A 55,811-nucleotide genomic window follows, 5' to 3' on the forward strand; every position below is an offset into this window, starting at 1 on the left:
AACAAATCAAATCTAATCGTCTAATGCACTTAGTGAGGGCTCTTACTTTGAGGGCCCTTTTCTCTCCCTGTCCTCTTTAACTGTATTGTGTTTCCACTGCCTGAGCAGCTTTGTTGGTTGGGAAAGTATTATGGATGGGACGTTGGTTGAATTGCCGCCGGCTCCACTGTTCATTGTTATTTTCTAACAATACCGACAGAAAAAAAGAGTCTCCAAGGGCAAAGTGATGAAACAGGTTGTTGCAAAAGATGAAAGAACGATGGACGTAGCGGACAGTTTATTTCAGGGTCATGAAATAAATTCAGTTCCTCATTTGAGAGATTTAAAAAAAAACAAAAACACACAGTTACTACAGTCTGAAGTATGAACAAAGTGCCTGCTCGCTCTCGTGGACGCCCCAAACACATCATTTGTTAATGGGGTTCAACGTTTCATCACATGGCTGCATGAAGACAGTTGACACGATGTGACCAGATATGTTGAGCTGACGTGGCAGGAAAAGCATTAATAATGACGGCTTTGTTATATTTAAGTGTCCCAGTGAGCCGACGTGCAGCTAACATGCAGTGTTTTGGCAATTCTGGAGCCAAGTAGTCCAACATTCATTGTCTTTTAGCTCCGTTTTTGGTTTAGGACATGTTAAATATAATCCAGGACAGGATTAGAGCTGTTAAATTGTCTGAAACTCACCTTTTAATACCAAAAACTATTTAAAATCAGCTGATTGTGTCACAACGTGTTAATCAGGCAGACCACCATTTTGGAAAAGGTCACTGGGTCACATGACTGAACCAGGAAGTTCAGTAACTGGAGGTAAACTCAAGGATTAAACTGTTAAAGGGACATTTCCAGAATATCTAAAAGCTCTGTGACCTCTTATGGGTTAATGTGATCTGCTGGTTGCAGGAGCTGCTGCTGTGCTTGATAAGATGAGAAGCTAAGAGTGTAGAATGAGGCGACAGTGGATCACATCTGTCTGAGTCCTCCTGCTGACATCCAACCCCACCGGTGAAATGATTCCTGCGTTTGAGAAACGTCTGTGCGACTGAAACTCGGCCAAACTGCGGCAGATGAGGGTTCCCATTTAAAAATGTGTTGTGAACTTCCATTAACAATAATTGAGTCCCACTCCAGTGAGCCGCTGGTGGGGGAGGGAGGAGGGAGGAGGAGGAGGAGGAGGAGGAGGAGGGTGGAGGGTCTGTGTTGTTATTAAAATGCCTTCTCCTCTAATGTGCAGGTAAGGACCGCATCTCGCCAGGCCTGCTGCCAGGACCGCCTCTCGCTTTTAAGTGAGCGCCTTCATTGAGACAAATTTAGCTCAATTAAACCGCTTTACCTCTGCCAAGAGTGTTTCAGAGCGCCAGCGCTGCACAGCGGCCTTTTCAATTAGCAGCCGTGAGCAGATTCACCACTGATCCTATTACTGCTCCGGTTATTGACTGTGGCGGCTGCCGCTCTGTCAACACGACCTCCAATGGCCGTAATGGAGATCAAGGATGTGTTTTAGCACGAGTAAACAAGCAGACAGACGTTAATAAGCACAGGGATGCAAAAAGAAATTAACGATGAAACAAGCCTGAACATTTAAAGCAGGAATATTTGTTTGATTGACGGGAGTTCGACGGGTTTTATAACTAATGTGTGTCCGCCATTTTGGTCCTGACTGAAATATCTTAATAACTATTGGATGGACTGTCATGAAAACCTGCGTAGACATTCGTGTTCCCCAGAGGATGAAACACACACACACACACAGGTGTGACTCTTATTAAACAGAAACTTTAATTAGCAATCAGCTGATACAAATCATCATCACTAAGATCATCAGGAACCAAATACTGAGAGGATAAATAACATTTACATAATGTGCACTTCCATAACATATACAAACACACATGCAACAGTCCGAAGAACATCCTCAGAGGACAGAATAATAGTGAGAGGGATGAAATCTAAAGCTGTAGATAAATGATTTACACACTAACACTAAGATGATGAATGTGTGTGCATGAATGAATGATAACGAGCAGCTCAAACTAAAAGTACTGACAGATTTTACACCTCAGGGACCCCAGAGGATGAATCCTGCAGGCTTAGATGATCCCCCCCCCCCCCCGAAGCTTCTCTAGCGCCACCGTGAGGTTCATGTGCTGTCAAATGTTCCACTATGTTCATCAGCTGCAGTCTAATAATAATAAAACAGTTTATTTACAGTGTGTTGAAACTGACAGACACTTTACAAAAGGTTAAAAATGCACATTAAAAACAGCCCTGAAGTGAGTTTTGATCGGTGGTTTGAACGTGGAGGGATCTGCCTGGACTATAATGTGTTTGGGGAGGGATTTCCAGAGGGAGGGGGGCAGCTAGGGAGAAGGGTCTGCCACCTCGAGTCCGGTTCTTGGTCCTGATTGGTGGAGACAGACGGGAGGTCAGCGTCAGAGGAGCGGAGGCTGTGGGAAGGAGTGCGGTGGTGCGGCAGGTCGGTGAGGTGGGAGGGGGGCCTGGTTGTGGAGAGCTCTGAGAGTGAGGACTTCTAATTGGAGCCAGCGGAGGCTCTGGAGGCTCTGGAGGACGGGGGTGATGTCCTGCTGTGCAAATGAACAATGAAGTTGTGAGAGCCACTAAACCAAAGCAGTGACTTAAAAGTTCCTGTAAATCTCTGTAGAGCTTCAGAGCTGGAGATAATTCACTATTTCACCTAATACACCAACATTTTATGCTTTGTTCATAGTGAAATATTGATTATAGCAGTTTTAAAGGGTAATTCCAGTATTTTTATGTCCGCTAAAAGTGCTTGTTTGATCCACTGACAGGCTCAGAGTGTTATTCTAAGTGTGTGACAGCATCATGGAAAGGATCCCTACAGAGAGAGACCTGGAAGATCCTTTTGGTTTAACCACAAACAGCCGTTATATCGCTCTCTGCACACACACCAGACTCCATTCACAAAAACAGGGATTTTAGCTCGCAGAACACAGGGAGTTGCTGGTCTGCTGCTGCCTTGATCGGCTAGTTTGTTTGGTGCTTTTAAGAGTTAATTTAATTCCAACACAATATTTGTTTAACACACAATAACACAAAGTCACACAATAACAAAAAAAGTAGTAATCCATTGAAGCAGCCGTAGACCAACAGCTCATTATTCTATGAGGTAAAATTACCACTTGTGCCAATGGAGTCTGGTGGCCTTGACATGGTTTTGTCTGTGTTTTGGAGTCAGAGTGACGACATGATGTCAAGAGACGAGCCTTTCCTCTAAGATATTCACCCTTATATCTGAACTTTCCCCAACTATTTTCATCCATCCATCCATCGTCTTCTATACCTCTTATCCTTTGCGGGTTGTGGGGAGGCTGGAGCCGATCCCAATCAATCACAGGGCCGACACACAGAGACAGACAACCACTCACACCTAATTCAGTGTCTTTAGCGTCTTTGGACTGTGGCACGGGGAGAACATGACAACTGCACACAGAAAGGTTCAAGGTTCAAATAACAAACCTGCCGACCAGCAGATACAGTATATACACACAGTATATATTTATTTTCACACAGGATATATATGAAATCATATGTTTCAGCAGTTTCTACCTCTACACTGGTCTACTGTTGCCTCAATCAGTTGGTTAGTTTGTGTTATTGTGTTATTTGATGTGTTAAACCAACCCTTTAAAGTCATAAAAGCTCCTTTGTTCTTAGAGGTAAAATCACTGTTTTTGTCAATGGAGTCTGGTGTGGATCTACTGGACCAATTCCACTGTACCTATCACTCATTAAGACACCAAAATATGTAAAAAAAAATAAAGAAATAATTAAATAAATAGATAAATAGGGCCCAGGTTTGAAATACTGGCAGTATTTTGTCTTTATTGTATTATTATCTGTATTTTTTCATGCTGTTAAATAAATAATAGGATTCACAGACGACCCAAACCAACAAAAACAAAATGGTACCAATCACACTGTTCCCTACATGGCACCTGAGATCGTTCCTACAAAGAAACATCACAGTGTTTTTGTAAGATTCAGCTAAAAGAGGGAACAAATGAGAAGTAAAACGTGAGTTCCTTTGGATGGATAAAAAAAAAAACCCAGAAGAAACCCGGCAGGTTTTTTATTCCTGCCACACAATGAGGTTCAGATGTGAAGACATTCTGCCGAGGACACATCACAACCTTGGAGACACAAATTGCTGTATTATACCATGTGACTTCCTGCTGAGCTTTTCATGTGCAGACTAAAGGGATCAGCTAATCAAAGGCACCAGGAGGAAGGAGCGCTAACACGTTTAGCCGCTGTCTTTGTTAGCAGGAAGCAGCAGCGTCGTGTGAATGTGACTGACACGTCGGAAACAGAGTCCATTTTCCTCGACAGGCTTCTTTCTGTCCATCCGCTGACTCACGTCTCGACCCCTGGAGGTTAAAGAAGATCAAATGTTGTTGGTTTTTCTTCCTGCTCCTGTTTTTCCTGTCAAGGCCACTGAGATGAGGCACGATCACTGAGTGTGTGTGTGTGTGTGTGTGTGTGTGGACAGGATTATCTCTGTTTATCTAAATGAACAGAGGCCTTTGAGTGCTGCGAGTCGCTGATCTGATTTACACATTAAATGAACCCCAGTAGACGAAGCTATAGAAATAGCTACAGTACATGTACAGAATGGGTTCTTATAGTTTGTGGAGTTCATCATAACAAAGGTTGAGCAGTTTCTTTCTTCCATTCAGACTCTTTACTACAGTAAAAGTACTAACTAAGTACAGAAAGGTGCCCTTGTGACTGTTTCTATAATATATCTCTAGATAATATATATAAAATACATTTTCTATTAGATTATTAACCCCTGTGATTCATGTAAAAGCAGGATTCTGCTTTTCTCCATCAGTCTGTTGATTGTTTGGTTTGTAAAAATGGTGAAAATAGTGAGAAATATTTACAGAGTTTGACTGCTGAGGTGTTTTCATGAGTGTTATGAACATGAAATGAGTGTCAGTTTGTCAGAGAGACTTTATAAGATGATTTAAACTAAAGTGCAGAAGACGCAGCTTGAGACACTGAATTCATGCAGCTGAAATGTGTTTTTACTGATTTGAATCTGTTTTTTATGGCCTAAACTGATGTAAAACACTCGGAGGTTCAACGACTTTTGCAGCCTTTTTATGTTTTTGTGTGTTTTGTGCTTATTTTATCCACACACACACACACACACACACACACACACAGAACCATGTATCTCTATCAAAGCGAGGTCTTCCCATTCCCAACACCACTAACGCTGACCTCAACCATCACCACACAAATGTTTTATTTTTAAGATTCAAGATGTTCACTGTCACTCTGCTTGTTCATAATATATATATATATATATATATATATAAATATATAAATATATAAATGAATAAATATCTATGTATGTGAAAAGCATATAGTAAATAGATATAATAACAGGAGGTAATGGGGTAATGACAGCAGTGAAAGGGTTAAATGAGAGTATTTGTGTGTCTAAATCCTGTAAATATAAAAATGTAACATCAGATATAAAATGAATGACAACATTATTATTATTATTATTATTATAATGACAACACAGTTTAGAAAAACTAGAATAACTTCTACAAGAAACACACCACGTGCATGTGAAGTAAAACTTTATCAATAACGACAACATAGTTTAGAAAAATCTGGTTTATCCAACACACACACACACACACTCACACACACACACACACACACACACACTCAGCTCCAGTGTTGACGGCCGACCAGGTGAGGGCGCTCTCTCTCTCTCTTTAAGTCACCTGGAGGAATCAGCTCACACACAAACAGAGAAAATGAGCAAAGCTGCATGTTTCTCCCTCCTGACTTCATCCTGTGACTCCAGCTCTGCTCTGGTTACACTTTTAAAGCACAAGGTCTGTGTGTTAGTGTGTCTGCAGGGTTCACCTCTCCAGTGAACGGATGCATCAACCTGCAGCAGCCAAACTGTACTTTCATGCCACATTCCTGAGCTGCTGGGGGGTGGAGGGGGGGTCGGTGTGAGTGGGAGGTTTGTGCCGCAGCTCTCACGTCTGGGATTTGCATCAGATTTCCCTTCATCTCCTCAGCTTCCCTCCACAAACACGGACATGATGGCTCCATCCTATTACCTGCAGCTCCAGCGTAAATGTTTATGGAAATGGCCCGTCGGAGCAGGCCAAGTGTTTTCCATCAGCGGCTCTTTGCAGTAATAATACTGCAGTGTTGGTGTCAGACCCGCCCCGCCTGAAGAGGGGAAGCTAATGGCTGCATCCCCTCCCTCACCCCACCTCTCCCTCCCTCCCACCCTCCCATCCACCCCCTGCATGAACCGGAGAGATGGGAAGGGAGGGGAGATAAAAAAAAATCTAATTCACCTTAAATGTGGCGCTGCAGGGTTTGGAAGCGAGAGGCCGTGTGTTCAGAGGCCCCATTAAAGGAGCATTACGTAACGTCAGACTGCGGCGATGATGGAGATTCAACCACAATACAATTACAGTGACACACACACACACACACACACACACACAGCTGGTGATATCTGATGGTTTATTGTTCAATATAACGTTTAAACCACAATCTTCAGTCATTTCAACGATAATAATTCTGATTCTTATTATCTAAAGCAGAAAAAATGAAAGAAAACTGAATAAAAAATGGATTTTCATTCATGATATACAACAATCTGCAGTGTCGTACTTCTACTTAACTCCACTTTTCAGGTACTTTACTTGATTATTTCCATTTAATGTTACTTTCTACTTGTACTTTTTGTTGCATAACTGACTTTATATATAAAGTTTAGCATCTATATATGAATATTAGTCGTGCTTACACATAATCAGTAAATTAAATAGATGAATAGGTGAAAAGTATTTCTAGGGTATATATAAGTGTGAAAACATGATATAAAAGCAATAAAGGCATAGAGAGCAATAAATGTTGAAAGAAAATGTGCATACACAGTCAGCAGTCAGATACTGCACAGCTAGATAATGAGGAGAAGGTCTTGCATTGATGAATAATGAAGATATTGCACAGGTAGAATAAAAGGTACACACACAATCTGTGATAAAATGTAGCGCGTATGGTTAGACTGCAATGAATTTAAAAGGAAGGTACAATCAAATGCAATTATAATTTTTCAGATAATATTTAAAATATATTTGATATCACAATTTAAATCAAAATCAGAGATGTTTTTGGTGTTTTTCTACTTTGGTGTGTTAGGTGTGTGTTATTCTGTTTTTGTCGGCCTGCAGTTCCGTTCGTGGCCACTGGTGGCGCTGTGGGCCATCGTGGATCTCCGGAGCGCTCCGGAAACAGTCGAGATAAACCGGAAATGGTTACTTAATGGCCATGGTCAACAGCATGTAGCCGGAGTGCTGGAATCACTCGTAGCAACTCTCGTGTTTTAATTTACCTATTTTAACAGTTTGATACGACTTCACACTTGTTTTTTATAAAAGCTGACAGAGGAGCGACTCTTCACCGGAGATGGGAGTCCCGGCGTTTTTCCGCTGGCTCAGTCGAAAATATGCGTCCATTATTGTGCATTGTGTTGAGGAGAAGGTAAGTTGTTAGCATGCTAGCTAGCCGTCTGGTTTAGCTGTCACGCCAACGTTAGCGGGAACATTTTAACGTGTGTTTTCTTCATAAATTCACCTTTTTTTTGCTCCCTACACTCGATAGTGTGTCTTCTCCACCGTCAATGCCGCGTTTTTACATCGTTTTATGCTTTTGAATGTTTCGGATGTTTGATATTAACGACTCGGAGAACAACGCAAGTTCGCGAGACTGTAAACAAAACGGCGACGTGGTTTTATTTAACTTTATTTAACCGATAAAAACGCCCAAATTAAAGCTTTTTTTTTAACGTATCACACTATGAAACCTTAACAAGCCTTCAACATTAGAGGATGATGTTAAAACATCCATGATTTTTGGATAATGTTGACCAACTTGCTGCATTGAATTGAAATAAATGTGGGTGAAATGAGATATTTAAAGGCTTTCCCACTCTGTTAATGAGCCAATATAGATGATTAAACACTATTAATGATTAAAGCACGCTGTGTCTTTCAGCTGCTGCCATGTGCTTAATGAGTGTCAGTAGTTTAGGCCTTCATCTTCTCTGCAAAACTACTGTTTTTAGGGGAAAAAGCCCAAAACAAAGAGATTTATTTGTGCTGTTTTATCTCCACAGGGGAAAGAATGTAATGGAGTCCGTATTCCTGTCGATACAACCAAGCCAAATCCCAACGAGGTGGAATTCGACAATTTGTACCTGGACATGAACGGGATCATTCACCCGTGCACACATCCGGAGGACAAGTAGGAGCCTCTTTCTGTGCCGTTTGGACGTCTAACGCTTTGTCTTTGTCACCACATTCTCTGTTTGCAGTTTATTTTAGTTTAATATGATCCTTTCCTCCTCGATCCTTCAGAGATCGACTGTTTAGGGCACCTGTCCCACTCTCATAGGGGTGGTTTTTAACAGCACTCTTTCAGAATTGATCAAAATGGTCAAAAATCCCTCCAGAATACTACGTCAAGACACCAAGAGGTGGAAAAAGTAAAGTGGAGACTCGTAGGTGTCCGTAGAACCCACTTTCATTCAGATATCTGAGATGAGAGGTTTCCCTCACCAAAATATATCTTTGGTGCGTTATTTAGCTCCCTTCTCGACAAGCTAGCGTGACAGGGGTGCTACCAAGGATGCCTTAGGGTGTCCAGTTTCATATCGCACCCGTTACGGCCTCTGAAGGACAGAAACGTTGGCTGAGACGCTCCCACTGGCCCCCGAGGGTTAGAAATGCCACACAGGGACCTCCAATTACTGCGGGGGTGGCAGCATCACAGCAGAATTGATCTTGAAGGGCCACAATGATGCATCACAAATAGGTTTTGCATTCTGGTTGATAGATAGATAGATGACTTTATTAATCCCCAAAGGGAAATTAAATGGCTGCTTTTATCTCTTATTTCATTGAGAATTGAATGTTTTGTTTGTTTTTTTTTTCTCTCTGGGCTCTTGGAATTATGACATTTTTCATTTTATGACATTTAGTAGAGTTGGATCTAACTTGATTCACCTGAAAGAATAATATACAGATTATTTGATAGAAAATCTGTAGCTGTGGGCCTAGATTACATTCAGAGCATCAACATATGAAGTATTTTGTTTCTAACACCCAGATTTGATCTGGAAAAGGTTGTTCAGGTTGTATAAGTTGCAAACTGAGTGTTAACCTAAGTGTTTTAAGTCCTATTCTACAACAAGAGCATGTTTTCTTATACTAGGGAACTTTTAAAATACCAGATTTCTTACATGAAGTTCGGTATGACACATTCCCACACACATTAATATTGAATTAAGGGCACATCAAACCATCTCGAGCCCACACACCCTCCGCATGCTTCACACTGTGACCTCTGCTGCCCACAGACCTGCTCCCAAAAACGAGGATGAGATGATGGTGGCCATCTTCGAGTACATCGACCGCCTGTTCAATATCGTGCGGCCCAGGAGAGTTCTCTACATGGCCATCGACGGAGTGGTAAGTAACTTCCAGGGCTCACATCCACAGCAAAGACTGAAACAAAGCTCATTAAAAATCTATTTTCCAGATTCTACCTGTCAAACATTGTTTTTCATAAGGTCACAAGTGGCTGGTATGGTTAGGTTTGGCTAATTTGGCCACAGCATTCTCCTTACTGATGGTATCTGGGTTAATGTGGGCAGAAAAACCAGCTTTGAGTGGTAGAAATAAGATCTTGTGTAACTCCGACCAGGCTCCACGGGCCAAGATGAACCAGCAGCGCTCTCGGCGGTTTCGTGCCTCCAAAGAAGGCGTGGAGCTGACGGAGGAGAAGAATCGCATCAGGGAGGAGATCATCGAGAGAGGTGCGTCATGTTTTTAATCTAGAGAATCTACTGTGTGGTATTTTTACATATTTTGGGTTTGAAATAACTTGTGGTGTGAGTTCAGGTACTAATAAAACGACTCCTCTGGATGAGGAAATGAATCCTTGATGATTTACAGCTGAATTAGCTTTGTTCTGATAGATTTACTCACTGTAACCTCACTTGTTTTACTTCTACAGGAGGTTATCTTCCCCCTGAGGAGATTAAAGAGAGGTTTGACAGCAACTGTATCACTCCAGTAAGTGGGATAAGCACTATATTCACCCTTTTAAAGGGAAATAAACCATTTTTACATTGGTACAACTTGTTACTGTTTGTTTTTTGTGTTTGTGTTTCCCATGTGTGAATAAAGGTTATACACAGGATATTTAATGTGTGTGTTTAATATTTGACTTCTTGTGCCTCCAGGGAACAGAGTTTATGGACAACCTGGCACAGTGTCTTCGTTACTACGTTGCAGACAGACTGAGCAACGACCCAGGATGGAAGAATGTCACAGTGCGTTAACTAATAGAAAGAATAACATGAAGCTCAAACAGAAAGAATCCGATTGTTGTTTTTCACTTTATGTTTTAGTCTCCAGCTCATGGCAGTCAGCTGGTTTTATGTTCACACGGACGGTGCTCACAGTCACTGACCTTTTTGTTGTCCAGGTCATCCTGTCTGACGCCAGCGTTCCTGGAGAGGGTGAACACAAGATTATGGACTTCATCAGGAGGCAGAGAGGTACACGGATATTCTTAAATAATAGAAACGTGTCTGTTTCATCACAATGTGGTTATACTGTATAGTGCAGCGTAAACAAAAGGGTTAAAACAGAAACATGAAAGCCTGTACCACGGTCACACTAAACATTCAAAGCCCCACAAAATACAGACCTATAAGCAAATATATAATATAGTTAAATAGTTGTTTCCAACTCTATTAGTTTAACGGCCCATAATCTGGGGAAAAGTGAGGTGCACAAGGGTTTATTTGGTCTCTTAGTTAGTTGTAGGTTTGTTCATGCAAATTCAATTCCAGTTCCTTTTAAAATCCAGGAGAATCAGGCACTTGGCACGTTGCTACTTCAACAGTGGATTCAGTGAGTCAGAGGAGTGGATGGTGAAAGTGTGTGAGCCGAGGAAAAGTGTGTGAGCCGAGGAGCGCTGCTGCGTCCTCGAGTGTGTGACATGCAGAGTGTGCACACGCTGTGAAGCCACCTATGTAGGCACATCTTTGAATCTGAACAACATGCCCTTAGAAAATACTGTATTATTGACTCTGGACGAGGTTCACTGGTCAATGGTGCAGTCGCTGTCTGCTTTTTTTTTGAGGTAGCAGCCGGCTAAACCTCATTTTAAGACCATCCTGCTGGGAACATGAACTGTTCACACAACACGGGTGCTGGGTGTGTGTGTGATAAGAAAGGAGCACTGGACTTGTTGAACATCAGGTTGACCTGTTTAATCTGTTTTGTGATTCACTTTGACAGCTCAACCCAACCACGACCCCAACACACACCACTGCCTGTGTGGAGCCGACGGTAAGCCTCTCAGCCCGCCGCCTGCAGCGTGAAAAGAAATAATTATGATAACACACAAGCTCTACATGATTAGAAACGTCATCAGGAGTGACCTGGTTTTGTTGTGCGTGGCTGCTGTCGTGGTTCTTGTTGAGGTGACACCTTTTCTTTGTGCGTGCTGACCGATGATCAGCCGACCTGATCATGCTGGGCCTGGCCACCCACGAGCCGAACTTCACCATCATCAGAGAGGAGTTCAAGCCCAACAAGCCGCGGCCGTGCGCTCTCTGTGGACAGATGGGTCATGAAATCAAAGACTGTCAGGGGACGGCCAGAGAGAAACAGGGACAGGTGAGCTCCGCTTTTACCTGTGGAGGAAGTGTTTCTTTAACATGTTTTATTGTTGTTAGAACGTTATTTATTTATAATTTGTGCTTAAAATCAGAACTAAGTGTAAAAACAGCATATTTTATGTGGGAAACTTGCACATTAAGCTTGAAAACCTCCATCAATTATCCACAGGAGTTACGATCATGTGATACAGATTTCAACAGAGTAGTAACACACACTCGCTCCACGCCACAGAAAGGATTTATTACTGACGACGTTTCGATCCTACTCTGGTCCTCACCTGCTCAACGTGCTTAAAAGATGGAAACCACATCCATATTAGTACATTATGCACATTAACGGGCCGACGAGCTCCACGATGGCGGGTGTGTTTAACCATCTTGAACACCCAGAGTGGTAAACATCCAGGTCAGCACGGGCAATTCATCACTATTGGATACATGCTGCATCTCATATAAGGAATTATGAGAAAATGATGCAAAGTTAGAAAAAATAGACAAACAATTAGAAAATGTACAAGAATTATGTCAGGACATCCCAGTATCAGACAGAGGGGGAGTTTATTTGGGTGGATTGAGTGCAGGTATTCCCTCTTTTTCATTGAGACGGATTATAATAAAAACAGGAGTGGATTGTAACTGTGGACTGGACCGGACCAGAACCTTCCTGTCCGCCTTTTAAATTAGGTTGTTAATGTTTTCCACCAGAACAGCTTCCTGTCTGTACGTCTGTTTACCCATAAATGTGCCATTAACAGGACTTGACTGCTTTCTTTTCTTTCAGCATGATGAGTTTGCGGACTCGATGCCAGTGTCTGAGCAGGAGTTCATATTTATCCGGCTCTGTGTGCTGCGGGAGGTACGACGTTTATGTTGCTTCAGGATTGAATCACGTCGTTGCTTCCTGATGGCATTGTTTGATTAATAATCAATGAACGTTCATCATTATTAGTATTTTAGACTCCAGTAATTCATCCAGTAATTTTCTTAAAGAACAACATTAGGATGTTTTTTTTTTTTTTTATATAACCAACATTTGTCTGACTTTGTATAACAGTGGTTTAAACCTTTTCACACCAATGAGCCCAAAACTGGCAGATATTGATTTTGGTAAACATGATACAAATTCAGTTGGTGCTGAGAAATAAGAGTAACATGACTTTAAACACTTTTTTCTGACTGTGTTTGAACTGTAACACAAGAGCAAACCTTTTCCACAGGAATAAAAGCACCGACCAGATGACCTACGTTAATCCTGCTTTCCCTCCATGTTTTCAGTACCTCGCCAGGGAGCTCACCATGGCCAGCCTGCCGTTTCCCTTCGACTTTGAGCGGAGCGTGGACGACTGGGTCTTCATGTGTTTCTTTGTTGGAAACGACTTCCTGCCACATCTGCCGTCCTTAGAAATCAGGTGAGCTGTGTTTTTGTGGCCCTTAAAGGATGGCTCTTTTTAAACTAGTAGTTTTGGTGCCTACTGAGTACAAGGTATAAGAAGTTTTCAAATTGGTTCAGTGGATCACCTGATCACAGTAGGTCCACTAAAAGAGCTTGTTTGATCCACTGACAGGCTCAGAGTGTTATTCTAAGTGTGTGACAGCATCATGGAAAGGATCCCTACAGAGAGAGACCTGGAAGATCCTTTTGGTTTAACCACAAACAGCACACACACCAGACTACATTCATAAAAACAGGGATTTTAGAGAACAGGACACAGGAGCTGCTGCTGCTTTAATCAGTTAGTTTGTTTGTGTTACTGTGTGTTACACAAATATTGTGCTGGATCTGAACTTACTCTTTAAGATACCAAAGTCACACAATAACAAATCAAACAAACTTAACAAGGCAGCAGTAAATCAGACCCTCTCATGTTCCACAAGGTAAAATTACTGTGTTTGTCAATGGTGTCTGGTGCCTTTGAACTGAAAGATTTAACGGCAACATTTTACCTTCAGAATGCAGGAGTTGCTGTTCTACCGCTGCCATGATCATTTAGTTTGTTTTATTCTGTGACGTTGGTGTTTTAAAGGGTTAGTTTGGGTCCAACACAACATTTCTGTAACACACAATAACACAAACTAACTGATCGTAGCAGCAGTAAAACAGCAACTCCCGTGCTCCTGTAAAAATACTGTTTTTGTCAAAGGAGTCTGGTGGCTTTGAAAGACAGCACTATCCTCTGACTAATTGTGCTGAGGTATAATGGGAGTAATCATACAGTAATGGGATTTACGCTGCCTGCCGACTCAGTTATTCCAGCGTTGGTCCAGAAGTGGGCAGGACTCCAGCTTTCTTTAAGCTTCACAAAAACAGGGTTAATTGCAGCACAGTTGTGTTGTGATGCAGGTGTTGTCTTTACTCTCTGTATAGAAACAGCCTGATTACTCACTTCCACAGTGATCGTAATCCTGTCGTCACTTCACTTTAACCTCCAGCACGGATCAGACTGAAAACTGGTGGAGAAGCTCAGGCCTCCATTGTTCTGCTTCACTGCTCTTCACTGATGTTTTTTTTAAAAATTTGAATACGGATGAATAGGAGCTCCAAATGTTGTTGGTTACCTGCCAGAGTGGCTGATGGGGCAGCCAAATTTCCTGCTGGTGTCAAAGATAAATCAGTGTGTGTTGGTTCAGCGTCTCCCATCCCGATTCTCATTTAAATGTACACTGAATGATGTGTTGTAATTGTTCACTGATGGCGTGTTTGTTCGCCACAGAGAGGGGGCGATCGATCGGCTGGTCAACATCTACAAAGACGTCGTGCACAAAACCGGAGTGAGTACAGTCACGACTTTGTGTCGTTCCGCGTTCCCAGTCGGGACCTATTTTTCTTAAAAAACTGAGACATAATCGCCTCGCCGCGCGTCTGTCTGCAGGGCTACCTGACGCAGAACGGCTACGTCAACCTGGAGCGAGTGGAGCTGATCATGCAGGCGGTGGGCGTGGCCGAGGACAACATCTTCAAGAAACGCAAAGAGGATGATGTAAGATCTCATTTCAATCAGTGATCAGTAATGTTTTATTTACGTATAAAACGTTCAGGCCTGTTGAGTCTCTGTAGCAGAAGTAACATTTCTATTCAGCATGTTCATTTATTCTCAGACGGCTCCTGATTTAAATCATATTTTAGCCAATTTTAATCTGTTTTGTTGAGTATTCGTGTTCAGATAACGGTCAACATTTAAAGAATGCTTCAGTATTTTTAAACCTGCGATGAATTTATACATATTTTAGTGTTTAAGTGCAAAAATCTTTAGAATTGGCCCAATAGATCTCCTCAGTCAGCAGCTGTGAAACTGGCTCTCATTTAATCCTTTGCTAAAAGAGCTTGTTTGATCCACTGACAGGCTCAGAGTGTTATTCTAAGTGTGTGACAGCATCATGGAAAGGATCCCTACAGAGAGAGACCTGGAAGATCCTTTTGGTTTAACCACAAACAGCTGTTATATCGCTCTCTGCACACACACCAGACTACATTCACTAAAACAGGGATTTTAGCTCACAGAACACGGGAGCTGCTGGTCTCCTGCTGCCTCCATCAGTTAGTCTGTTTGTGTTATTGTGTGTTAAACAAATATTATGTTGGCCAAAGTCACACAATAAGAAAAACAAATTAACATATCGGATCAGCATTTCCAGTAATTCTGTGTGGTAACTTTACTGATTTTGTCAATGGAGTCTGGTGGCTTTGAAGAGAGCGATTTTTTTTTTTTTTTTTTTTTTTTTTTTTTTTTTTTAAAAAGGAATCTATTGGACAAACTCCAAAATGTTTAATTCCTCTTTCAGACCTCAAGATATGTTTAAAAATGCTGGAGATGTTGTTTGTTTGTTTGATCACACAGCTCGCTAAAGCCACAGCAGCAAATATTAATGTTCTAACTGTGATTAACTGCTTTCTGTGATTGATAAGTCTCCACATTTTCTTTGTTTTAGGAAGGCTTCAAGAGACGGATGAAAGAGAAACGGAAGAGGATGAAGGTGAGTAAAGCAGGTGGATGATGGTGATGATGATGATACCATTCAGTTTTTTATACACCAGCTGGCAAATCTTAGCTGATAAACTGTGTGTACTAAATAAATTCTCTGCTTGTTTCATCACACTGAAAGCATCAAGAACTAGTTTTAGATTTGTCACAGATCTAAATGATGATCACTATCGGAAGGGGGTTATTTTTTACTAATGGTGCAGGTATCAAGGTCGTCTTCCACCACTGACTCATGATATTACTCCAATTCCACATTTAAAAAGACCCAATGGGATTTATTTAGACAACAGCAAAACAACCTATTATCCTGAAGGGTTGTGGGGGCTGGAGCCAGTCCCAGCTGACTTTGGGTGAGAGGCAGGGTGCACCCTGGGAAGAACATGCAAACTCCACACAGAGAGGCTCAAACCTGGAACCTTAGCATCAGTGCTATAACCTCTGCAAAGACAAGACGCTGAAATCAAAGATCACAAACACTAAATGAGCCTCAACAGAGTGTGAGTTCACACATCGTGGAATCATGGAATTACATAATGTTGTTCAAAAAGCTACTAGCAGCAGAAACCACTGAGTTTTTAATGTTTAAATCTGCTACCAGGTGGAAGCAGCTTGAACCAGCAAAGACGTACGAAGTTGAGAACGGATTCAGTTACACAAGAATAAACCGTTGTTAAATCTTCAGTCCCGTTCTTCTTCTCCCCTGACGTGTTGTCAAGTTTCCCGTCCATCATCTCGATAAGCTCTCAGCTGCTGTCCTAACGCTCGGCGATCACAGGATGACCGTTTTGTTCCCCTTCCCGTGTCACCCCAGGCGGAGCAGCGGGGTCCAGCCTACATGACCACGGGCCAGTTCGCCCCTCACGCCCTGGGGAGAAGGGACCAACCCGAGGCCGTCCAGAACGCTCGGCACCAGGCCTACGACATGAGGATGCAGTCCAGGGAGCAGCACAACAAGGTACACAACAGGTTGTCTGTGGAACACACGGGGTGTCTGTGCAGCTCTGAGAAACTCTCCGTTTCCTTCTTCAGTCTGAAGTTTTCTCCACTCGTAACAAATCTTAAAGGAGGAGAGTGATTTGGTGAATGCAGTGACAGTTGGTCGAACGCTTAACCGTCTCCCTTTTGAATTAAATGTCTTGGAAAGCTGCTTGGATTTCAAATTAAATGGTACATTTAGTTGGTTTCGGACAGCGTCTGCCTCGTCCACAGCGGTCGCCGCTGCTGTTATTACTCCTCCTTTAGTTCTGGTGTTTCGGCGCACGGCTCGACAAAGGCGTTAGTCCCCCCCCTCAGCGCTCATTAGACCAGGAAAACACTGTTTCATGTCATGATGCCAGACTTTGGAGCGATCCACTGGATGGAGTGGGTGGATTCAAAGGTCTGGATCCAAGCAACAAGCAAAGTAGGTTAACTCAAAAATACTGAGAGAGTAAGAATTAGTATTCTGTTGTCATAGCAACCGCTGGAAAGTATAGACATGCATAAAAAAATGATTAGGTAATTCAAACAAAACAAAGAGAAAATCAGCATATTATGAGCGAGCTGTAACTCATCTTGCATGAATAAAACATCCCAGAATGGTCCTGTAATAATAAAACGAAGCCTTGATGTTACAACAGTGTTTAGTAGAGATGTTATGAGACATACATATTGTAATATTTAAGTGTTTGGGGTCATCATGTTCAGATCCAGTCGGGGGAAGGAAGGACGGTTTGCAGTGTAACATGCTGATGAATTCTTTCTTTCTTTGTGTCTTTCTTTCTTTCTCCAGGATGCTGCTCAGTCCCTGAAGGCCTCGATGAGGAACGGCGGCAACGTAAGCTCTTACATATGAACACATGCACATAAACACCTACCGTGTCGCGTTGGTTGGACTTTTGTTGGCAGCATTTCTGAATTAGTTTTTAGTTAGTTAGTGTTTAGTTACTCACGCGTTTTTTTAGAAAATAAACCAAAAAAGTATTTAAATAAAGGTGAGTAAGGTCGCTTTAAATGGTTTATGTAATGTAATTTAGTAAAATATGTCCAAAAATGAGTATTTCTTGGTCATAACCTTCTTCGCGGTAGATCTGGTCCATAAAAAGTGGGTTAACTAGATCCTTGACTATAATCCTCCTTTAAATGACTTCAGTGGAAGATCAGAACAGAACCGGAGGTCCATCAGACCATTTGTTCACCTGTGAGAAACTGTTCTCACCTCACAAAGTTGGCCTGTAGTAAAAGAATGGAAGACGAGAAAACCGGACTGGTCAGAGAAAGAAGAGGTTAAACTTTGGAGGAAGACGATAAACGAGCGCTCACAGTAAAACTGGCTTGAATCCTGTCGTTTAAACGTAGTCGTCACTCCAGCGTTGAGCAGACGGGCGACGGCGTCTGAAACTTGTGGACATGAAACAGTTCGACTGTTACCGACTGGAAAGATCCCGCTGGAGAACAGCAGAGTGATCCAACTCGACAGTCGGACAAATCATGAGCTAACTGTCGGTCAGAGTTTGAAATCGTCAGCTCCTCGTTTCCTTCATTTACTGCCTTTAAAATCAGCTGTGTTGCACTGAAGACAAAGTCGGAGGTAACTTGAGCTGTTTAGCAACCAGGAAGTAAAGCAAAGTCTAAAAGTTTCCAAACTTTGAGAGATTCTTTAAGATCAAGTGAACATTTTCAGCGTCTTTTGTGCAGCTGATTTCACTCCTTGGTTCTAACTTTAACTCAGATTTGAACTAGAATCATTAACTGGGGGTGTTTAGAGCAGCCGTCTCCGCTCGTGCAGTCAAATGACGGTAATTCAGGGCGATTTTCCTTCATATCGTTGTGTTTTTTTCTGCAAGTGTGGGTGTGAAATGAGTCTTAAATTGCATTCAGAGTGGCCTTAACAGGTCTGAAATGTAACCCTGCCCCTCCCTACTCTGAAGTGTTTGTGTATGGTGTTTGATTTGGTTCCTGTTAGAACATAATGTAAATCTGCTGAATCTAAAAGACCGAAAGAGTCTAAAGAGTAAATGTTCTCCTCGTTATCGCCCAGAAGCCTTTAATTCGCCTTTAATTCAACCTCCCCCTGTAGCAAACTCTGACAAGTTGACTGTCCTTGAGAAACCTGTCACGACTGGTTAAAAAGTCATTGTGGGTTTTTACTCTCACATGGACCGTTCACTCTCTAGCTTGTATGCAAGTTGCATTGAAGTTGTGTTTGCGCTGAACAGCGGTCTGTCTGAATGTGGAATGCCGTCCTGTGGTTTAGTTCATGGTCGCGTGTCTATTTAACGCGTCCGCTAAGTTAATAAATTTCCTGCCTGTGTACAGCTTTAAATATATTGGCCAACAATATGCAGCCATACATTAGCACATGAATGAACAGAGCACAAAGGCTGTAGGAAAAAAGGAAGGCTGAGTAGCTACGCTAGTGTGATCTTCTCCTCTTTTTCTTTGCATCAGCTGCCTTCAAACCTAGAAAACAGACATGCAGAAGGTTCGTCTTTGACTCGTTAACAGTAAAAAAAAAAAACTATCATCTACTTGTTTCATGTGCTGAAAGCTATACACACCTCTGAGTTTGCTACTGGTGCTTTAATGAACATAACGGAGTAATATTTCATTCGCGTGGCTTAAATATGTGGAGAAAATATAGATTTAATTGCTGTTTTCTCTCGTAATACATGTTTTATTTGTTAGATTATGTGTTTTTTAAAAAGGGCAATCACACCTCAGATGTTCAGAGCTGAAATTATTCATCAATTAATCAACTTATCAATCAACAGAAGTATAATAATAGATTATTCTTCTTCCTGCTTCTCAGTTGTGAGGATTATCTGTTTTTTAACACAATATTAACACAAAGTCAGACACCTGACGACATTTATTACAATATTTGGACATTTTATAGGTTATTTAAGAGCAAATTGATCCACAATTACATGTATTGTTTGTATCTCTAAAAATACAATACAAAATAATACTTTGCTATGTTATATTTGTTTTGTTTTTTTATATTTCAGTGACTAATAAAAAAAAATAAAAAATCTGGCTTTTTTTCTTTACATCTTTGATTTAAAACAGTTAACTTAATTTGTAAAATAAGAGACACCAAAAAGATAATTAGAATTCACAGCTGAATCCTTTTTCCTACAACAAGACACAAAACAATGAAATGATTTAAATTAGAAGTTAAATCAATAATTGGGCACAATATCGTTCTGTATGTCTGGATCCCACCACAGACTGCAGCTCTCCGTTCAGTTTCCAGGATTATTTCGGTGCTCTGGTGTCTCTTTCTGATCTTTTCTTTATTTCTCTTCATCCTGGGTTTTTGCCTCCCCGCCCAGTCGTCTGCAGGCCCCAGCGACGGCACCGACGGCAGAGGGCTGAAGAGGAAGGCTGAGGACAGCGACAGCGAGCCGGAGCCCGAAGACAACGTCAGGTAAACGGGCGGGCGGTGGGGTCGGGGAGCCATTGGGGAAACGAGTGAGGGAAGTGACGTTAAGATCTGCCTCTGAGATGATTACATGTAGGACTGTCAGACTTTTTATCACCTCCCAAAGTCTCTTATTTGTCATGTTAGTATATCTAGTAGCTCATAACCACCTGCGTCACTTTACTCCCTTCAAAACACACTTCTTTTATTCCACACTTTCTTCCTCCTTGGCCGGCACCTACTTTACCCACAGTGCAACTCGACTGCTGACAGCCAGGTCAGAGATTTGGGGGTGTGTTATGCTCATTGTGGTGTGGACCATGTTCCACCTCTGACCATAAACCAATCAGCAATGTTCCCACCAGAGGTCGACCGCTGGTGTTTACAAAGGCCGATACAGTAACGATAGTTTGGAGCAGGAATAATAGATATAAAGTCATGAAGTAATTATTGTACCTTTTTATTAGAGAAACGATCAGTTTGAAACTTGATACCAAACATAGCCAGAAAAAACAAAACCCAAGTGACGCCTCCTGCCAATAAACAAGCTTGGCAAAGCAAAACAAGGCAGATTGAAGCCTCCTGTGACAAATTAACAAGCTCTGTGAACACTGGAGCTTCCTCCATGAAGTGGCCGGTGGGCTGCAGTCGGCCTGCTGGGACGGCCTGAGAGCCGCTCGGTTCGCTGCTGGATGTATGGAGTGTGTGGGGGGGGGTGTTTTTGGAGAGTAAAAAGGCAGCTAGGCTGTCACGGACTGGGCCGACTTCATGCTAAACAGTGATGAACGTTCTTGAGTGACTGTTGGAGGCTGCACAGCCATCGGACATGACGACGGTCTGTAAAGAGCTCTGCAGGCGCTGAACCATCGGCCAAACCCACTAATCAGTCTGGGAATACCTGGAAAGTCGTAGAATTAAGAATACTCTATTCCAGACTGGGAATTTTATTAGATTATTTGGTCATGTCGAGGAAAATCAGGACCTTTTGTGCATCTTTTTAAAGAAAGAGAAAATATAAATGTGTTTATTTACCAAACTAATATTTTATTGTAACGTTCTAACCCTTCTCCTGCTCAGTCCCTGCTCTAACATTTTCTATCTTTGGCCGTCGAATCGATGAAATGCCAGGAAAGCGTCTGTTTCAGGAGCGACGGTTACAAAATGATAATCACAAGTATGAGGAGACGACGATTTGTTTAGCATGTCATGTTACATCTGTAAGTCGTCGAAGTTCAACTTTTTAGTTACTGAAAGTCGTGGAAAAGTTCATATTTGCCATTTCAGTGTCAAAGCTACAAAATGGCTGCATCACAAGCTGCTTTTTGAGGCATCTACAAAGAAAATTAAGCCAAAAAAAACTGTTAAATTGACCGAATGAATTAATCAAAATCTCCTGATATCACAAAGAACATTAAACTGTAGCAGACTAGGCTGAGTAATATTGGAAAAAAACTGCAAAAACAGTTTGAAATTATAATTTTTTTGGCTTGTTACACTTATTCTTGATACTGTGAGTAAATAAAATGTCCTGTCGTATCATCGTGGCCACTAAAAGAGTCTCTGCTGGTAGTAGAAGCAGGTTGCAGACGGCCTGCATGTAGTTTAATAAAAAGCCTTTTAAAATAAATCTTTCCAGACCAGCTTCGGTCCGTGAAGATGGAGTTAACTAACACAACTGCAGAGATGGACTCATTAATGCCACCGTGCTGCAGCACAAGCTGTTTAACACCTTCCCAACACACACACACACACTCCTCTGAGCAGCTCCCACCTCCCTCTGCACGTGATTAATATGGAAAGCAGGAATATTTGAGTAAATTCCTCTGTGACGCACTCGTCAAAGCTGCTAAATCCATCGGGCTAAATTGGTATTCATGGAGGCTTTCCTCTCAGGAGCCGGCGCTCCCCGCGGGCCGCTCCAAGGATCTGCCACACAGATGCTGGCCGGCCTTGATTATGTGTGCAGAACGGCAATGCAGCCCCAAATCTACCAAGAAGTCAAAGCCATTAAACTGTTCCAGCAGCAGTGAGGACGTTAATGCAGTTATTTCTTTCCCCAGCCTATAGATGAGCAGAGCAGCATCCTCAAAACAAGTGATTTTAATAAGCAAATGCATCGTTTAGGTACGTTAACGCCACAAACATCTGATTGTCTCTTCCAGTCAGTGTAACAGGAGAATAAATGTCCCCTTTTCATGAGACAAATAGTTGTAATATAAAGCCTTTTTAGATGATTCTCTAAAATATCAACACAAATCAGACACTTCATGAAGTTCTGGCCAGACATTACATGTATTGATCTCTCCTCTATATGTGAAAATGGGGCTGAACTTCCTCCTGATTAGCTCTCGTTTTGACATATCTGTTATAAACTTACTGTCAGTAGTATCTAAAAGGCAACTCTGGTGTTTTTAAACCTTGTCTTTGGGTTGACGTCAAAGCCACCAGACTCCATTGACAAAAGCAGTAATTTTACATCATAGAATAATGAGTTGTTGTTCTACGGCTGCTTCAATGGATTAGTGCTTTTTTTGTTATTGTATGACTTTGTGTTATATTTGTTAAACAAGTATTGTGTTGGAATTAAACTAACTCTTAAAAGCACCAAACAAACTACCCGATCGAGGCAGCAGCAGACCAGCAACTCCCTGTGTTCTGTGGGGTAAAATCCCTGTTTTAGTGAATGGAGTCTGGTGTGTGTGCAGATTGGTTTTGATCAGTAAAGTATAACCGTGTCTGTGTGTACCTGCAGGTTGTGGGAGGAGGGCTGGAAGCAAAGATACTACAAGACCAAATTTGATGTGGACGTGACTGATGAGGATTTCAGGCAGAAGGTGGTTAAGTCCTATGTGGAGGGTCTCTGCTGGGTGCTGCGCTACTACTACCAGGTAACATTAAAAACACTTGACATGCACTCGTACAGTAAAATGGCATCAGACAAACGGCAGGGGAGACGCTGTCATGAAAGTTCAGATTCTATTCTGCTGAGAAATTACATGTTTTTGCCCAAATGTGTCCCGAACGTCTTGATAACTTGTGGTTGAATGTTGTCACTGGTGTTGAGGTCTCCCAAACACTTCTGAATAACGTTACAAACCTTTTTGAACTATTTCGGTGACCCTTCACCTCTCAGTCAGAGAAAAGTCTCCACCTCTGTTAAAGAAAAGTGCTGTGCCGGTACTCTGAGACGGGCGCTGATCCCACATCGTTCCCTCTATTAACTCGTGTTCATCACTTCTAGCATCATTGCTTTTGCTGCTTCGTACCGCTTGTGTACAAATCCTGTCATCCATGATTGATTTTGTTTCTAACTGAAAGGATTTTAGTAACAATCTTGGCAGCATGCAGTTTGTTCGACACATTTCGGTGAGTTTCTACACATCAGGTCTTACCTCCCGACATGAACAAGTGTACAGCGATCGCCTGAAGAAAGTTCAAAGCAGCTGCAGAGCAGATGGTTGTATAGCAGACTAAAAACTTGTTTTTAAATATGAAATAAGGAGTTTTATTAAAGGGAAGTTACACTAAAGTTTATTTTAAGGAATGGCGTCTTTCAACAGTCGTGTAATGAAGAGATGGCTGACTTTAGTGCGGTTTAGTTATTTCTCTATCTGTGAATAAATAAGAAAGTAAAACATGACGACAAAAAGTTGACTGACTGTCAAATAGTTATTCTAAACATCGGTATCTAATAGTTAAACCATCAGTAAGTTGTTAAAAATCAAAGAGTCCTTAAAGTATTTCAGCCGAAGCCGTTTTCTGCATCTGTTGCAGCAGCAGCAGCAGAAAAAGCGACAGGTTTTTGTTGAAGTCAAGAAGTCCTCACCGTCGAGTGTCTCGACAAACAAAGCTCCTCACAGCAGCTCTGATGTCTCCACTTATTGTTTGCAGTGTGATTAAACACTAAATCATTTTTTATTGTTGGAAAATATTGATCTTTATCTCGAAATGAAATAATCAGCTGTGGGCCCTCTCCAGAGGAGCCGGGGCGTCTCCGCCTGAGCCGGGGGGATTTGTCCGGGCTGATTGCGCGCCGTGTATATGCACGCTCTGTGTTGACTCCACATGCTCGCCAATCCAAAGCCCGTCTCGGGGGGGCTGTTCTGGATGAATTCATTAGCGGGCCCCTCGGCGGACGGGGGGGACGTGTCTGCTCTCCGCTGCCACACATTCACGGTTCTGTCTGCCGCCGCAGAGTTATGATCAGGCACACCTCGCCAAATGATCGGGGAGGGCAGAGACGGGTTCATCCAAAACACAAAAGATGGAAGGATTCACACTTTGGTCTGCGTCTCACTTTTTCCAGATCCTTTGGGTTTTCAGACGTGTGACCCCGACGGAGTCTTGAACCATGAATCTGGTTTTTCTGTTTCATCGCTCAAACAACCCGTCCACAGACTCCCTTTGTGTCAGTTCACCTCTATTCAACAATTTCACAACGAATTAGCCGTCCTGTTTGTCTCACAAACAATCAGAGGTGTTTCTAATGTTTATTTGGAGTGGAAAAAATATCAGGAACTCCTCCAGTAGAGGTTCATTTTTTTTCATATTCAAAAGAAAACATCAGTGTTGCTGCTGCGGAGTAAAAACACATTTCAGTTTTAGATAAACTAGTATTGTATCGAATCAGGAAGTCGGATCAATACCGAGGACAATTATTTCTAACTAAGTGATGCGTTTTGTTGAGTTTATTTTGGGTTTGTTGTGTTTGGTTTTTTAAAAGTTCAGCATCTTTGACAGAACTTCTCGTTTCCCAAAACATAACTTTGTGTGAAACGCTGCATTTAAAGTCCATAAGAATTTTTAGTATTTTCAGTAAAATCGTCTATAAATTAACCAGAAATCTGGTGTAATGACTTTTCTTCCACTTTTGTTTCGTTACATCACACAAACTCTTGATATGTAAAACATTTCTAGAGCTGCAACCATTAATCAATTAGCTGTCGGCTACTAAATGAATCCCCAAACTATTTTGATAACTGATGAATCTTGAGTCAAAACAGTCCAGTTTTCTTGTTTCTTTCCTCCTCTTTGACACTAAACTGAATATCTTTCAGTTTACGATCGATTAATTGATCAGTTTTCAAACTGCAGCTTCATTTAAATCATTAGTTTTGTTAATGTAAGAATAAAAAACACGCTCCCTGTTGGAGCCTCTGAAATAATCAGCTTGGAGCATCCTGATATTTCTTCTTATTGGGTAAATGTGGTGATGGATCAGATCAATGATCCGCTCAGAGCTTGAGTTTTAAGTTTCAGTGTTGTATATTTGGGGAGGTTAATGTCTCCTGAGCTGAAAAACAGGACCAATGCTCTTAGCAGGTAATATTAAAAAGGCTGAGTGACGAGTCAACAATCCCTGAATGGATTATATATATATATATATATATATATATATATTTTATAAAAGTATGAAAAATACCAGAAAAACTGGACTCTGAAGCCATTTAGTACTTCTTCTCTCCATCAAGTGATTTCCTTACTCTGTATTTGTCTTGTCTGAAGAACCTTCTGTACTAAAACCAGCAGAATGGACTTTAGGTGATGGATGAGTGGAAGAACTTCCTCTTTAATTGTATTCTGGCTTTGCATGAATCAGTCGTGGATCATGAGGACTTGAGTGATTTCAAAGGACCAAAGTCATGGATGTCGACACTGTAGTTTTATCTCAGTGACTTTTCATCTTCCTGCTTTGAAAGTTTACTGGAAAATGCTTGAGTTTGAATATTCTCCTTGGAAAAATGCTTAATTTTCAACATAATCTGGTGTTTCATCGACACATGTACACCAAGAATATTTTAATATTTGAATGAAACAGCGTGTTTCTTGTCTGCTGGATAATCAGATGATGATAATCATGATGTGAGCAGCTAATATAATAAACAAAGTGACACATGCATTGATTGTCGTGAGTATGAATGACTTCTGTAAACTTTATTTTTTACAGTTGTGTTCATAGTGACAGTTTAGATGATTACATCTCAGAGAACGTGGACATTTTTGGTTTTAAGTACCTTAAAAGTGCTTGAATTTAACCCCTAAAAAGCTTTACGAACTCTGTTCACACACGAAGACCTTCTTCTGTTTTTGTCAACAACGGAACAAAAATGTAAACCAGCAGTGAAATGATGGACCAGAAACTGATGGTGGTGTATTTGCCAAGAAGAAATATTATTTTGGGCTACATCTAACTATCTAGTTACAGATTAATCTGCTGGTTATTTTCTCGATCAGAATCAGAATTCCTTTAATGATCCCCCGGGGGAAGTTGTTTAATTTCGTCAAAATGTCCCAGAGCCCAAAATATTCAGTTTTTTTTAGAATATTAAGTCAAGAAAAGCAGCAAATTTTCACGTTTTACATCGTTTTATCAGGACTTTGCTTGGAAAACAGTCGATTATCAGACTAGTTGCTGGTTAGTTTTCTCAGTTGACTAATTGATTAGTCGGAGGGTTGATTTGCTGTTCTGTAATCTTTTGTATTATTGTGGTAATTAATTGACAAAATTGTAATATCTTTGGTTTTAGACTGTTGGTTGTCTGTAACCTTCTATTTTGTGAACTATTCTAATGAATAACTGACTAATAACAGATTTGGTTAGTAGTTGGTTAACAGATTGAACCACCCAGACGAGGGATCTCATTAAACCTTTTATTTACTTTGGTGAAATCACGAGCTTTGTAACTTGTAATGAAACAGTAAATGTATTTTCTTCTTCTTCTTTTTAAATAATTCCTTTCAGTTGTGGAGATTTGTGGTCTTTGACCCTGCCGGCCGCGGTCACGAATGAATTTCTCCTCCAGACAAAACATTTCGTCATATTAACATAAATGATTTGTGCGATTTATTTGAATGTGGAGACGGGAGCCTCTTCTGCCTTTTATCATGGTAAAGTCCCATATTATCATTTGAATGACCATCTTTAATAATAGAGTGGTGAAGACTGAGGCTGAGATGTGAGGGGATGGTGGATTTATCGGAGGGCCTCGCGCTCTCAGAGGTGGATTGTGGGAAGTGAAGGTCGTTCTTTGATTTGAGACGTGTTTGTTCAGGAAGGATAAGTGGTCCAAATGCTGGATCTGCAGGATTACTAGAGATGGGGTTGTGTTTTTTTTGTTTTTTTCCTCTTGCGCTTCTCCTCTTCGCTCCTGTAAACATTACAGAAACACAGAGCTGAAGATGGGAATGATTTGAGTCCCTCAGCAGGTTGCTGACGAGTATTTCTGTGCCCAGTTGGTCCGTCTGTCCAGGTCCTGGATCAGGTTTTGCTCCTCAGTTGCAGTTTAAAAGCCCAGCAGCTAAAAAAAAATCCGCCCCCACACAGTTTGAAGTTTGAAGTTCGAACACGCAGTGACAAGACGGAGATGTGATTTGGTTGTTGGAGTCTGAATGTACAGTAAAAAACGCAGTCTGATCAGGATTCAGGCTCAGTTTTTAAATGTCAGCTCAGGCCGGACTGATCACACTGGATTTTAAGCTTTGTGCTGCAGTGGAGCTTGTGTTGAAAAAGGGCAAAGAAAAGCTGTGTTTTTTTTTTTTTTTCTTTCCGTTTCTGAGTCGTCTTTTAAGTGTTTTTTTTATTATTATTCCTCCATAGGTTATTAGTCAGGACTTCCAGTCCAGCACTTAAAATGAAAATGTTCTGTAGCACAAAAGGAAAGCAGCCGACTGTGAACAGATCCCATTAAACCAAGCAGAAAATGAATCCACTGCTACTGCGATAATTAATTAATCATAAACGTATTTAAGGTTTTAACACTTTTTCTCAATTTGCTGCTTCTTTTTCTCTGTTTTTGTAGCATAATAAATATAAATATCTTCATCTTTTTCTAGAAAAAGAGGAGAATTTTAATGTTTTTACTGTTTTACCTCTTGTTTTACAGTCGTCTAATCAGCAAAGACACTAAAACTAATGAATGAATCAATCCTTTCTGAAGATAACTGTGTGGATGGTTGGGAGCAGGTTCAGTTCAGCGAGCAGGACGTGAGGTTTCTCTTTCTCCCGTCATGTGGAGTCGTATTAAAACCTGATTGTTTCCGTGTTGTGTTGCAGGGCTGCGCCTCCTGGAAGTGGTACTTCCCGTTCCACTACGCCCCGTTCGCCTCCGACTTCAAAGACATCAAAGGGATGTTCACGGAGTTCGAGAAGGGAACCATGCCGGTAACTTTTCTCTCTCTCTGCATTTCTTTTATTTTATTTTTTTGTCGTCTTTGTCTCTCCGCGATCTTTCTAACAAAGAAAAGTAATGACGTCTTTGCCAGATGGAGACTATGATCTTATCAGGAATTTCATTAACAGACTTTTCTTTTTCTAAGTCCATGACTTTCCCCGTCTGAAATCAATTGTTGGGAGAAGTTGCGGAAAATCTGTGAACTTTGTGCATCTTATTTAAATGAAAATAAATAGTTGCTTATTCAACAAACCTAAATTTTTTGTTTTGCAGCTGTTAGTAATTTTCCTCTTGGGGTTGTTTCTAGTTCCTCACGCCTTCTGATGGCGCCCGTTTTTCCTCCTCAGCGCCCGCTCTGACGTTTATTTTCTCCAACATGTTATGTTGCATTTACAGGTCGTGGAATTTAAACTTTCTAGACGTGGAAAAGTCGGGGAATTTTCCGTTTCCATTTGTTTTTATGTAGAACATGAATATGAAATCAGAAATAAAGAAAACTGGAATGAAGGACAACACTTATGCAATAAGAAGGTGCCAAACGGATCCTTAAAAATGCTAAATTTTTTGTGATTTAAAAAAAAAAAAATTTCAATAAAGTTCGTCAAACTGCTTGAAATTCTAATTACATGAATGTAATATATCACTATCAGTTCACTTTTTAGATAAAGAAATGGAATAAATCTTGATCAAATCAAAATGATTTGGGTATGTTAATTTACCAAAAGTCCATAGATAGATGTACTTTATTGATCCCAGACTGGGAAATAGTGCTGGAAAAGCCTGGAAATGCACCTTGAAAATCCTTAAAATCGTATTGTTTTCACTTTGGAAAAGATGTGAGTGGCTGCATATTGTGTTGTACCCTGGACATGATTAATCTCCATTACAACATGGTTCATTAAAAACTGATGAGACCTGAATAAGCATGCAAATGTGAATTAAACCTGTGTGTGTGTGTGCAGTTCAAGCCCCTGGAGCAGCTGATGGGAGTGTTTCCTGCTGCCAGCGGTAACTTCCTGCCGGAGACGTGGAGGAACCTGATGAGCAGTCCGGTAGGTGTCGAGATCAGGAGCTTGTTGTGACCATTCAAAGGTCTTTCTCACAGCAGAGTGAGCTGAAACGAGCTTCATCAGCTTTTTACAAGCTGCAGTTTTTCACGTCTTTGTCTTATTTTACACACTTGTTTTGACACAGGATTCCTCCATCATCGATTTCTACCCCGATGACTTTGCTATTGATCTCAACGGCAAGAAATATGCCTGGCAGGGTGAGTCACTTTAACATTTGACACTGCAACGTGATCCTTTGGGGTAACTGCACCTAAAGTAGGTTCACTAAAAGAGCTTGTTTTAACCACTGACAGGCTCAGAGTGTTATTCTAAGTGTGTGACAGCATCATGGAAAGGATCCCTACAGAGAGAGACCTGGAAGATCCTTTTGGTTTAACCACAAACAGCCGTTATATCGCTCTCTGCACGCACACCAGACTACACTCATTAAAACAGGGATTTTACCATGGAGAACATGGAAGTTGCTGATCTACCACTTCCTTGATCAGTTAGTTTGTTTGGTGTTTTAAAGGGTTAGTTCAAATCCAACACAACATCAGTAACTCACAATAACACAAAGTCACACAATAACACAAACTAACTAAATGATGGAAGCAGTGTCAAACTAGGAACTCCTGTGGGGCATAATCACTGTTTTTGTCAATGGAGTCTGGTAGTAGTGTTTTAAACCAGTTGAGGCAGCGGTTGACCAGTAAGTTTACCTCACAGAACACAGGAACTGCTGCTTTTGTCAATGAATTCTGGGAGGTTTGATGAGAGTGATATAGAGAGCAAGATCTCTTTTGTACCTACCAGTGATTTAGATACCTAAATAGGGTTACAATTACCCTTTAAAGGTGTATGGAGGTAGTTTTAACAGTATTGTTGCAGCAGTTTCTTTCAGTTTTTCTATAATTATCATGAATAAGTTTCTCCAAAGGACACATGTGGAGTAGTTGTTTATCTCAGACTGTGTTCAAACACCGTTGGAGGTAAACTTACTGTATATGTGCTCTTTTTGAAGGTGTGGCCTTGTTGCCGTTTGTGGATGAACGTCGGTTGTGGGCGGCTCTGGATGACGTCTACCCCGACCTCACACCTGAGGAAGGTGAGCAAACCCCTCCGCCATGTGTAAATATCTTGGTACTGCAGGTTTAAATAAAAAAAAAAAGACAGTTTTTCCATTTATGATTGTGACTAACAGCACGAGTCTGTGAGTTATGAAGCTTGACATGTAAAACACATCAGTGGAACAGGATGGACGGGCGGATTTACATCTTTTATTAGATGATGGCGGAAACCGTCACATCAAAACTTTATAAACTTAAAAAAAAGAGCAGAAAACTCATTCAGGACTGCAGCTGCACGAGTTGTTAATCGGCAGAAAACTTAAACAATTAGTTATTTAAGTCCTTTGATGAGCAAAATTTCCCAAAATATAATTGTTGCAGGATCACAAATGTGGAAATGTGCTGCTTTTCTTAGTTTTGTATCATAAGTGAATATTTTTGGGCTGTTTGTCAGACAAACCAAGACATTTGAGATATTATGAAGGAGATTTCTCATTGTTTTCTAATATTTTATTGTCCAAAGATCAATAAAATTAGTGTCGCATGCAGCCCTACAGCTCATCAACCGTTAAATATACATTGATTGTACCAGCTGCAGTTAAGGAAACAGTTGAACTCACTGGAAACAACCTCGTTTATTTAACATACAACACTTTTCTGTCTCTTCTGACTCCTCTGGTCTGTTTGTCATTCGTTTCTTTTGCCCTCTCATTTATCAGCCTTCTCCTCTCGTAGTCTCTCCTTCCTCCTCCTTCCTCCTCCTCCTCCTCCTCCTCCGTCCAGACCAGTTTAGAGCTCCAGTCTGGTTTTTCCTCCCTGACTGCAGCCTCTGTTTCTTCTCTGTTGCAGTGAAAAGAAACAGCTTGGGAAGCGACATGTTGTTTATCGCAAAGTCTCACCCGCTCTGCGACTTCGTCCGTGAACTCTACCGAGCAGAATCTCTCGAGGTAACCAAACCCACGACCCAGGAAACAACAAAAGGGGCTGATGGGAAATGTGGTCTCGGTTGGTGCCGAGCAGGAGCTTCAACAACTTGACAATAGAGGCGTTAAGAGCCCCGTTCACACTGGACTAGTGTGACCTGGTGACCTCTAGTAGCTTGTAGTAATCACAGGGGTCGTCTGTGATCTTAATCCCATGCAAATCTGCCATGTTTGTAATTTGTAAAGTAAAAATCCCTCCGTAAATTACCCACCATAGGTGATGATATTAGCCCCATGCAAAACGACATCGTGGTGATTTGGAGTCGAGCATTGTGGAGTGTGATGAGCAGAATAATGTGCAGTCAGTCGACCATTATTAATTAATTAATTATTACAAACCTTTTCAGGATGATTCAAGACCTGCGTTATCTCTTTAAATAATTAGCAATTCAGTAAAGTGCATAGAAATGGGTAAATGGAGAGTCATTCTTATCAATCATAGTGTATATCTTGCATATAAACCTCAGTGATCACTGAATGTCACTTCAGGAACACCTGTGATTCCAGCTGGACAAAACATCGAGAAGTAATTCTCTGTGATCAATTATCATTAATTCAGCCTTTTTTCAGGATAAATGATGTAAAGTGTTGTAACAAACATGATTGACCACCGTCAGCCTGATCATGGAAAAGTTTGTAGTGAAAAAGAAAACATTATTTTTGCGCTGCGCCTGAAGTCGCTACCCAACATGAGCACAACTGTACAAACTTAGACTTTAGACTTAGACTTTTCTTTATTTGATCCCCCATAGGGGGAAATTCTCATGTTACAGCAGCAACAATTGAACAGGGAGAGTGAAAAGAAGCAATAGTAGAAGAAAAAATAGCAATAGCAAAATAAGTATAGATATAAATATATGGCTGTGAACTTGAATATAACGTGAATATTCAGGAGGCTTCCTCAGTCCGACACTGTGACGATGAGCTAATGTAGAAAATAAACTACGCCAAGCAAAGTGAAACCTTACTCTTCTTCTTAAACTGGAGAGTTATTCCTTTGGTCGCCATCAGGCATCGTCTGTCGCATTGCCGTTACTACTGCATTGCATTGTGGGATGTTTATGCCACCGTAGTGTCTGGTTTGCAGCATTTGTTTTAAACCTGAACTAAAAAAACTTTCCGGCCTCAAGTGCTTTTAGTTAAATGGTGTTAAACCTGACATCTTTTTATCGTTTTATTTAATCTTTCATGTCTTTTAGGGTTAAAATTCTTTGTTAAATTTCACTGCTCAGCGTTGCACTGTGTTGTTTTTATCTCACCTTGAATCGACCAATAATAAAACCGCCTTGCGTTGAATGTCAGACAACCAGCAGACCGACAGACCTAAATGTCTTTGCTAACGTGCTGACAAAAGATCCACCTGTGCAGGTTAAGTTGAATTCTCAAGCAGGCTGATAATTACTTAACAAAATAAGAAGCCGTCTGACTGGATCTGTGGCTGCTGTGTTGACACCCTGAATGAAATGACCATCCAGTACCTGATGGAAACTCCTCCTCTGTGTCCCTCAGGGCACTGAGATCCCTGTAGAGCTGTGCCATGGAATCCAAGGTACATTAAATCTTGATGACGACCCTATTCTACCAGATAAGTAAGGAACGCCCGCTTTATTCTCACTTCTGTACGTTTTGTCCCACGTTCCTGTGTTTAACAAGCGCTCTGAAGGAGAGCCGGTCCCGTTTGACGACTCTGACCTGCTCGTTCATTCATTCATTCCTTTTTTTTTTTTTTTATGTTTATCCCTCAGGGCCGTGCAGTCGCCCATCCCGATGCTGCGTGACATTTCACAGAACGGCGCCATCGGGTAAGGACCGTCCGTCGTCAACATGAACTAATGTTATATTTGTTCTACCTCTGCTCCGGGTTCAGAGGTCCTCTATTTAGAAACATTTCTCATTATGAATTGATCAGAATTTTAAAAAGCACAGGTGGTCGTGATGGTTTTTGCTTCGCTTGCTGATGCTGCAGCAGCTCGTCAGACTGGATCCTCTGAAGTTTTACATGCAGAAAATGTAAAGTCGTTCTACTTTTCTTTCATTGTCTGACTGGAATAAACAGCGACAGCAGTGATTGAAAACACGGCAAAGAATAAGCTGGTGTCAACTGTGAGAGGAGGTGGCACAATAAGAGGAGCACCTGCAAACTGACTGCAGTTGAATCCAGCAAATCCTTTCTTTTTTTTAAGCTAATAATTAGATTTATCCGACCAGAAACCCCAAATTATTCCGATTACAATCATATAAACCAGAGAAAAGCAGCAGATCCTCTCATTTTAGCCGCAGACGTTTAGTTTGAGACTGTTGATTCAAGTCTGTCACCGTTCCTCGCTGTAGTTTGCATGTATAGATGTTTGTATTGAGTTGTAATATACGGTCGGGGGGGTTCCTGTTATTTTGTCCACCCCTTCTGTATAAGTAAAACCTGCAGTCTGAAGCCCAGCCTCCGCTTTAAGTATAGAAATAAACCTTCGTGTGGAGTTCAAAATCACAGAGCAGGACTTGGAAATGACACGGTGTTCTTTGTATGCACATACTTGATGTAAACAAACCGTCTCAGGTTTTTTTCTGTATATTTCATCCGTCCCAGTGATCATTTACATCCAGACGTTTGCAGCGCAGCTCCGGAGCAGCTTATTTTTAGACATCTCTGCGTTGAGCCGCGTGTTTCCCGCTCGCCCACCTGTCATTAGAGCAACACGAGTGTGCGGTTATTCTCTGAGGGCCAAACGATGTTCAGGAACATGTCGAAAATGACGGGGTGAAGTAGACGAGGCAGGCCGAGAAGAAAATGACAACACTTCATCGCAGGATAATCCTCTGCATCAAACAGCACAGCATCGCTGCGCTGGAGGGGAGATTGTTCCATTCAGAAATGCTCCTTTTAAAAATGTTAGCTAATGGATATCTTTTTTTATTTTTTGTCATCATTTGAAAATGGTTTTTCTTCTGCTTTCCAGAGTGAAGTTCAAGGATCCCCAGTATGCAGAAGACTTTGTGTTCAAGGCGGTCCTCCTCTCTGGAGCCAAGTAAGGCTTTTTCCTCTGTGAAACCTTAATTATCTCAGAAATTCTTTTGCTTTGCTAAAAATGTAAGCGTCTGTCTGGCAGGTGATATTCTCTAAAAAATCCCATGAAAAGATGCCGTTTGTTCGTGTCTCAGTACTTTCTGACTTCCTGTCTTTGGCTCTCAGCTCCACATGTGTTCCTGCTGAGGATGTTAATCTCACAAGTGTACACTTTCATATTTAAGACAAAAACAACACATAATGCATTATAATCTGTATTATTTGACGCTCCAGCAGCAGGACATTGTGTGTGTGGCACTGAAATGATAGGAACCACTGTTGTTTCAGGGAGATGTAAGGACACTAAAAAGATCTGAGTCCAGATTATTATTATTTTTTTTAATTTCCAGCCGTGACGGCGTCCGTCAGTGCTGCAGCGTCACAACTGTGTGAGATGAAGTCACGAAACATAACGGGTTTGTAGTTGAGATCAAAGTTAAGGCCGAGTTCGGAGATGGGAGCTGTGGGTCCAAGCAAGAGGGGTCACAGTTGGGCCCCCCCACTTTATGCCCACATGTGTTTAAAGTGGTGGATCACTGTTTCAGTCAGTCAATCCAACGTTTACCTTTTTATAGCAACTAACTAACTATGCCGGAGACACACGATCACGGCCCAAAGCCTGAAACCACGAGTCCTACGCTGTAATAACTGTGTGCCGTAGGCGGCTGTTTAAAGTTGAGATGGACCTTTTCATACATGTAAAACTAAAGATAATATATTTTAAAATGTAGACTGGTCAGTTTAAAGGAGTATGTTTGTGGTCATCATAACGCTGAGCAGCCCGTCAGGTGACTGAAGCGGCTCTCATACTCCAGGTGGTACAGAAGACTCTCAAAGCAAAAATAAATATTAAAGAATGTTATTAAAGAACTTTTATGAATATTCAAACGTTTTTCCTCAAGCAAAAAGGACTGATGTGGTGCAGACGGCAGCCAGAGGAATAAAACAAAGTTTAATTATGTATATATTGTATATTTATCCATCATTCGCAGTCTGTCCCTCATGTTCATGTTGTTTTTTCACCAGTGGATACCTGACCTGAGGCAGGACGTGTTGTAGTTTCATTTAATCATTGATCAGATGTCTAAATAATGACTTTAACGGCCATCAGACGTGACCAGAATCCAGACTAGTCTATTCAAGATTATAGAAAAAACTAGAGTTCACCTACACTTGGTATTTGTGGGGCAGAAAGTGTTAAAAATATTGAAAAAGAAATGAATCGATGTTCTCTTCTGATTAATTTGCCTTTTATTGGTTAATTGAGACATCAGACGGATCATTGACTCGAGGGTCTGCAGGGCTTCATTTAAAGATTCCACCAGTGTTCTCTGACTTATAATGATTTACACAAACACAAGTCTTTCTCAGTGCTGCTTTAACTTTTGTCTGTTTTTTATTTTCTGTTCTCAGGATGCCCAACAAGGTCCTGAAGCCAGGGGACTGGGAGAGGGGGAACAGGGAGCCGTGGAGGCCCCAGCTGGGCTTCAACCCAGGCAGGCAGCAGGCTCACCTGCACCAGTCCGGCTTCAGGGCTCTGGGGTACGTTTGTCTGTTCCTGTTCACCTGCAACAGGCAGGAAAACCACTGGCACAGTCACATCTGTCCATCTGGTCCTGGGTTTTATTATTCACTTTATTATAATAATCTTATTTCTACAGTACCTTTCAAAACCAAGCTACAACATACATATAACAATAAAATAAGCTCCAAAACACTTGGCTATAACAGCTATAATATATACGTGTATATGTGCACAATAAAAAGGTAAAAGTACGAGAGGACACACTTGATGTCGATATGATTCAAATGCAGGAAGTGCAGTTGATATTTTACTCCAACAGGGCTTATTAAATATGGATATTCAATGCCAAAGAGCTCAAATATATTGTCAGAACATTGAATGGAAGATGGATTTGAAATACAGTTTCCAGGTACTTGTGAATTTCATGCCAGTAAGTTGAAAGTTTGGGACAATCCCAAAGTAAAAGGCAACGTGTGGCCTCACCTGAACCACACAGGGAACCTCTTTCTACCCTCAACAATGCTCGTGCTCTGACATTCAAGCAGAAAAGATGTAAGATCCCTTTATTCTTAACGGCTCCAGAGGACTGGTTTCCGTTTCAGAAGCATCTAAAACAAACACACCTGCCTCTAAAACACCCTTCGTAACGGGAAGATCTCATTTTATAGGAAGCAGAGTTAAATAACAGTTGTTGATTCTGCAGTGACTCAGTCGTCAGTACAGTGTTTTTAAAAATGGAAAATGTATTTAAATGTTTATATCCCCGCTAACACTCCCCATTAACCAGCCATCCTTGATTATGATCTAAGCTCTCTCCTCCACACGTTGATATTATCATTAAGGAAATGTGAATAATTGAACATCTGGCTCGGTCCGACTGTGCCGTGTTTGGGAATTAATTATGCACAGATTTGGAGAAACTGAATGTATTCCAATTTTTTTTTTCCTTCTTCTTCATTTTCCCACTAAAGTAAGTCGTTAATTCAGTAATTCAGGCAGTTATGTGTCTCTGTGGGGCCAAACAGGCAGGTGCTCGGAGGAGGGAGAGCTAGAAAACCTGGAGGAAAATCGCCAAGAAAGGGATCGATGGCTGTTCAGTGTTCAGTGATTTTAATGAGAAACCTTGAAGTAATGTCTTAATATCTCAAAATGATGACTTGGTATCTTAAAGTAACGTCTTACCGCCTCAGAAAATGTACTTGTCATCTTGAAATAATGACGTAGAATTTCAAAATAGTCTCAAAATAATCCTTTTTTAAGCTTTAAATAATTATACATCTCAAAATAATGATGATAAAGATGATGAATCATCTCTAAATAATGACTTAGTATCTCAAAATAATGATTCATCATCATGAAATAGTTGTGTATTATCTCTAAATATTGACTTAGTATCTGAAAATAGTGATTTATTATCTTGAAAATATGACTTGGTTCAAAATAATGACATAATAATCACGTAGTACCTGAAAATAGTGACTCTGTATCCTCAGTCATTATTATGAGATACTAAGTCAGAAATAAAACCAAAACACTTGAGTTCCACTTGTAGGACTCGTGTGTCCCGTCCTTAACGGAGCAAACGTTGAGAGAAAACTTGAGAAAAGATTGAAGTGCAGCAGGAAACGAACGAGCCAGAACTTTGACTCTGACGTCACGACTTCTTCTCGTCCTGCAGTCACAGTCTGAACCGGAACCAGCATGGCGGAGGGCAGTACAGCAGCACCCCGCCACCGAGCAACTACCAGCAAGGGAACTACCGGGCTCCACACAGCGGCGGCCACCAGTCTTTCCAACGTAAGAAACACACACACACACCTGTAAAGTCTCAGATTAGAACATTTTTAACATATCTGGAGATGGTGACGTGAATCAAATGCAGAGGAAAAACATTCCTGCATAAGGAGCCGTTTGTGTTTTGATGAATTTCAGTTTGAGTCCAAATCTTTGCGAGAAAAAACTGACAGAAACAGTAATGTTTTGGATGCAAAGTCAAATAGAAGTGTTAGTTTAAATCCGTTAAATGAGCTGAATGAAAAACAAACTTGTTCTATATGACAATCTTGAAATAGTTGCTAAATCACTTACTTTAGAGATAATACGCAGTTTCATAACCACACTTCCACTCTGAACAAGCTGCAGATTGATTTAATTGATTTAACGTGAATCCGTACTTGGTTGTATCGACTTTTTTTGTTCTCAAACTGTTGCCGTCATCGTCTCCTCTCAGCACAACAGACTTAAAGTAAATCTGACCCGAAAAGAAACATGTAAATGTACCTAAAAGTTTTCTTTTTAAACTGTTTCTGTGGTTATGAATGAACATTGGTTAATTAATTCCCAGCTGTGGCCTTGAGCTGAACAATGCAGTGTGATGCTCTGTCTTGTTAAAACCTTCCTTATTACACCAGATAGTTCAGCTAAACGTTTCTTCATGCAGCACAATGTTCCCCTGCCAGTCATTGAATTACACTCATAAACACAAAGACCTTTCTTTCAAAGTGTTTTTTCTGCTTATTGCCTCCAGAGTGAGAAATATTAAAAATATACCCTATAAATTATAATTTCGTGCTTCCAGTTGAGTTCCTGTGTTCCCTGTCAGTAGGTTCTTTTTTTTTTAATATTCTTTTTATTTAGAAATGTTGACAGACATAAGAGTACAATGAGTATGTACCATCACTGACATTTCCTTTTATTTATTTATTTTTTTTATATATATATACACACAAAATGAGCTTAACACAACACCCTCCCACCCAAGAAACATGGAGGAACCTCACCTAGATTAGCAGATAGAGAGTATTTAACACCTGACACTTACAGGTCGAACAAACATAGAATTGATGAAGGTGACAATATAAGTACAGAATAATAAGAGATAAATTAATAAATAATGTTTTACCCAGTGTTATTATTGAGTGGACATGCTGTAGCTTGCACGAAGAAGAAAGAAGGAAAAAAATAACAATAACAACAACAATCATCACTATTATCACCACTACTACTATAAGTAAATAAGATGGAAAATACACAGGAGCTACTGTTAGGTTATATTAGGTAGAACTTTGAGTCCATCCAAATAAGTCGGCACTGGGTCCCAGGGGGAGAAGATTTGTATTTCCGTCAGTAGGTTTTCTGATGAACTCAAGCACAGTAGAAACACATGTAGCTGTAGTGCTTTATGACTGTCTAAGTCCCCTGATGGAGGTATTTGGAGGTGGTAACACACAGCAGGACAAAGGTGCTTGTGGCTCAGTTAGTACTTTATAGAACAAAATAAAAAGTCAATGCATAGATATAAAAATCAGTTCATTATTTACTCTTTAAAAAATCCACTGTTACTTCAACAAACTAGTATTATTTGCAGCGTAGTGCAACTTGTCGCCTCAATCTCTTGATGATTTACTGAGTAAGTCATCCGGGGACGTGTTGATGTGTTAAAGCCGATACTAAGCTATGAATCGGGGGCAGATCCGGGCGTGTTTAAAGGATCAGTATTGGCTAAAATAAAGCTCATGGATATCTAATGATTTGACTGTGTTGTGCTGGTGTTGCAGAGCCGCTCTCCTCTGTGACTCAACATCACACGACAAGAACTCGTTAAGCTCCGACTTTTGTTTTTCATTAGCAGAGACGAGGCAACTTTTTATTATAGAGCACATTTCATTACAAAGAAACTCTGTACGCTTGATGTTCTTGGCTCTTCTGTGACCTTAAAGACAAAAAGACTATAAACACAAGGTACACACACACTGTTCAGAGGCCTGAGAAGAGTTTTAGTTTGGTTTTAAATGTAGAAATGTTTATTTTTATTGATCGCAGCGGTTCACAGTAACTAAAAGCACCGTCAGCAGCAAACCAGAGAGGTCTGATGGGTGTGTAGTCAGTGAGCAAGTCAGAAATATATATTTATAACATATAATAAGATCCTGTTTATCTCACCGTCCACTAGTTTACTATTTGTTTTATTGAACTCTTTGTCACCCTCTCTAACGCTGTAAATGTGCCACTTGTGTTTTCTCAGTGAAGTGATTCAAGTACTGGAGTAATGTGGTTGTGTTTTCTTGTGCCTGTGAGAACCAGTGTGAGCTGAAGTCCAAGTGAACGTTGTGATCTGGTGAAAAGAGCGTTGCAGGAATCTAATCAGTTTCTCAGAATCTGTTTCTGACTTTTAGTCGTGTCTTTCGCTGCGTTCACAGGTTGCTGATTATCAGTGCCAAGTCTTACAACATAAAGCACGTCACCTGTTTCAACAGCCAATCAGGTCGCAGCAAAATCAGCTGGTCAGTATAGCAGCGTTTTGGACGGAGGAAAGAGACGCCTGATGGACGGGAGGTTAACTTACAGAAGCCCCCTGGGTGTTTTTATGTCTTCACCCTTTCATCTATACTAGAAATACAACTGTAGCAAGTAGCTCGCTGTCGCCATCCTCCTCCTCCTCCGTTGCATTTAAGACGTTATAGATAATATAAAAGAGGAGGGAGAAGAAGTAGAACAGAAATAGAGAGTAGTTGTTGTCGCTCTGCTGTAGCTGGGCAGGATGGAGAACACTGCAGATCTTCGTCTTTGGGTTCGACGGCTTCTGTGGCTTCCACAAATCTGACAGAGTGAGACGTCTTCCTGAGCGTGTTAATCTTTCAGTCAAGTCACAGATAACTTAAACTTAATAATTTAATGGTTTTGAATTGGGACCTTCTGTATTTGGATCAAGTAGCTTGTGAGGAAAGTAAAGGATGTCAGATTGAGCATATTGTATCAACATGTAGGTAAATAAAAGCACCAGCAGATACCGATGTGTGTGCAGATTAAAGGGAAACGGCTTTGTCTCATTACAACGTTTAGCAAATAAACATGTTAAACTTTCCCCCATGTTTCCTGCATCCAGAGCTCCACTCTCATTGTTTCAGATTGGACTTGTTTTATTGCTGGAATCAGACTTGTGCAGCTACTTATATGAGCCAGAATCCAGTGCAGAGGAATCGTGGTCGCCCACAGCTGAGAGAAGAAACCAGTTTCATTAACACTTGCACCTTTCTGCTGCGTAGACGGCCCAGTTTTATCAGAAGACCCTCTTTCCAGTGGTGAAACACTTCTATGAATTCAGCTTTCTAACTCTAACGAAGCAGCATGGCGTCCCCTCTCTCTCCTCTTCATCAGCTGTAGTGTCACCACACTACCTGCTTTAGACTTTTAAACGCTGCTGTTTATCATAAACGCTCACAGCTGCCAAACTCTCGCTGTTTAATTTTAATAAATGATTAAAAATCTGCCTTTTCGTTGGTCACGTGACCGACGGCTGAGCGGCTCGTCTCATGTGGAGGCAGGATCTCCTCCCCGGCTCCTAATCACGGCGCGCTCGCTGCCCCGGCCTCGGCCCCGCGGTCCTCCTGCCGGCTCTTCTCCAGTTTGACTTTGATGTGCCAATTTGCAAGTAGATGAATAATCTCATCTGCCCACTGATGGCGTGCGGGGGAGTCGCGGCTATTCTGGTGGCACTTGATGCAAATAGGGGTTTTTGGCTCCTCCGGATTGCAGTAGCACCTCCTCTGGCCTCTGCTGCTCGTTCTTAATGTTAAACTCGCCAATTAGCGGTCCAGGATTTTCATTTTATTTAAATCTCACTCGCTCTGTTTTTTTTTTTTTTGTTTTAACATCACGGCTGGGAAAATTGTTACTTTAACAAAAGGGGATGTTTGTAGATTCTCGTTTGTGATTCTCTTCCCTGGTTTTTATTCAATCAGGTTTATTATTTCGTCCTTCGGGGTCGTGACTGATATTGGATTTGATTTCTGCTGATTTCCGTCTGTTTAAAGCTCCACACCTTCTTCAATTTAACCATCAGCAGCTGGAATTCAATTTTTATTATTTTTTTTTAAATAACACACACGTGACTCGGGGGATTTCCAGACTTCTGTTCAATATTGATGGTAAAAGCTGGACTTAATGTGGGCCGACTATAATATTGGCGTCCTCAGGAATGTGATTATCCACACAAGTAGGCCTTATCCTGCAGCAGGAGGCCAGGGGAGCGCTTTTGTCCAGATAACACTTTCTCATGGCCAATCCTCAGCTTGGCCAGTAATCACTGCAGGCTTTGCTCCTCTGGGCTTTTGTAGGGTTTTTTTTTTTTTGGAGGGAGGGGGGGGTTGGTTGCTGATTAGCGTTGTGGGAGACCTGGGCCGGTAATGAGACTGTCGAGTGGCTCCGCTGGACACAGTGGCCCCTCCTGATGAAAGCATCCGGGAGGATCCCGTTTGATTGGGTGTGTGATGCGCTCTGAAGAGGGTTGAAACCAAAGTTAACTTCCCCTTTTGACGGCGCTGCTACCTCCTGCGGTGATGTGTCAACACGCTGCCTCTGAAACATGCTGCGGGGCTTTGTGCGCCGCAGCCACACCAGCTGGTGTTTAATAACCAGCCGGGGAGTCTCTGCTGGTGGCCATTATTGTCTTGACACGCGGTGACACCAAATTTTAACCAGGGCAGCAAAGTAACAGACTCATCCAGCGGCTGATAAGCCTCCAAACTCCCCAAAGCACTTCAGAGTAACAACCTCACAATGGCCTTCGTGATAACAGTGTTTTCATCTGTTTTCACAAAAGTTTCATCTTCTATCAAACAGAAGTCTTGAAAAAGCGTCTTATAAACTTCTAGCTTCTTTGAACTTCCAGGTGACTGCTGTTGTTTCGCCTAACAAGAGATTATTTTATTAATTCAGTGTTTTTGTTCAGCTTTGATACTCCCACACTGATTTAAGCTCTGCAGCCTCGGAGATGCAGAAATAAAATGGTGCATCGGGGATTTAAGCAGAAACCTTTTTACTTCAGCGGGTCAGAAGGTTTTCGAGGCCTTGGCAGCAACTCAGTATTCTTCTTCATCGACTTTCTGTGAACTATTACCGCATCAAAATGTGCCCATACTGTCGAATTCTTTGTCATTCTTCTTTTTTTCTTGAAGGCCTCTTCTTTGATTAAACATTTCCTGATTAAAAACAACATTTTAGACTATTTTTACAAACCCAGAGTTCAGCCACAGTGTCTTTAAACTCTAAGGCAAACTTCTACACAAAAAAAAAAAGTATCATACAATCACTGACATCCAACATTTTCAAACAAATACCCAATGTCGTCTTCTTCTTCTGGTTTAAACCACCCATCTGTCTTCCAGTCACAGCTCTTACTCTAAAATGTGTTCTCGTCTTGCGAAAGCGGCAGATGAAGTTTTCTGGAGTCCGTCTGTTTGCTTTTTTGTCCGTCGGACAGAAAAGTTACTGTCCTGCCTCTGTTGTCCGACCTGAGCCGGGCTGGACGTGAGCTGAGTCAAATAGTCGCTGCGCTAATTGAAAAGAGGTGGAGAGAGAGACGTTTAGTTGTTTAGCGCGGTTGTAATCCCTGCATTAATACAGTGGACGCAGCGTGTTTTAAGGATTTAAAGCGTAATCCTTTGTTGGCTTTTGTGCACCGCAGACTGGAGGTCCATACACACTCAGATCATTGTTAATTAAGGAGATTGACAGGTGTCCACTTGTAATTCTCTCTTTTGAGGCATCGCTGGCGTCCAGGAAAAGAAGACCAGAGTGTTGTGGAGTTATAATTGGAGCCCAACTGGGTGGTCCACTTAAAGTTTGTTGGTGGAGGAGATAATCAAACATGAAAACTGAATGACAAAACCCAAATGATAATGTGCCGCAGCAGTCTGCCTGCTGGCTGGTAATTGTGTCTTTTACTACTTTTCGCTTCGGTCAGCGGAGAAACGGTGGAATATTTCCTGCTCGACTTCCCTTTTAATTTATCAGAACATAAACAGGATTATTTCTTTTTCTTCCATTTTTAAATGAGTGTCACAAGCCCCAACATGATAAACATGCTCAGATTTTTGTCCCAAAAGTTCTGATCTTCTGTCGTTACTGACATACAAACTAAAGTTCTGAGAAGCTGCAGTGACGTTTTATATCTTTATTCTTGTAATGCTTTAATTTCTAATTAATTGTCGATGTAAATTTACAGCAGGACATTAATGTAATTTAGTTTTTGAGTTTTCTTTGATTACGTGACGTCAGTTTTTAATGTTGGAAATGTTTCAGTGGCACATTTGGGACCCGTAATGGTCCAGATGAAGTAGTTCATGTTAGAAACTTGGTGCTTTTGGTGTCGTAAGAACTTAAATAAGAATTTAAACATTTTTAATGTCAGTGAAAGATGTTAAATCAACTGTGTGAGTCTTGGGAACGTCAATGGTTGAATCCAAACAAGAAGAACAACTAAGATGTGGAGAATAACTGAAAAAACAAGTTATCAGATTTGTCAGCCATGTTGGCAGCTCTGTGAGGCTGCACTTTTTTGAATTGGGGGTTTTTATGAGGTATTTATCTGTAATGCAGCTGCCCCTGGCTGGAAAATGGATTTTAACCAACTAAAGAAATCATTTTATGTGTACGTTGTATTTAAAACCTGCCAGGTAACTGAATTTATCACTCTCGTCAAAGCCACCAGACCCCATTGACAAAAATGGTCATTTTACCTCAGAGAACTTTATAGTTGCTGGTGTAGTTGCTGTGACTTTGTGGTGTTTTAACATGTTTGTTCAGATCCAAATTAACCATTTAAAACACCACAGTTGCACAATAACGCAACTTAAACTAACAGATCAAGTCAGCAGTAGACCAGCAGCTCCCACGGTCTGCAGGGTACAATTACTGTTTTTATCAATGGAGTCTGGTGGCTTTGAAGGGAGCATTTAGTTGATACAGCGGCTTCAGCCTTGCTAACAAAAACAGCTGTCGGATGAAAAAATATTCAAAATATCTCATACTTAAACTGATGTTGATATTAAGTGGGACTTTTTATGTGTGGTCTGTTATCTGTTTTAACGTAATACACTCACTATGGACCATGTTAGCATGCTAACATAAGCTAATTGGCACCAAACGCTATGTACAGCTGCGGTTGAGGAGAATTAAACTAAATGATTGGATTCATTGGCATTTATCAATGTTGTTGCAGCTTATTCTGAGGGGAACAAGACTGTCTGAACCACTAGCTTGGCTAAAAATATGCCAATAACCAGAACACATGCAGGTTTTTGTATGAACAGCATGTGGAGGTTAAAAAAAGAAAAGAAACTCTTAACAGATTCAGTTTCATTGGAGGTAAAACTGAATATTTATTGAGGCCAGAAGTCAGGACAGACATAATTCTGCTCACGCCAACATGTTCAGTGAAAGTTTTCCCAGTTGATTTGGAGAGCAAGTCACATGCTTCCACCTCACTTCACCTTCATTTATTCATCCATTTAAAACTGAATATCCAGCAGTATTATGAGTGATTATTAACACGTCGTCCACACCATGTGAATACATATTGGCTGATGTCGGGGAGCTGGGACGGCCGATTCCATGACGTTTGACCTAATGGCTTTGTTGGGGGGTTTTGGTGGAGGTTAGCTTTCTTTTCTTTTAGACAGATTTAGTTTTTGGTCCAAGTAAAGCTGAAACTAATAGTCGACTATTGTTGAGAATCAAGCGATCGCTTCAGTCATTAATAAAGGAGATGTTCCTCTTCTGGGGGGGTTTTATCCACAGATGAAGTCCATGATGGCGTCTAGGAACTCATGATGGGTGTGTTTTAACTTGGGTGTCTCAAAGTGCCCACAGGGGTCTTTGACTGGTTTCCCCAGCAATTTATTTTCAATATAAATCCATCCATTGAAAACACAATGACAGAATGAACTTGTGCTTTTTGATGTTTTATTGGAAAAGTCTATCAAACGTCCTGTCGGATGAGGGACACTGGGACAAAAACGTAGTAAACGGGGACTTGTGGTCTGACTTGGATCAGGTTTTGGGTCCTTGATGTGAGAAATTGAGTTAAATTGAATTGAGAAAGACTAAAAGATTATTTTCAGTCATCAGTCCAAATATATTCATCTGATTATAATAAAAAAAATAGATAAAATAAACATACATTTTAATAAAATCAACAAAAAAATGAGGGTTTAAAGAGAATTAAAGCTACAAACTGCGTATGTTGGTGCTCACCTCCTAATATTCACAAAAGGATGAAAACGTTCCGTTAACTTGCATTTTATTTTGCTAATTTTCTGGAAAACAATCTAAAATTTGGGCCTCTTTTGGACACGAACACAGAAAATGAAGAAAAACAGCAAATATTCACATCTGAGAAACTTTTACCAGATAATTTTTTTTTTTTCTGAAATAATTGTTTTCTGCTTGAAATTCTACTCGTGTCAAATAGAATAAATCGCTCAGTTTTACAATAAAAAAAAAAGCTGCCTAATTGATTTGAATATATATCATTTAACACGACCTTGAGGCGAAGGAGGAGGGGAAAAAAAAAAAATTTCAGTTTTTTGGAGTAACGGATGAAAACTTAATTTACATTTTCTTCTTTTGCAAGTTTTCTGGGAAATTACCTGAAATGTTTTGCTACATTTGAACATAGAAGATGAAGAAAGCTGTAATTAATAATAATTAATGTAAAATTATTATTCAGACACATTTGCGGTCAGACCTGATGATAACGGGGGTTTGTTGCAGGGTGCTGGAAATCCTTGAAAATGCTTTCAAGGTTTGAAAAGTGCTTGAAATTCTGTTAACAAAATAGAAAGCTGAGTAAATGGTTCACTTTAAAGATGAATTTGGTGGTGGAGGTGTAGGAAGATGGAGGAACATCTCCAGGTCGGTATCGGCCTCATCGATCTCGTATCGGTCGAGTCCTCTCTCTTTTTTCTTTTTCTTTTTTTTTTTTACACCGACTCCGTCCCGGGTTTGTAAATGCGAGTCTCCGGGTCCTTTTCTCGGCCCCCTTCACCCGCCCTGAGCCGAGCCACTCAGCAGGCCTGCCCCCATAAACAAACAAGTCCGCGGCTCGCAGCTGGTCATCGCCTTGGCAACAGTGAATCTGGAAGAAGCCGTTAGCTCCTTTTTTTTTTTCCATTTTTTTTAAAGTGTGTCTTTGTGAAGGGTCTGCAGCGATGGAACCAGGGTACTTGAGGTTTCCACAATGCTGCCGGCTGAATGCTTATTTCATTTTCTGAACAAAAAATGCAAATGTGGCGCTCCCTCCCCTGCCTCCCTCCCTCCCTCCTCCCCCCTACTCCTCCATCCTCCCTCCAGAGCCCACCGCGACTCCACGTTTTGAAAGAGCTTAATTTTATCATGACAACTGATTTATTCTGTATCCACGACACAAATGAAATAGTTTTTTCTCCTCTATCATCTTCTTCTTCTTTTTTTTTTTTTTTAAATCTTCAAGGTCGACGCTGACTTGAATTGGGTTAATTAGCTTTCATGTTTAATGTCAAATCCTTCTAGTTGCAGCTTGTAAACAATGAAACTGGAGGATTTTCTCAGGTTTCATCGCAGTTTAACTATAAAAAAAAAAAAAGAAAAGTCGACTCAGGTCTTTTTATTTAAACAGAATAACATCTGACAGCATCCTCTGCTCCTCGCCAACAGGTTCAGCTTCTTCTTCTTCTTCTTCTTGTTCAGATGCAGCTCAGATTCAGGACAAATTCTCTGCGTGCTTCTTTGAAAAACTTGAAACTCGGCCCAACAGAAGCACTTCTGAACATGTCGCCTTTTGTTCTCTGCAGATTCCAGGCAGAACAGTTTGCTGGGAGCGCCTCCCCCCTTCCAGCAGCCCCAATTTCCAAGGTGAGTCCACCAGTTTGTCCTGCTTCTTTCTTTCTTTCTTTTAAATTACAAATCTGTGTTTTCTGGCTGCGATGGGAAGTAAAGTTCATGGTTAGTGTGCCTGTATTTACCTCCTTTCTATTCCTGTAGGTAAGCTTGGATATAAACAGAGAAAAAGGGGGAACCACATTCGTCTTCCTGCTTTAAATCTAAAATAGGATTTAGTCTTTGTTCCATTGTCAGCCAGTAACTTGGTCGACCCCTCACACCTCATTTTGTCCCTTTAATGGTAGAAATACTGTACTTCTCTCCTCAAACTTCCCTCTGTGTGGTTTCCTTTTTACAGTCACATGTGCATTAAACAAGTCAAGGCCCCGGTTGTTGGTTATTGTAGCTCCTCTCCGTCTAAACCCTCCTCCTCCTCCTCCTCCTCCTCCTCGCTCAGGTTTCCGTCAGGGGGCTTCGCTGTCGCAGCTGAATTAAGATTTTTCCCCGTCGCTCTAAAACAAATTTCTCTCGAGGAGGTTTGTGCAACTTAATGAGGCATCACTAATGCTGTTGGAGGCTGCGTCGCTCCCCGCCGCGGCCGCTCAGCCCCCGGCTATTGATCCCGGCTCCAGGCCTCTCCAGAAAGTCCTAATCAGGTTCTCTGGTTCAACTTTTCAGGCCTATTGTGGCTCGGTGTCACCGCAGGTCAGTAGTTATTAGCGGCGACTGAAAACAGTTTCTTTAGCTGCTCGGGACCGGACCAAATGAAATGCAGGAGGAACTTGGAGAGAGGGGGGATTTACGGATTCCAGCGCTCGGCTAAGTCCGGCGCCGGCCAGAGTGTGACATGGTTCAGTAATGAGGAATCGCAGCTTCTTCTCCCCTCATTGTTCCTCAGAAGAGACTTTTAATATCGCCGTCGGATTGGACACATTGTGTGGCGGCCGTTTGGAGGGCCGTGGCGTGCCGGCTGCACGCTCGGTCCCACGGAGCGCAATGCGGCCGCCTCATTTCGGGGATGAGGGCCGTCCGAGTCCATATGTGAATATGGATCATTTCATACTCGGAGGGCTTTTATAGGTCGCTTTAAGTCGTGGAGAGCTCGACCCCTCAGTAAACGCCTGTCGATGGGGGACTTTAGGGAGGTCACGTCACGGAGGAGTTAACGGCCGGCAGCTCTGACGAGTCCTGACTCTCATCTGGTGGCTTTGATCAATAAATCTGAACCTCTGACGTGGTAAAATCACATTTTAGTTGCTTTTTTAAAATAAAATAAAATAGAATCTCAGCGTTTGTTGACATGAGGACAAAGTTACCGAAGTTTAGTTTGAGATCAAACATCTAAATCTGCTCTTGATTGGGTAGTAATGTAATCAGATTACAAAAAAATAAGTATAACTATAATCAGAGCAGATTACATCAGAAAAAAATACAATTAGATTATAGTGACGTTATCAAGGTACGACTGTGTTTACATCTTTAAAGTGCTGCTGTGGGATTAATTTATGGTTTAAGAAATAAAAACATCACACACAGAGAAATGAGGAAAATGTCCGTCACACTGTCACAGAGCACAAACTGTATTCAGTTTATACAATTATTGATTGTAAAATGATTAATTGGTTATCAGAATAGTTCCTGATGTTGATCATCTAATTCATTAAATCCTCAAACTTCAGATGTTTTATTACACAGAAGCTCATGTTTATATTAATCACAGTATATTAAAAATGTTTTCATGATTCTCAGCCTACAAATAAAACAGTTTTTGCTTCTTGTATTTAAAAAACAAAATACAAAACAACAACAAAGCTGCAACAAGAAGTCTGTTAATTGATTAGTTGTCAACTAATTAATTAATTACCAACTATTTTGATAAAGATTTTGGACATTTTTCTTTAAAAAAACAGATTAATCTCTTGATTCCTGCCTCTGAAGTGTGTTTCCTGCTTTATTTTCCTCCTCTGTGACGATAAACTGATCTTTTCACTATTTTCACCAACAACTAATCGATTAATCAAGAGAATAACCGGCAGATTAACGGGTATTGAAAATGATCTGAACCACATTCTGGCCGAGGATGAAACCCAAACTTTTGGTGCAGTCGTGGTTGTTTGCTACTTTCTCAGTAAAATATTGAGCAGGAATAAATGAAAAGGTGAAGAGCTGAACACTTTAACGGCGTCGCTCTGGTGATTCTGTTCACCTGCTCAAACACCCGACTTCACACTGAGATCATCTGAACGTAATGAAACCGTTTTACTTTGTGCTTCCTCGCCGATGATGAGCAGCAGGTTCCTCTTCGAGGTCTTTGAATCCATTTCACTCAGAAAACACACGTTTTAGTTTGACGGCTGTGACGTGTTTGTGTCTCCAGGCAGCAGCAGTACGGCAGCGGTGGTGGCGGCGGAGGGGGTCAAGGTTGGGATCGGGCCGTGCAGTCGCAGCCGTCAGCGTACCAGCAGAACATGAGCCGTGGACGGGGAGGAGCGGCACCGGGCGGCTACCAGCAGCGCTACGACCAGCGCAGAGACGACTGGCACGATCGCAGGGACGATCGCAGGGATGATCGCAGGGACGGCCGGGGGCCTCCGCATCAGGTAAACACACCTTAGATCTGTCGGGGAGATCCCGCCTTAAATCTGTCAGAGATCCCGCCTTAAATCTGTCAGAGATCCCGCCTTAAATCTGTCAGAGATCCCGCCTTGAATCTGTCAGGTGAGATCCCACCTTAAGTCTGTCAGGGATCCCGCCTTAAATCTATCAGGTGAGATCCCGCCTTAAATCTGTCAGAGATCCCGCCTTAAATCTGTCAGAGATCCCGCCTTAAATCTGTCAGGTGAGGTCCCACCTTAAGTCTGTCAGGGATCCCGCCTTAAATCTATCAGGTGAGATCCCGCCTTAAATCTGTCAGGTGAGGTCCCGCCTTAAATCTGTTAGTGAGATCCCACCTTAAATCTGTCAGAGAGATCCCGCCTTGAATCTGTCAGTGAGGTCCCGCCTTGAATCTGTCAGTGAGATCCCGCCTTAAATCTGTCAGGGGAGATCCTGCCTTAAATCTGTCAGAGATCCCGCCTTAAATCTGTCAGAGATCCCGCCTTAAATCTGTCAGGTGAGGTCCCACCTTAAGTCTGTCAGGGATCCCGCCTTAAATCTATCAGGTGAGATCCCGCCTTAAATCTGTCAGGTGAGGTCCCGCCTTAAATCTGTTAGTGAGATCCCACCTTAAATCTGTCAGAGAGATCCCGCCTTGAATCTGTCAGTGAGGTCCCGCCTTGAATCTGTCAGTGAGATCCCGCCTTAAATCTGTCAGGGGAGATCCTGCCGCCAAGCAAACTCAAAATCAGAAAAGTTACGTAAAACGACTTAAAAGCATTTAAAACTTTTTCAGGACAGAATTAAGGAAACTTTAATAAACTATTGATGAAGTTCGTGGAAAATCATGGAAAAGTCTTGGTTTTATATTTGACGTAGAGTTGGCGCCTCGTAGATCACATTAAATCTGTCGGGGAGATCTCTCCTCAGAATCGGCGGTCTGATCCAGTTCGTCTTTGCTCTCAGCTCTAAACTCAAAATCAGAAAAGTTACGTAAAACAACTTTAAAGCATTTAAAACTCGAGCAGGACTCAAGTTTAAATACTCGACGTGACAACTTTATTCCCAAAATGCAGAAAAGAGGAAACAAAAGCAGCTGCTGATCATAAAAATAAAATAAATCAGACAAAAGTTTTTTTTTTATTTGTATTTTTATTTATTTTATTTTATTTTTTCGGACTTTAAGTTCTGATTGATCAGCAGCTACTTTTTAAAAAAGTTCAGTTTCTGAGAGAAGCTCAGTGTTGATTAATTAACAGACTGTTAATTAATTAAGTCTGTTAATTAACGACACCATTAAAGGAACAAACAGGAAATAAAGTGACCAGTTTTTGTTCCCTCAGACTGAAGCAGCTGAATTAGATCAAATAAAATATTCTTTTTTATTATTCAAACTAATGTGAATAATTACAGACTTCACTGTCAGTGGTTTTAATTAGATTACAGCTTATTTTAGTAAAAACTCCATATAGTTTTGTATTTTTGGTGGTTTTATATTAGATTTTTGTTTTTCATTTATTTTGTGTGTTTGTTGGTTTTAGTTTTTATAATTTAAAATATTTAGTTTCAGTTTTTTATTATAATAAACAGAAGCACCAACCGGCTGCTTGTCGACAAATTTAACCCAAAAAAAAAAAATATAACTAAACACATTTCCTGCAGATTTTTATTTGTAGTTTAGTTTTATTTAAGTTTTGTAAAAGCACAATATTGTTTCAGTTATTTTTCATTTTTTCTAAAGTCTAGTTTTTATTTTTTCAGTTGACAAAAATGTTTTTACAGTTTCAGTGAACTTCAGTAACCATTAAAAGTGTCTCTAATTATTGCTTGATTAGTAATTTATGTGTGAAATGAACCTCACACAACAAGACATGAAAAACTTTCAGCTGAAATACTAATAAATAAGTTTTCTCGCAGGATTTCCAAAATAAAAGCTGTTTTTTTTTTTTTATTTTAACATTTTGATTATGAGATCTTTAAAAATCCTTTTAAAGGAAACTTGATATTTTTCCAGCAAAGAAAAAAGACGAAACAAGAATAAAAATAAAGATCATTGCACATAAGTTGAGTTAATTAAATGACCCTGATGTGCCTGAATAAGCTTTTATCTATTCAATCATTAAAGCAGCAGGACTTGTTGTAACTCTAACCGTGTTTTCCTTCCAGGGCTTCGGCTCCAGCAGAGGTTACCCTCCTCCTCCTCCATCCAGACGCTACAACTGGAACTAAACTCAAAGTAAATGTTGGACTTTGGGACTTTGAGGCGGCGAGGGGACATTTTTAGGGGACACACGTCATCTTTTTTCAATTTATTGTCTTCTTGTACAATGAAATTTGTGGCTTTATTTTCCTTTTTATTCTACTTACAGAAAAAAAAACAACTTGTGTAACCTGTGATTTTTAAGATGAACGGCCTGTAGAACTTGTCAAACACAAGTGAGTCCAGGACGAGATGTCCGACTGTGTTTATTTTTTGAGAGGAATCTCTCCAAAGTCGTCAAAAAAACAAGAAAAACAAAAAGAGAAATAAAACAGTGATGTTTGGACTCTGACAGTAATCATCTCCTTTATCTAAAGGCAAAAGAAATGTTTTTTATTTTGATTTCTTTCATTCACACTTCATTTTGACTCAAATTAAAAAGCAAAAACACTTTAAAAACTCCCTTATTTTTAATAAACCTCCCAAAAAGGATGAAGATTTCTCCACAAAATGAAACGTGGTCATTTGTAGTTGATTTAGATGTGAATGCGGCGACTTTTACTGCAGATTATTTCAAGTTTTTGGTGAATATTTCGGTGCATTTAAGCAGTAAAACCCAGTTTATGTCCTCAAAAAGCAGCTTTTAATGTGCTGTGAAATCATAATTATCATTTCAAACGACTTTCATTTAAAAAATAAACAGTGAAATCTACAAAACTGATGCTTCAAGCTCCACAAAATAAAACATTGAAATGTCCAAAATGAAAATATCATTTATTGAATACTGGAAACAAATTAAAATCAGCTGTAACAAAGAATATTTAATGACTGACTTCAACTGGGAAATAAGATTATTCCTGTTTTCCCAAAAAAAAACTGGCCTCTATTGCTTCACTTTGTTTTATATATAAACCTGCAATAATTTAATTTGTCATAGAAATGAACTCCTGAATCTCCTGAAATCAGATTTTGTTCGTTTTTGTTTCACGAGTTTTAAAATTCAGCAGCAATAATATCACAAAAAAAAAACACACTTTCGTTTTTGAAGCGGGAGGAAAAACATCATTAGACATTCAGACGAGGCTCGAGGCTCTAATATACAGTTTATATTTGTACCTTCTTGCTCAAAACCTCTGTTCAGTCCCTGCGTGCGTAAAGGAACCGGAGCTTTACGCACGAAAAGAGGGAGTAGAAAAAAAATAATAATAATAATCTGGAGCTTGTTTTTGTCCTCCAGCCAGTTCTCCCAAAAAATCCAAGCCGGGAATGAAGCCCCTCAGGCCGGATCCCGGCTGCGCTCCTCCCGCTGCTCCCTACCAAGTCCTCCCGTACAGTAAATTGGAGCCGATCATGCTGTTTGTGTACTCGATTAGCGCCGCGTCCGTCTGCGTCATGTTGATCTGACCGTGCAGTTCCAGCGGCGGACTCGGGGACAAATCCTCCAGCTCCTCCGTGGATGAGAGCTGGTTCACCTGCTGCTGCTGCGCCGCCATGGCCTCCCCCGAGCCCGAGCCGCTCTGTCGGTTCCCTGTCTGGTTGGAGCCGCTGGAATCGTTCCGGCAGCTCTTACCGTTCTTGGAGAGGACCGGGGACACGGAGGAGGAGCGGTGGGTCGTTGCGCACAGACCTCCTCCACCTCCTCCACCGCTGCTTCCGTCGTGCTGCAGCTGCTGCGTGGTCTTGTCCTTGGACTGGCGCTTCAGCTTGTAGCGGTGGTTCTGGAACCAGATCTTCACCTGGTTGGGGGTGAGGTGGATGAGCCCGGCCAGGTGCTCCCTCTCCGGGGCGGACAGGTACTTCTGCTGCTTGAAGCGCCGCTCCAGCTCGTACACCTGCGCCTGTGAGAAGAGCACGCGCCGCTTCCTCCGCGGCGCGGCGTGCAGCGACACCATGGACTTGGCGGAGGAGTCCATCCCGGCCAGACTGCCCACCATCCCGGACATGTTCATCCCGGCGGAGGGGCCCATGAACCTGGAGACTTGGAACAAACCACAACAACTCTGCTGAATTTAACATTTCAAGAAAAACACATTTAAAACGTCTTAAAATTAAACTCAGCAGAAACATTTAGATTTATCTTCATGTAGAAATGTCATGTAAATAATAGAATTTATAAGTTTATTGGCACATAAAGGCTCTTTTACTGTATAATATATTTTATCTTATTATAACAATTATATATATTTGATATTTATGTTGACTTCTGTTTGTTAATTAAACACTTAAAACGTTAAATATTTAAAGTAATTAAAGGATCATAAACACTAAAATGTGCTTTATATTAAATTAAATAACTCTAAACTAAACTAAATTAAAATAAAGTTGCCTGTTTGAAGTTAAAACTCACTTTAGTCTCGTTGTTGCGCGTCAAACAAACTTATTTTGGGAACATTTCCTCCTTTTTTGTGCGTAAAACCCAGAGGCCTGAAAGTCCAGGTCACATTTTCTGCCTCTTAAAAACTTTGCTCAGATTTTAAAAACCAACTTTTCTCTTTAAAAAGAAGCTCCTCTTACTTGTCGGGTATCTGGGCTCCGGGTTGCTGTACCAGGCCGCCGCCGCCCCTCCGCTCCTCACCGTCTCCTGGTAGGACGGAAGGTCTCCCACGTTCCCGATGCCGCCGTTGCAGAACCCCCCGACGGCCCCGGAGAACTGCGGCACCCCGTGGGGCACGTGGTAGGCCCCGCCGGGTCCCAGAGCTGCTGCTGAGGAAGAGGAGGAGGATGAGGATGAAGAGGAGGAGGACAGGTGGTGATGGTGATGGTGGTGGTGGTGATGGTGGAGATGGGGCGGCTGGTGCTGTTGCGCCTGCTGCTGATGCTGCATACCGGGCTGAGAGACCTGCGGCTGCCGGTAGGCGCCCAGCTGGGACCCGAGGCTCCCCGCGGCGGCGTCCATAGCTCCAAACCTCCGGTAGCTGTCCTCCATCGGGCTCAAAATGTCGGTGACTGAGAAGGGGGTGGAGTGCTTTGGGCTGAAGGACATGGTGCGGACAGCCCGTGCGCTCTGGCTGGATGTGGTCGGGTCTGTCCGGCGGGCGGCTCTCTGCCTGCGTCCCCCTCCCTCCCTCCGGCTTCTGGCTCCGTCCGCGTCCCTGGGAAGAAGTCCAGCTGATCGGCTGCGGGAGGAGACGAGCTGTCCTTATCCCGCCGGACTCAGACTCCAGGAGGGGCGGAGCGACGCGGACACGACAGCCAACAAAGGCGGTTGACATTAACGGAGGTAAAGTGGAGAAAATGGTTTGGACCTACTTTCTCCTTCCGCCGCTGCTGCTGCTGCTGCTGTTTGGCTCAGGAGGTTTGACCCAAACAGGAGCGGAGTCACAAATTGTGTGAAAGTG

General features: G+C 41.4%; 2 protein-coding genes across 2 annotated transcripts; one reads left to right on the forward strand and one right to left on the reverse strand.

The window, feature by feature from the left end:
• The first annotated feature begins 7,376 nt into the window (after positions 1–7,376).
• xrn2 (5'-3' exoribonuclease 2) lies at positions 7,377–52,825 on the forward strand. Its single transcript, XM_070849052.1, has 31 exons — positions 7,377–7,581; positions 8,216–8,343; positions 9,458–9,569; positions 9,805–9,916; positions 10,117–10,175; positions 10,346–10,435; positions 10,591–10,663; positions 11,412–11,462; positions 11,635–11,792; positions 12,576–12,650; positions 13,070–13,203; positions 14,506–14,563; positions 14,665–14,772; positions 15,722–15,766; positions 16,586–16,729; positions 17,546–17,590; positions 20,091–20,185; positions 22,932–23,067; positions 28,233–28,340; positions 29,313–29,402; positions 29,545–29,617; positions 30,424–30,507; positions 31,319–31,416; positions 32,962–33,041; positions 33,198–33,254; positions 34,407–34,475; positions 35,927–36,055; positions 37,717–37,835; positions 47,651–47,711; positions 50,056–50,278; positions 52,440–52,825. The coding sequence occupies exons 1-31, from the start codon at positions 7,507–7,509 to the stop codon at positions 52,500–52,502; spliced, it is 2,952 nt and encodes a 983-aa protein (XP_070705153.1). The 5' UTR covers positions 7,377–7,506; the 3' UTR covers positions 52,503–52,825.
• A 961-nt stretch (positions 52,826–53,786) lies between these two features.
• nkx2.4b (NK2 homeobox 4b) lies at positions 53,787–55,456 on the reverse strand. Its single transcript, XM_070849054.1, has 2 exons — positions 54,988–55,456; positions 53,787–54,451 (listed from the first exon to the last, which is right to left on the reverse strand). Exons 1-2 carry the CDS (start codon positions 55,454–55,456, stop codon positions 53,787–53,789), a joined length of 1,134 nt encoding a protein of 377 aa, XP_070705155.1.
• Positions 55,457–55,811: the final 355 nt, after the last annotated feature.

The sequence above is a fragment of the Pempheris klunzingeri genome, chromosome 18 (assembly GCF_042242105.1).
Source record: "Pempheris klunzingeri isolate RE-2024b chromosome 18, fPemKlu1.hap1, whole genome shotgun sequence".
Classification (NCBI taxonomy): Eukaryota; Metazoa; Chordata; class Actinopteri; order Acropomatiformes; family Pempheridae; genus Pempheris; species Pempheris klunzingeri.

Bases quoted from the DNA above. Each gene is read 5' to 3' on its own strand.
- nkx2.4b (XM_070849054.1), bottom strand. From the start codon at position 55,456: ATGTCCTTCAGCCCAAAGCACTCCACCCCCTTCTCAGTCACCGACATT. The intron at 54,452-54,987 runs GTAAGAGGAGCT...GTTTGTTCCAAG, and splicing joins GGAGCCCAGATACCCGACAA to TCTCCAGGTTCATGGGCCCC.
- xrn2 (XM_070849052.1), top strand. From the start codon at position 7,507: ATGGGAGTCCCGGCGTTTTTCCGCTGGCTCAGTCGAAAATATGCGTCC. The intron at 7,582-8,215 runs GTAAGTTGTTAG...TTATCTCCACAG, and splicing joins TGCATTGTGTTGAGGAGAAG to GGGAAAGAATGTAATGGAGT. The intron at 9,917-10,116 runs GTGCGTCATGTT...TTACTTCTACAG, and splicing joins GGAGGAGATCATCGAGAGAG to GAGGTTATCTTCCCCCTGAG.